Raw genomic sequence first — 72,089 nt, 5'->3', positions numbered from 1 at the left:
CATCTAAAAATTCAAAACGTTACCAGAAAGGAGTCATATACAGAACTTTTACCATAGATTAGGTTAGTGATTTGGGCTACGAATAATTTACTAATTCATCCTCCTTGATCTCCAATTTACTTAAACAGAAATCATACTGAGTCCAAGAACAATGCACAATGGTATTTATATTACCATTTTCATAACTAAACTAATCATTATGTTTTGCATGATATATGGCCTACCACCATATATAAGGACATGAGAATTAAAGAATGCAGGGACAAATTTCAGTTTCACCCAACCAACGATTTTCTGATGTGGCTTATGTGTTTCTGGGGAAATATGTAGTAAATTAATTGATGTTCTACATCACTTCCGTCGCAACTTGAAAACTAAGCATTTGCGACGGAAGTGATGTAGAACATCAATCAATTGAGATCTGTTATTGAAATGATGAAGACTTAAAGACAGGACAAAGTGCTTTTAAAACCTACAAACGGAAGTCAGTTTGCGTTTTTAGGTTTTTCTTTATAGTATTTTTACCAAAAATGCGTCTTTACTGGTCCATGCGTCTTTACTGGTCAAGTAACCCTATCAGGTACCTCCCTTAACATTTAGAGGCGAAAACAAACATTTATCCATACACATCAATGTCTATCAACAACACTTCAGTTAATTTGTCACAGTACAAGTCTAGATAACGTGTAATTACTACAGAAAATTGGAGAGGAATCTCCCATACTCACCCATTAGCGGGAAAACACAGCTGTTCTGATGTAAACAAAGGCATGTTGAGTGTTGCCATCTATGGTTAGGTTTATTTATTTTTATTTTATTTCATTTAATTATTTATTTTTGTTTTGATTAATTTTTAAAAATCAATTTTACTCTCCAAACACTTGAACTTTTTAGGTAGGGACCCCTTTGCACTTGCACCATGTGTGCAGTCTTGGATGAGCCCCTGAACCCCTTGGACCACAGGGCCCCCAAATGCGCAGGGCCCTAGGCAAATGCCTAGTTTGCCTATGCGGTAATCCGGACCTGCCTACAACCTTCCCGAATCTGAATTTTTTCAATTTAAAGCCATTGCTGAGAGTCATGTCTATGTCTATTGTAGAAAAATATGTGTATAAAAAAAAGATCCATTAATTATGTCAGTGACGGGATTTGTTCTGAAAACGTAGGCATATTATTCCTGAAGAGTAGCCAGGACAGGAGAGGTTTATCAGTACTGGAAGAGCGGTGGCTAGAACAAGATGTCATAAGACGTCGTGGTCTGGTGTTTGTGTGAGTAGGGAGGGGGTTACCTGGAGGTTACCTGGAGGTTATTCCGGGGATCAACGCCCCCGCGGCCCGGTCCATGACCAGGCCTCCCGATGGATCTGGGCCTGATCAACTAGGCTGTTACTGCTGGCCGCATGCAGTCCAACGTACGAGCCACAGCCCGGCTGATCCAGCACTGACTTTAGGTATCTGTCCAGCTCTCTCTTGAAGGCAGCCAGGGGTTTATTGGCACCTTCTCTAATGCTTGATGGGAGACTGTTGAACAGTTTTGGGCCCAGGACACTTATGGTGTTTTCCCTTAGTGTACCAATGGCGCCCCTACTTTTTATTGGGGGCATTTTGCATCGCCTGCCAAGTCTTTTACTTTCGTAGGGAGTGATTTCTGTGTACAGATTTGGGACCATTCCTTCCAGGATTTTCCAAGTGTAGATTATGATATATCTCTCCCTCCTGCATTCCAACGAGTACAAGTCAAGTGCTTCCAAGCGTTCCCAGTAGTTAAGGTGCTTGACAGAACTTATACGTGCAGTAAAGGATCTCTCTAGATCTGCGATTTCACCTACTTTGAATGGAGATGTTAATGTACAGTAGTATTCCAGCCTAGAGAGAACAAGTGATTTGAAAAGGATCATCATTGGCTTGGCATCTATCGTTTTGAATGTTCTCATTATCCATCCTATCATTTTCTTTGCACGTGCGATCGTGGCACTGTTGTGATCCTTGAAAGTGAGATCCTCAGACATTACTACTCCCAGGTCCCTTACATTATTTTTCCTCTCTATTGTATGGCCAGAGTCTGTAGTATACTCTGTTCTAGTTATTATCTCCTCCAGTTTTCCATAACGGAGTAGTTGGAATTTGTCCTCATTGAACATTATATTGCTTACCGTTGCCCACTGGGAAACTTTGTTTATATCTTCTTGGAGGTTAACCGCGTCCTCAGCAGATGACAGCCTCATGCAGATCCTAGTATCATCCGCATAGGATGATATGGTGCTGTGATGTATATCTCTGTCTATGTCTGATACGAGGATGAGGAATAAGATGGGGGCGAGTACTGTGCCTTGTGGAACAGAGCTCTTCAATATGGCAGCCTCCGATTTAACTCTGTTGACCACTACTCTTTGTGTTTGATTGGTTAGGAAGTTGAAGATCCATCTCCCCACTTTCCCAGTTATTCCTTTAGCACGTATTTTATGGGCTATTACGCCATGATCGCATTTGTCAAATGCTTTTGCAAAGTCTGTGCATATTACATCTGCATTCTGATTTTCTTCCAGTGCATCCAAGGCCATATCATAGTGATCCAGTAGTTGTGAGAGGCAGGAGCGACCTGCCCTGAACCCATGTTGCCCTGGATTGTGCAGATTTTGGGAATCCAGGTGATTTGCAATCCTGTTTTTTAGCACTCTTTCAAAGATTTTTATGATGTGGGACGTCAGAGCTATTGGTCTATAGTTCTTAGCTAATGCTTTGCTGCCACCTTTATGGAGTGGGGCTATATCCGTCGTTCTGAGTGACTGGAATTTCACCCATGTTCAAGCTCCTCCTCCATAGTGTACTTAGGGCATGCAAGAAGGGTTTCTTGCAGTTCTTAATGAAAACAGAGTTCCACGAGTCTGGGCCCGGGGCTGAGTGCATGGGCATGTTGTCAATGGCTTTTTCGAAATCTATCGGAGTTAGGGTAATGTCGGAAATCTGGCATACATTTATGGAGTTTTGAGGCTCATTCATGAAGAAATCATTTGGGTCGTCGATCCTCAGACCGATTAGTGGTTCACTAAACACAGAGTCGTACTGGGATTTCAATGTTTCACTCATTTCCTTGTTGTCATCTGTGTAAGTCCCATCCTGTCTGAGTAAGGGCCCGATACTAGATGTGGTATTTGCCTTGTTTTTGGCATATGAGAAAAAATATTTTGAATTTCTTTCAATTTCACTAATAGCTTTAAGCTCCTCCTGTCTCTCCTGGTTCCTGTAAGAGTCATTTAACTTAAGTTCGATAGTTTCCACTTCCCTGGTCAGCACCTCCTTTTGTGTATCAGATATTCTAGCACTCCTGAGGAGCTCAGTGACCCTTCGTCGTCTTCTGTAGAGGGAGCGTCTTTCTCTCTCCAGTTTACTCCTGCTCTTCTTCTTTCTTAGGGGAATATACCAAGAACATGCTTCAGCTGCCAGGAAGCTGATCCTTTCAAGGCACTGGTTTGGATCCATGTCATTTAAGATATCTTCCCAACATGTTTCGTTTAGGACATGGTTTACCTGGTCCCAGTTGATGTTCTTGTTGTTGAAATTGTATTTTGTGAAGACACCTTCACAGGTACATGCAGGGCCGGATTACCGCATAGGCAAACGAGGCATTTGCCTAGGGCCCCTCGCATTTGGGGGCCCCGCGGTCCAAGGGGTTCAGGGGCTCATCCAAGACTGCGCACATGCTGAAAGTGCAAAGGGGTCCCTACCTAAAAAGTTCAAGTGTTTGGAGAGTAAAATTGATTTTTAAAAATTAATCAAAACAAAAATAAATAATTAAATAAAATAAAATAAAAATAAATAAACCTAACCATAGATGGCAACACTCAACACGCCTTTGTTTACATCAGGACAGCTGTGTTTTCCCGCTAATGGGTGAGTATGGGAGATTCCTCTCCAATTTTCTGTAGTAATTACACGTTATCTAGACTTGTACTGTGACAAATTAACTGAAGTGTTGTTGATAGACATTGATGTGTATGGATAAATGTTTGTTTTTGCCTCTAAATGTTAAGGGAGGTACATGATAGGGTTACTTGACCAGTAAAGACGCATGGACCAGTAAAGACGCATTTTTGGTAAAAATACTATAAAAAAAAAAACTAAAAACACAAACTTACTTCCGTTTGTAGGTTTTAAAACACTTTGTCCTGTCTTTAAGTCTTTATCATTTCAATAACAGATCTCAATTGATTGATGTTCAACATCACTTCCGTCGCAAATGCTTAGTTTTCAAGTTGCGACGGAAGTGATGTAGAACATCAATTAATTTACTACATATTTCCCCAGAAACACATAAGCCACATCAGAAAATCGTTGGTTGGGTGAAACTGAAAATTGTCCCTGCATTCTTTAATTCTCATGTCCTTATATATGGTGGTAGGCCATATATCATGCAAAACATAATGATTAGTTTAGTTATGAAAATGGTAATATAAATACCATTGTGCATTGTTCTTGGACTCAGTATGATTTCTGTTTAAGTAAACTGGAGATCAAGGAGGATGAATTAGTAAAATATTCGTAGCCCAAATCACTAACCTAATCTATGGTAAAAGTTCTGTATATGACTCCTTTCTGGTAACGTTTTGAATTTTTAGATGCGTAGCCAGAGGAAAGGGGGCTACAAGGGCCATATCCCCCCAATTGACAGAAAAAAAAATTTAATAATAATTAAAAAATTAATAATAATTGATAATGAAAAATTTGTATTTGCATGATTACAGATAGTGATACATCCTCATTATGGCATCTCGTGAACGTGATGTTGGACGTTCTTATGCGAGTGGGTCACAGAAAAGAAAGAAGAAAATTCAAGAAGAAGAACAGAAAAAGAAAGATGTATGAAGCTGCAGAAAGATCACAGACATGCTCACGAAAACAGTTTCTGATGTTACCAGTACAGTTGAATCTGCAGATACGTCAGATCATACAGGAAGCCCTCCCTCCATTATTTCTCAGCCAGCATCTACTTCTTTTGTGTCTCCTCTCAATGTCTCAATGGACATTTCATCCACAGGATTTGTCTTAAAAGATCCTGCCTCATGGCCAAATGTAATCCCAGATTCTCTACGTAATGCTTTCATTGCAGAAAACTTCAGTCAAACTCTGAACATTGACTTTAGGAAATCAGCAAGGATTTATGATGATGGAAGCCGTCGTTGTTTAAAGTTATCTATGTTTTATAGGAAGCTTACAAATTCAGAAACTGTGAAAAGATCATGGATGGTATACTCTGAAAGCTCAGGAACAGTGTACTGTTCAGCATGCAAGCTATTTTCTACCAAAGAAAATACCTTCACACAGGGGTTGAATGACTGGAAAAATTCCAAGCGTTTCGAGGAACATGAAAACAGCACCACTCACAGGAGCTGCATTTTAGCCAGTGTATTTCGTGCACAGAAAAAAGGCTTATTGGATTCTCATTTGGAAAATCAAACTGAAAAAGAGCGCACTTATTGGAGAAAAGTTCTAGAAAGAGTTGTTGCTGTTGTAAAATTCTTAGCTCTAAGAGGACTTGCTTTCCGTGGAGAAAATGAGGTTTTTGGTTCGGAAAACAATGGCAATTTCCTAGGGATCATAGAACTGTTAGCACAGTTCGATTCATTCTTAGCAAATCATGTGTCACGCCTTGGGAATGCAGGAAGAGGCATTGTATCTTACGTGTCATCTACTATATGCAATGAATTTATTGAACTGATGACTAAGAAGGTCCTCAATAACATCATAGCAGCTGTGAAAACTGCAAAATACTTTGCAATAAGTGTAGATTCAACACCAGATATTTCACATACAGATCAATTGATATTCATTGTTCGTTTTGTCGACTCCAGTGGTAAGCCTGTAGAGCGCTTTATAAAATTCATTCCTCTTTCAGGCCATGATGGAGAAACAATGATGAATGTAGTACTGGATACTCTGCTTGAACATGATCTCTCTATTATGGATTGCCGTGGCCAGAGCTACGACAATGCAAGTAACATGTCGGGTAAATATAATGGATTGCAAGCCCGTATCAAGCAAATCAACTCACTTGCTGAATATGTGCCCTGCTCAGCACATTCTCTTAATTTTGTTGGGTCATGTGCTGCGGAGTGTTGTGTCGCTGCAGTTTCATTTTTTGGACTTTTACAAGCACTCTTTAATTTTTTCTCTGCTTCAACGCATCGGTGGAGTATACTCAAGTCAACCATTCATAGAGATGTCATCAAATCATTATCACAACAAGATGGTCAGCGCAGCATGATGCAACACATGCTTTGAAAGACAGCTTTGCTGAAATACGTTCTGCTTTGATCCAAATAGCAGAGGATGAAGAGCAGACAGCAACTACAAGAAGCGAAGCAGCCAGCTTAGCATCAAAATTGGAAGATTTTGAATTTGCCTTACTCTGTGTGCTTTGGGACTGTATACTGGAACTGTTAAATGCCACGAACAAGACACTTCAGAAAATTGAAATTGAAATTGCTACTTGTGCTAACCTCTATGCAGGCTTAGTGGAATTTGTAAGCTCACTTCGCAATGATGAAGCTTTTGAAATGTTTGAAGAGAAAGCTAAACTGCTGGTGAAAGACTACAGTTACCGGGCTGATCATCAGCGGTCAAGGAAGAGGAAACGCAATTTTGAAGAGCCAGACAATGAAATTGTGTTGCTACCAAGGCAGAAATGTAAGACAGCTACATACTTCGTCATTCTGGATTCACTGATTACAGAATTGGTGAAAAGAAAAGAAATCTACCAGAATCTCAATGACAAGTTTGGATTTCTGTTCAAAATTACTACTATGCCAGATGCAGAATTGAGAGAAGCTGCATTAAAGTTGCAACAACACCTTTCAGCAGATGTTCAGAACACATTCGTTGAAGAAATAGTTCATTTTTCTGGGTATATGAATCAGATTAAAGCTCCACCTGAAAAATGTGCGCCCTCAGCTGCTTTGAAACATTTAAGAAATGCAGGTATCTCAGAAACCTTTCCTAATGTTGACATAGTGTATCGCCTTTACCTAACACTTCCAGCTACTAACTGTGAAGGAGAACGTTTATTTTCTGTTTTGAAAAGAGTGAAAAACCAGCTCCGTTCAACAATGAGCCAAGACAAATTGTGTACCTGGAGTTTACCTGGAGAGAGTTCCGGGAGTCAACGCCCCCGCGGCCCAGTCTGTGACCAGGCCTCCTGGTGGATCAGAGCCTGATCAACCAGGTTGTTACTGCTGGCTGCACGCAAACCAACGTACGAGCCACAGCCCGGCTGGTCAGGAACCGACTTTAGGTGCTTGTCCAGTGCCAGTTTGAAGACTGCCAGGGGTCTGTTGGTAATCCCCCTTATGTATGCTGGGAGGTAGTTGAACAGTCTCGGGCCCCTGACACTTATTGTATGGTCTCTTAACGTGCTAGTGACACCCCTGCTTTTCATTGGGGGGATGTAACCTAGCCTTGTTGACCATTGAGTGTGATCTAACAAGAAATATTGATTTTCAGAATATAATTGATGATTTTGCCAATATGAAATCCAGAAAAAACTTTATTTAAGAAGTGCCTGTGAATATAAACAATTCTTTACTTTCTTGAGTTTATATGATTTGATAGTCTTATGCATGATGCAATGATAACAATAATGGTCAGTGATTTATAAAGGGACTAACAGTGCTGTAGTGGTTATGCTGAATATAATAGGTACATGATGTCACTACTTTAATAGCCTAATCTAGTAATACTATGCTGTCTTGAGTTTATTCTCTTTAAAATGCATGATTTAACAAGATAGTTATAATGGCTGTTGGTAAATGGTTTTGGTTGTCTTGATGTACTTTCCCTATTAAATTTTATCTAAATATCCAGAATGTATTTAATTAGACCTTAAACAGGCTCACACCGACCCCCCCACCCCACCACCAAGCTGGAAGGGGTCGCTTCGCTTACCTGTAACTCAAAGGGGCCCCGCCAATCTGAATAGCCTAGGGCCCGGAGACTTCTTAATCCGGCCCTGGGTACATGCATTCTGCTGATCAGGACCCCTATGCATGTACTTCTGGACTTCGATTAGGTTGTGATCGGAATTAGTTGTTTTTGATATTCTTATGTCTTTTATCAGGTCCTCATTATTTGTGAAGATAAGGTCAAGTGTGCTTTCTAGTCTTGTTGGCTCCACTATCTGCTGGCTTAAGGTGTGTTTTTCACAGAGACTTAGTAGCTCATGTGTGTGTGACCTTTCATCTGTGCTACCTTCGGGGATTGTATCAGCTATAACATTATTTGCTACATTCTTCCATTTTGTATGCCTTAGGTTGAAATCACCAAGCAGTAAGATGTTTGGAGATGGCGCTGGAAGGTTTTCCAGACAGCAATCAATTTTCAGTAGCTGTTCCTTGAACTGTTGTGAGGTTGCATCTGGTGGCTTATATACAACCACAATGACTAGGTTTTGGTTCTCGATCTTTATTGATAGAACTTCAACTACCTCATTTGTGGTGTTCAGCAACTCCGTGCAGATGAGGGACTCTTTGACATACAGGCCAACCCCCCCTTGTTGCCTGTTCATTCTGTCGCATCTAAAAAGGTTGTAACCACTTATCCATATTTCACTGTCAAAGTGATCTTTTGTGTGAGTCTCTGTGAAGGCTGCAAACATTGCATTAGACTCCTCTAGAAGTCTACTGATAAAAGGTATTTTGTTGTTGGTGGATGGCTTAAGGCCCTGTATATTAGCAAATGTGAACGAGGTTGTATTCTGTGTTTGTTGGGGGGATTTTGTTATTGGCATCAGTAGTTGTAATTCTGGAGGGCCATGGGTGGCCACTGGCTGCGAATATGGGTATTCTGGGTAAATTTACATCATAGGTTATTTTATTGTTTTCTTGCTTTCACGATTTTTCCTGTAAGGCCCTAGTGTGTGCAGGGGTCTGTGTAGTAGAGAGTACAGATAATAATGTATTGCCTGCAGGCTAAGAGGCCAGCAGAAGGGGGAGGGGGTGTCAATGAGCCCCACTGTTAGTATGTAGAAGGTAAGTTGTGTTGTATAATTAAGGTTACTTACCAGTAATATAATGTAGTTTTGCATATGTTAGTTTTTGTGCCCTTCCTAATAATTAATGCAAGTATTGATCAATTTCATGAAGCTTTTTGTGAAGAAATAAGTTTGGCCCTTGGTTGGTGTATATGGTTTAATTATTTTAAATGCCCCTAGACAGGATGTTACCCCTAGGCGCCAGTACATATTTTTACGTAACGTAATAATTATGTTCCATGATAAAATTTCATCTATATACACATTTACTTATCTATGTAATTATGTAACTGTTACATGTAACTGATATTCATGTACAGTGCATAATTCATTTTTTTTCTGATCATAATGATATTGTATTCAATGGAGAGAGCGCTAAACCCCTAGGAGGTTATACAGCGGCTGCGAGGAATTTGGATCTTCAGGTTCCTTGGATCGAGAGCCCTTTACCGAAGACAAGGAGTCTTCAAATAATTGATAGTGATAACAGTTGTGGATAAATAATTTAACTTATTTATGTAACTGATAGTCTTGTGATTGATAGTCATGTAACTGATAGTCATGTAATTGATAGCTTTGTAACTGATAGTTATGTAACTGATAGTCATGTAACTGATAGTCATGTAACTGATAGTCATGTAATTGATAGTCAACTGTGGTATCAGTGTGATGTGTGATTGTGGTGGGCGTGGTTGTGTGAGTGGATATGGTAGTGCATATAGGAAGAGCTGTTCCTCCCTAGGAATGGGTGGCAAGGTGTGAAGGCAACTTCAGACAGTATTACAACTTCAGACAGTATTACAACTTCAGACAGTATTACAACTTCAGACAGTATTACAACTTCAGACAGTATTACCAAGGCTGGCTCCTCCTCAGGAAAATTAATGAATAGAAAAAGAAATAATAATTCACAAAGATAAACACTTTATTATTTATTAAAGCAAACATAAAACAATAAAACATGAAAGGTATATCCTATTTGAAAGAAAAATGAAAAATGAAATGAATAAAATAACATTTGAACTCAACGCTAATATATATAGGGGTGTCTGGTGTTGGTGACACTGAGTGTTGTTGAAATCGTAGCAGTTGCTGATGATGGGGGGGGGGTCGCAGGTGTTGGTTACAACCCACCGGTTCGTTCTTCACAGTATAGCCGTGAGTATTCTATCCCGATGACAGGAAAGCAGGTTCTTTACCGCTGCAATGATGAGGGGTTACGTCCTGCAATTTCATACAGGTGCACAGGTAATTAAATCCAAAATGGGGAAGTCTCAGGACGTTAGTCCATCTCCATCAATTCTACTCGTTGATTAACAGGTGACCCTCTCTGTCATCCAAGCTGGAAAGATAGACAGGTTACCCACTGCTTAAGAAATCACTCTCCATGATAAGTACAATACCTAAAAGATGTGGTGATTATTACAACAGTCAACTTAGAGCAAGACTGAAAGGACTAAGTTTATTATTGGTCAAAAGTGAAGCTTTCAACCAATAAATCCACTAGAATACAAGGCAGGCATGTACTTACAGTAGTGCTGGGAGCTGTGAGTCTAGTGATTACTGTTTGGACCAGAGCCCCACACGTCACCTTTCAGGGGGGGGAAGAAGGAGGGGAAGGGATAGCGGGAGCTAGACTGACCCTACCTTAACAAGCAGCCGGCAATCAAACTATCACTTTCGGGGTGGGGGAAAAAAGGCGGGAATAGCGGGAGCTAGACTTGCCTTACCTTAACAAGTAGCCGGCAAGCAAACTATCACTTTCGGGGAGGGGGAAAAAAGGCGGGAATAGCGGGAGCTTGACTTACCCTACCTTAACAAGTAGCCGGCAATGAAACTATTGTTACTATATACTCCCTCGCTACTCCTATCTATTGAACTTTTCCCTCACACTCCCCCATACCAAGACTTATAGTCAAGGAGTATAAGAAGAATAGGCGAGGAAAAAGTTCTAACATATGGAAGTCACGTAAGGCAAGAAATCTTCTACTGACTGTCACGACTTAACCAGTCAGAGAAATAATTGGATGAACCATTGATATACACAATATGGAACTTAAAAGCCTGGAGTGCCAATGTCCACCTCAAGAGGCGACTGTTGGTTCCCTTAAAAGTTTCTAGGTATATCAAAGGTTTGTGGTCCATTTCTAAAATGAATTCTTTTCCCAGCAAATAAAATTTAAGTTTGGAGATACCCCACACAAGGGCCAAACATTCCTTTTCTATGGTGGAGTATCTCGTTTCTGCGGGAAGGAGTTTCCGGCTTAGGAAGCATACAGGGAAGGGAGTACCATCATGGTATTGTAGTAACACCGCACCTAAGCCAGTATTGGAGGCATCAGTTCTTAAACAAAATGTTTTATTAATATCTGGAATCTTAAGTATAGGGTCTTCCGAAAAGATACTTTTAATCTCATTAAACTTCTCCCAAGCTACGTCGGAAAGTTCAAGAGGTTCCTTCACAGACTTTTTAAGGAAGTCAGATAAGATGCCTGTAAGATCAGTAAGGTTCGGGATAAACCGTGCATAAAAATTTACAGAACCAAGAAAGCTACGCATGAGCTTCTTGGTTTTGGGGAATTTAAATTCTAATAAAGCTTTGATCTTACTGGGGAGAGGCTGCAGAGAGTTATTAGAAAGTATCAGTCCAAGATATCTAATCTTGTTATACCCAAGGAAGCATTTCTTCGGCTTGGCAGTGAGGCCATGTGAGCGTAACCTACGCAAAACTGATGTTAATGTTTGGATATGTTCGCCCCATGTGGATGTCATTACGTAAATGTTATCAAAATAAACTGAAACATTTGGCATATTACCCAAGACCTTTCTCATCAGTCTCACGTAGGTAGCACAGGCAGTTACCAAACCGAAGGGCATAGTTCTATATTGCATCAGTCCTTGGTGTGTAGGAAAAGCGGTGTACTGCTTAGAAGGATCTAACATTACTTGATGATATGCCTGTGCAATATCAATCTCTGAAAAGAAGGAAGAGTCATAAAATTTATGTAGATCGCTATCTATTAAGGGCATAGGCTCAGCATCCCACCGAGTTATAGCATTAAGGCCTCTGAAGTCAATAGCAAGTCTATATGAATTATCCTCCTTCTTAACCATGACTACTGGTGAACAATATGAAGATACTGAAGGTTCAATGATCTTTAGTTTTAATAATTTGTCTACCTCTCGGTCAAATGCATCCCTAAGTTGAACTGGAACTGGGTATAATTTTCGTTTGATAGGACTGTCAGTCACTAAGTCAATCTTATGGACTACCGTGGAGGTAACACCTGGAATATCAGTAAAGACGTCTGAAAAGTTACACATTGAAATAGTTCATGTCTCTTACGGTCATCCAAAGATTCATTAATATTAATGTTGGTTGCGCCCGAGTGGTCAAGAGTCACCAAGTCATGTAGTTCTTCATCATAGTCTAAGTTAGAGGTGTCAATTACGCACACCTTACATTCTTCAGTTGTCGTATCAAGTTCGTGTGGAAAAACTAAGTCAAAGTTATAAAGGCCGTTAACCGAATTTCTTCGGTAATATTTCTTAAGGATGTTGATATGATAAAACTTAGATTTCCCCTTGACTTCTATGAGGTAGTCAACTTTCCCACAAATTTTTAATACTTTATATGGATCTTTCCATGCTACTAATAATTTATTTGACTTGATCGGCAAAAGTACAAGAATTTCATCCCCTACTTTAAAACTTCTCCTCTGACTTTTGGAATCAAAATAGGTTTTGTACTGGTCCATTGACAAGTGTAAGTTTTTCGAAACTATGTCAGAGGTCTCCTCAAGTTTGGATCTAAGGTCAAGGAGAAACTGGTAAGAAGACTGAACCTCAGCATTTACCTCCTCATTAGTCCATAAGTCATGAAGGATGGACAGTGGACCTCTGGCCTGTCTACCATAGAGAAGTTCAAAAGGTGAAAACCCCAAAGAGTCACTGGGAACTTCCCTCATTGCAAACAAAGCACAGGGTAGGTAACGATGCCACTCCTTAGGTTTAAGGGAGCAAAGTTTCCTTAAAATTGACTTTAGAATCGAATGCTGGCGCTCAATCCTCCCATTACAGCTGGGATGATAGGGTGTGGTGAAGAGAGGCTTCACTCCCAGAAGTTGGTATAGATGTTGCATTAAGTCAGATGTGAATTGTGTCCCACGGTCAGACAAAATTTCTCTAGGGATGCCCACTCTGGAGAAGACGGACAAAAGGGCTTCAACCACCTCTGTAGTAGTTATGGTTTTTAAGGGAACTGCTTCAGCGAAGCTCGAAGCATAATCAACTAATGTTAATATATATCTATGTCCCCCAGATGAAAGTGGAGATAAAGGACCAACGATGTCAATAGCTACTCTTTCAAAAGGTACCGTAAAGACTGGCATTTTGACCATAGGTACTCGCCTGGTACCTCGGGAGGATGACAGTTGGCAAACTTTACACGATCTACAATAGGTAGTGACATCTGAGGACATTTTTGGCCAAAAATAGGTTTCCCTAATTTTATTTAAGGTTTCACGATGCGAGAAATGTCCGGCCACTGGCAGGTCATGAGCCATTTTAAGAACAGTCTCTCTGCATTGACTTGGAACAACTAAGATGGAATAGTCTGTCTCATCTAAATTTAATTTGAATACTGACTTTTATAAGATACCTTTTTATATATTCAAATTTATATGAAAAGTTTTTCCTTTGGATAACTTGATTTTGTTTAGTGGCATTATGGCAGTTCTGAAGAGAAGGGCAATTACGTTGTAAATTGACAAAGGAGTCCTTCGATATGTCTAAAGGCTTAAAGTCAGGGAAAATCAAAGGATGGACAGTAGGAGAAGCCTGGGCTTTGGTCTGAGCCCTAGTCAAGACATTTATGGTATCGGAGGCGATATCTTCACTTTCATCTAACAAGTGAACCGGTGATCCTACTACCTCGCTTTCGAGAGTAGCATCACTGGTTTTTAATCCCACATGAATCTCACGAGACATTGTCTCATCTGAACTTTCGAGGGGCTTCTCTGACTCTACAGGAAGAGGATCTGAAAAGCTTATGTCTACCTTTGGTGATGAAAGGTCAACCTCAGAAGGAAGAATGGCACCTTTTACATTACCTGTTAGTACAGAGCAAGAAGTGATGGGAGCTAGTACGGCTTCAGACCAACCTGTGAACCATTTAGACCTAATGTAACAACGGATGGTAGGAAAAGTGTCCGTACGGCCCAAGTAGTCTGAAAGTATAGCAGAGGAATGAGTTTCTTTAAGATTAGGGAACAGCTTATCAGAAATGACTATACATGTGCATCCAGTGTCTCGTAAAATGGTAGATACATTAAGTCCATTAACTGTTCCTGAACAGAAGGGTGCTTGGTCATTACAGTCTTTAAAACATCTTCCAACTTTTTGGACCTTCTTAGAAGGACAATCTGGACGTTTATGTCCCTTAACACCACACAAATGACAAACAGGAATAAAAGAAGTCATTTTACTTTCCACTAGAGGCTTTGATTTCTTAAGGTCTGATGAACCCTTGCCCTTAGGGTTCGATCCCTTTAGGTCTTTATAGGAATTGTGAGCCTCAGCATACAGGTCAGCAGCCTCAGCAACTTCCTCAGCTTTAATCAGGTTACGTTCTCTGATGAATGTTCGTATCTGATGGGGAAGAGCTGTCAGGAACTGGTCAGCAACCATGAAGTCTCTAAGAGATTCATAACTGCGATCAATTCCTGAACTCTCTATCCAAAAGTCGAACAAACGAAAGAGTGTAACCTGTAACTGCTGAAAGTTCTGGCCAGGCTGTAAGGTGGCATACCTGAAATCTTTCCTGTAAGAATTAGTGGTTTTTTGATATGCTTTAAGGACTGCCTTCTTCAGTAGGTTATAATTACATATGATATCCTGCGACAAAGTTGCATAGATATTCAAGGCTGTACCAGAAAATAACATTCCTAACCTGGTAGCCCAGGTGTCAGCAGGCCATTCACAGAGGGTAGCGGTATTTTCAACCCTGATAATGTATGAAGTTATGTCTTCCCCCTCTGTGAAGGGAGGTAAATTAGGTGTTGGAATATGTGTACTGACTGCACGTTGTTCCATTACTCCTTCCTCTAATTGTTGTTGTGTAAAAGTTAACTTTCTATTCTCTAATTCAAGGCGAGATTTTTCGAGCTCTCGATCCTTTTCTCTCTCTATTAACTCATGTTCTCTAGCTTTTTCCTCAACTTCTCTATCCTTTGCTCTTTCCTCAAGTTCTCTTAATTTAACCTGTTCCTCACGTATCTTAGCTTGTTCCTCACGTACTCTACTCTCTCCTCACGATCAAGTCTATCATGCTCCTTCTTGTCTTCTCTCTCTCTTTCTAACTGTCTTTCTTGGATTTCTCTCTCAATTCTCTCTCTCTCCTTTTTCTCTTCTCTTTCCCTTTCTAACTGTCTTTCTTCTCTCTCAATTCTCTCTCTTTCAAGTCTTTCCTGGATCTTAGCACTAATGAAAGATTCTAAATTTTTCCCTGTTATTCCTAACTTACTTCCAGCTTTCATCCAAAACTGATATTCCTCCATATTTGCAAGAATAACTTAAACTACCAGGGGAAAATGAAATGGGTATTAACCAAAACAGAGGGTTCAATTCCTGCTCGCTCAAACTGTAAATAAATCAGAGGGCTCGATCCCTACTTCAATTAAACAATATGTATTAATTAAAACGAAGGGTTCTATGCCGGCTCCGAGCAAACAGTAAGTAGAATGGGGTCACTTGACCATCCAATCATCTCACCAACAAATCAAGAGTGTCCAACGACAGTTCCCTTGATAAAATAAAGAGCTCAATGAAACAAATTGTCACTGGAAAATCTCGGGTCCCTAGAGTCTAATCCTCCAAAGTGTTTCAAGCTCACACAAAAATAGATGGCAGAATTAACTAGTATTCCTGCCTTGACTTACAATAAATTGAGACTATAACAATCGCCAAATCTTTTAAATACCTGTACTGTAGTCCTACCATAGAGAATGATTACTCATGGCTGGTGGTAACCGTCTGTGGTATGCGGCGTTGAAGTTCCAATGGTAGATTCGAGATGGAGTTGAATCTTGATTCCATCGAGTTGATCCTGGCAAGGTCGCCACTTGTGAAGGCTTACTCAGCCCTGTAACAACTTCAGACAGTATTACCAAGGCTGGCTCCTCCTCAGGAAAATTAATGAATAGAAAAAGAAATAATTCACAAAGATAAACACTTTATTATTTATTAAAGCAAACATAAAACAATAAAACATGAAAGGTATATCCTATTTGAAAGAAAAATGAAAAATGAAATGAATAAAATAACATTTGAACTCAACGCTAATATATATAGGGGTGTCTGGTGTTGGTGACACTGAGTGTTGTTGAAATCGTAGCAGTTGCTGATGATGGGGGGGGGTCGCAGGTGTTGGTTACAACCCACCGGTTCGTTCTTCACAGTATAGCCGTGAGTATTCTATCCCGATGACAGGAAAGCAGGTTCTTTACCGCTGCAATGATGAGGGGTTACGTCCTGCAATTTCATACAGGTGCACAGGTAATTAAATCCAAAATGGGGAAGTCTCAGGACGTTAGTCCGTCTCCATCAATTCTACTCGTTGATTAACAGGTGACCCTCTCTGTCATCCAAGCTGGAAAGATAGACAGGTTACCCACTGCTTAAGAAATCACTCTCCATGATAAGTACAATACCTAAAAGATGTGGTGATTATTACAACAGTCAACTTAGAGCAAGACTGAAAGGACTAAGTTTATTATTGGTCAAAAGTGAAGCTTTCAACCAATAAATCCACTAGAATACAAGGCAGGCATGTACTTACAGTAGTGCTGGGAGCTGTGAGTCTAGTGATTACTGTTTGGACCGGAGCCCCACACGTCACCTTTGGGGGGGGGGAAGAAGGAGGGGAAGGGATAGCGGGAGCTAGACTGACCCTACCTTAACAAGCAGCCGGCAATCAAACTATCACTTTCGGGGTGGGGGAAAAAAGGCGGGAATAGCGGGAGCTAGACTTGCCTTACCTTAACAAGTACCCGGCAAGCAAACTATCACTTTCGGGGAGGGGGAAAAAAGGTGGGAATAGCGGGAGCTTGACTTACCCTACCTTAACAAGTAGCCGGCAATGAAACTATTGTTACTATATACTCCCTCGCTACTCCTATCTATTGAACTTTTCCCTCACACAAGGTAATCTAAAGGAGCATGTGATGTAATGAGTTTTTTTGTTTTTGGTTGGGTGGGAATTGCATGGCCTGTAGCGTCATGGCGATGGGTAAGAGAAAAGGTTGGAGGATACGTTGCATTTATGCAATGTCTGTACTTCATTGTTGGCTACAGTGCACCTATGTATAGCTTCATGTATACTGTATAAGATGTTTAAATACCTATTGTTAGACTTGTGGTTGATTGACTGCAAAGGACCTGGAGGTTGTCACTATTATGTGTAATAAAGTACTGATTTTCATATACTGTAACACTGTGTTTGTGAGGGTTTCCCTCATATAAATGTGCCCTGAAATAGATTTGTATTGATCATTGTGATGTTAAATGTTTGGGATGTATTTATGGAATCGTGATGCAAATTGTAAGTTATTGTGTGGGCTATATATTTTTAGTTGTACGTATGTATATGTATAGCTGTGTATGTGAGTGTTTGTATGTATATATATATATATATATATATATATATATATATATATATATACATATATATATATATATATATATATATATATATATATATATATATATATATATATATATACATATATGTGAAGCAGTGGGTAGGGTATGGGGGTGTGATATGGCTACAGTCGGTGGTATGTACTCACCTATTTGTGGTTGCAGAGGTCGAGTCTTAGCTCCTGGCCCCGCCTCTTCACTGGTTGCCACTGGGTCCTCTCTTTCCCTGCTCCATGAGCTTTAAAACTATGTATGGTTTCCGCCTCCACTACGTCACTTTCTAGGCTATTCCACTGCCTGACAATTCTGTGACTGAAGAAATACTTCCTAACATCCCTTTGACTCATCTGAGTCTTCAACTTCCAATTGTGACCTCTTGTTTCTGTGTCCCCTCCCTGGAACATCCTGTCTTTGTCCACCTTGTCTATTCAGTGCAGTATTTTATATGTCGTTATCATGTCTCCCCTGACCCTCCTGTCCTCCAGTGTCGTCAGGCCTATTTCCCTTAACCTTTCTTCATAGGACATTCCCCTTAGCTCTGGAACTAACCTTGTCGCAAACCATTGCACTTTCTCTAATTTCTTGACGTGCTTGATCTAGTGCGGGTTCCAAACAGGTGCTGCATACTCCAGTATGGGCCTGACGTACACGGTGTACAGTGTCTTGAACGATTCCTTACTAAGGTATCGGAACGCTGTTCTCAGGTTTGCCAGGCGCCCATATGCTGCAGCAGTTATCTGGTTGATGTGTGCTTCTGGAGACATGCTCGGTGTTATACTCACCCCAAGATCTTTCTCCTTGAGCGAGGTTTGCAGTCTTTGGCCACCTAGCGTATACTCCGTCTGCGGTCTTCTGTGCCCTTCCCTGATCTTCATGACTTTGCATTTGGCGGGGTTAAATTCGAGAAGCCAGTTGCTGGACCAGGTGTTCAGTCTGTCCAGGTCTCTTTGAAGTCCTGCCTGGTCCTCATCTGATTTAATTCTCCTCATTAACTTCACATCATCTGCGAAAAGAGACACTTGTGAGTCTAACCCTTCCATCATGTTGTTCACATATACCAAGAACAGCACTGGTCCCAGGACCGACCCCTGTGGAACGCCGCTCGTCACAGGTGCCCACTGTGATACCTCATCACGTACCATGACTCTTTGTTGCCTCCCTGTCAGGTATTCTCTGATCCATTGCAGTGCCCTTCCTGTTATATGTGCCTGATCCTCTAGCTTCTGCACTAATCTCTTGTGAGGAACTGTGTCAAAGGCCTTCTTGCAGTCCAAGAAGATGCAATCAACCCACCCCTCTCTCTCGTGTCTTCTGTTACTTTATCATAAAACTCAAGAAGGTTTGAGACACAGGATTGCCTCCCATGAATCCGTGCTGGTTGACGTTTACACTCTTGTTCCGTTCCAGGTGCTCCACCACTCTCCTCCTGATAATCTTCTCCATAACTTTGCATACTATACACGTCAGTGACAGGTCTTTAGTTTAGTGCCTCTTTTCTGTCTTCTTTTTTAAAAATGGGAACTACATTTGCAGTCTTCCATACCTCAGGTAGTTGCCCAGTTTCTAGGGATGTGTTGAAGATTGTGGTAAGTGGCACACACACAGCATATCCGCTCCCTCTCTAAGGACCCATGGGGAGATGTTGTCTGGTCCTATTGCCTTTGAGGTGTCGATGTCCCTTAGCAGCTTCTTCACCTCCTCCTCATTTGTATGTATGTCATCCAACACTTGTTGGTATATTCCTTGCTGGTGTCCCCCTCTGTTCTGTCCCCCCAGAGGCCTTCCTCTCTCCACTGTAAATACTTCCTTAAATCTCATGTTGAGCTCCTCACATACTTCTTGATCGTTTCTTGTGAGTTCCCCACCTTCTTTCCTCGGCCTTATCACCTGGTCTTTGACTGTTGTCTTCCTCCTAATGTGGCTATACAGCAGTTTCTGGTCAGACTTGACTTTCGATGCTATGTCGTTCTCGTACTGTCGCTGGGCCTCCCTCCTTATCTGTGCATACTCGTTTCTGCCTCTTCTACTAATCTCCTTATTTTCCTGGGTCCTTTGTCTCCTGTACCTTTTCCATTCTCTGGTGCACTTAGTTTTTGCCTCCCTGCACCTTCGGGTAAACCAAGGACTCGCTTTGGTCTTCCTATTATTTCTATTTCCCTTGGAAGCAAACCTTTCCTCTGCCTCCTTGCACTTTGTTGTTACATATTCCATCATCTCGTTTACTGATTTTCCTACCAGTTCTCTGTCCCACTGATCCTCCTGCAGGAAGTATTTATTGTGGAGCTGTTTTTGTATTGGGGTATTGCATCTGGTGTTGTTATTTACAGTTTGTTTCTTGGCTTCAGTTAGCTTATGTATAGAATAAGATGTTTTAAATAAAATATATAAAAAAATGATAGTCATGTAATTAATAGTCATGTAACTGATAGTCATGTAATTGATAATCATGTAACTGATAGTCTTGTGACTGATAGTTATGTAATTGATAGTCATGTAACTGATAGTCATGTAACTGATAGTCATGTTACTGATGTTCATGTAATTGATAGCCATGTAATTGATAGTCATGTAACTGATAGTCATGTAATTGATAGTCCAGTAACTGATAGTCATGTAATTGATAGTCATGTAACTGGTAGTCATGTAACTTATAGTCATGTAATTGACAGTCATGTAACTGATAGTTCAATAACTGTAAGTTTGATATGTTTATTATGCACCCCATACCCATCTTGTGGGCGGTAGTCAAAAGATTACAGAGGTACATAATTGGTCCAGGGACTGGACTCCAAAGTTATGATAGCTGAACTAGTTGCAAAAGTAATGAACTCCAGGTAGATCTGGTCACAATCATGGCAAGTTACAAAGGTAATGAACCATCTACACTCCTATACATAGTTACAATCATGAACAAATTACGAAGTAATGAGCCACTGACCCGTCCACACCCGGTCACTATTGTAATGAGTTATAAACACAAATTAAGTGGGTCATACACCTACACGATCGCACGCATACACACGAGGGCGCAAGCACAGACACACGCACAAGCACGGACACGGACACACACACACACACACACACACACACACACACACACACACACACACACACACACACACACACAAACTAACACACGTGGTAATATACCACTGTGGATAAAATACTTTGCCATTTCTTGAACATTTCTGAGTGAGTTGTCTCTAAATTCATTAATTTTATCGCACTCCAGTACATAATGACGCAGGGTGTGACAATAGTCCATCTGGCAAAGTTTACATTTCGTTTGGTCTACATCTGGTGGTGGCGATTTAAACCTGTCAAAGATACTTGTTACCCAGCGGAGCCGGGCAGTAGTGACATCCAAGAGTTTGCTTATTTTGTTGGATGCACCATTGACATGTGGCTCCTCCTGCATGATGGAATGATGATAGACGGATTGACTTGTGTCAATCTCCCTAAGTCTTAAGTCAATAAAGTTCAGTTGAAGTTCTTTTCGTATTATTGTTCTCAAACTCCTAACTGACAACCCAAGATTGCAATCTACCCCCTCTTTGAAAGCATACAGCTCAGCCAATTCATCATTTCTATCATGCATCTGGAGACCAATTTCAGATGAAATCCACAGCATGTGCACTTTGACTCCACTGTCCACAATCTTACCATACCTGTGTCTGGCTTCTGACACAAGCATGCCACAATTTATACTTAATGAGTTGAGAGCATTTATGGATGACAGAGAATCAGTTACAATTAAAGTGTCAACCTTAGATACATGGACACATTTGAGTGCAAGGAGTATGGCAAACAGTTCTGTTTGAAGGGTAGAGGCCCAGTTATTGATGCGTGCTCCAATTTCTTTATGAGAGCCATCACTCTGTACGACAGCAGCAGCACTGCCTGCTGCACCAGTGGATTGGTGTACGGAACCATCAACGTAAATAATTCGTGAAAGAGTATTCTGTGTGGCTAAGTTATCAATACAGCTTAAGGCATCATGTTGGGCTCTAAGATAAAACTTTGGTTGCACATAACTAATAGTCATGTAATTGATAGTCCAGTAACTGATAGTCATGTAATTGATAGTCCAGTAACTTATAGTCATGTAATTGATAGTCCAGTAACTGATAGTCATGTAATTGATAGTCCAGTAATTAGAGTCATGTAAGTAACTGATAGTGTATGTAAGTAACTGATAGTCATGTAATTGATAGTCCAGTAACTGATAGTCATGTAATTGATAGTCCAGTAACTGATAGTCATGTAATTGATAGTCCAGTAACTGATAGTCATGTAATTGATAGTCCAGTAACTGATAGTTGTGTCCAGTAACTGAGTCATGTAACTGATAGTTATGTAACTGATAATCCAGTAACTGATAGTCATGTAACTTATAATCCAGTAACAGATAGTCATGTAACTGATAGCTATGTCCATTAACTGAGTTATGTAACTGATAGCCATGTAACTGTCCAGTAACTGATAGTCATGTAACTGCTAGTCCAGTATCTGAGTCATGTAACTGATAGTCATTTAACCGATAGTCATGCAATTGATAGTCGTGTATCTGATTGTCCAATAACTGATAGTAATGTAATTGATAGTCATGTAATTGAAAGTCATGTAACTGATAGTCATGTAACTGATAGTCCAGTAACGGATAGTCCAGTAATTGATAGTCGTGTAACTGATAGACATATATCTGATAGTCATGTATGTAATAGTCCAGTAACTGATAATCATGTGACACAAGAACCACAATGGAAATAAGTCAATGTCTGATTTTCTTGGGTTATCCTAAATTAATTTACACACAGGTTACTCAAAAAATTTTTAAAACTTTAATTTTTTGTAGTGAGTGTGAATAAAGCCAGACTTACTCACACACACATCTGGAACAAGTACACCAATATTCAACAAGGGGCCCCAAAGGAAAGGAATTAGACAAGACCTATGTTGAGATTCCATCAGGACACAGGAAATGTGGAGTGAAAAGGGCATGATGTTAGGCAGCGGGAGATCCAGGAAATGATAAGGGAAGCAATAGCTATGTTTAAATGGGACCCAGAGATGCGGAGGGAAAGACAATGGTAGAAGGAGTGGTTAATCTTCATCCATGGGGTTCAGAAGAGCGAAGGGAGGACATATGATGAAAGACAGCAGAGAAAGAGATTGAAAATATCATCAAACAGGAGAGGTGAACATGACTGAGCTGTTAAATTTTCAGAGAATAGGGCTGTACACAAGGGGAAGAAATCGGCCAGTTAAATTGATTTTCAAGACAGAAATGGTTTTGAACAGGATCCTGCAGCATAAACCACAGCTAAAGGAATCAGCATCATACTAGAGGGTGTACCTGGATCACAACAAAACAAGAACAGAAAGACAGAAGCTGATAGGACACAAAGACGAGAGGGGCAAGAGAGATATGGCTCGAGTCAATAAGGGACAACCAGTATCGAGTGAAGCAGCAAGTACAAACACCCACAGAACCCCACAACCAAACATATTATCCCAATACAAATCACACTCCACACTCACAGCCCCCCACCGCAAACTATGCAGTAGACTACCATAGCACCATGCCCAGTCTCCCATTCCCCAGCCCCACAATCCCCTCGGAATACAGTGTTGGAGAAGAAACTGAAGGTATGGTATACCAATGCTGTTGGAATAATGATTAAATTGGAGGAGTGGCACGAAAGAATCACAGAAACATCACCAGACATCATAGCTCTCACGAAAACCAGGCTCACAGGAATGATAACAGATGCCATTTTTCTAACTGTATATCAGATCCTGAGGAAAGACAGAAGAAATAGAGGGGGCGGAAGAGTTGCACTGCTCATTAAAAACCAGTGGAAGTTTGAGGCGTTGGAAAGAGGAGACAGAGCAGAAACAAGGAACTGCATAATAGGAATACTAAAGAAAGGAGGTCCCAAGGCGGTAATTGCAGTGTTGCATAACCCATCACAGAATAGCAGGAGGCCAAGACAAGAATATGATGAGAGTAACAGAGCAATGGTGGACACAATGACTGAAGTGGCAAGGAGGGCCCATGTGGGCAGGGCAAGGCTACTAGTTGTAGGTGATTTCAGTCAAGAAAATTGACAGGGAAAACTTGGAGCTACATGGGGGACCAGAAACATGGAGGGCTAAGATGATGGAGGTGGCACTGGAAAATCTCATGCATCAATACATTAGGGACACTACCAGAGAGGAGAGGACGAACCAGCAAGACTGGACCTAGTATTTATTCGCCTTGACTAGTTCTGACAGTGAAGACATCACACATTGAAAGGCCCCTTGGAGCTAGTGATCACGTGGTCCTGAATTTCATGTACATAATAGAGTTACAAGTGGAGAGGGAATCAGGAAGGGCAAGACAAGTGAAGCCAGACTACAAAAGAGAGGACTACACAGGCATAAGAAATTTCCTACATGAGGTTCAGTGGGAAAGGGAGCTGGCAGGACAATCAGTAAATGAAATGATGGAAAGGTTCATACCCAAGGGCAACAGGAATAATGGGAAGGCCAGAATGAGCCCTTGATTCACCCAAAAATGTCAAGAGGCCAAACCGAGGTGTGCTAGAGAATGGAAAAAGTATAGAAAGCAAAGGACCCAAGAAAATAAGGAAATTAGTCGAAGAGCCAGAAATGAATGTGCATAGATAAGAAGGGAGGCCTAGTGGCAATCCGAAAATGACATAGCAGCGAAAGCCAAGTCTGACCTGAAGCTGTTGTACAGTCACATCAGGAGGAAAACAACAGTCAAGGACCAAGTACTCAGACTGAGAAAGGAAGGAGGGAAGAACACAAGAAACGACTGGAAAGTAAGTGAAGAGATCAACATGGGATTTAGGGCACTGCTTATTGTGGAGACAGAAAGCACATCAGACCAGAGTGGTGGGGTACACCATCAAGTGTTGGACACGATACATACAACCGAGGAGAAGGTAAAGAGGCTGCTAAGCAAACTAGATACCTCAAAGGCGATGGGGCTGGACAGCATCTCTCCATGGGTCCTAATAGAGGGAGCGGAGGTGCTCTGTGTGCCACTAACGACAATTTTCAACACATCTTACGAAACAGGGCGACTACCTGAGATGTGGAAGTCAGCAAATGTAGTTCCAGTTTTTCAGAAAGGAGATTTACACAAAGCATTAAACTACAGACCAGTGTCACTAACATATATAGTTTGCAGAGCCATGGAGAAGCTTATCAGAAGAGTGGTGCAACACCTAGAAAGCAATAAGATTATTCATGACAACCAGCTTGGTTTCAGGGAAGGGGAAATCCTGTGTCACAAACCTACTGGAGTTTTACGACAAGGTGATAGCAGTAAGAGAAGAGAAAGAGAAGGGGGTGAGTAGATTGCATTTTTAATGGACTGGAAGAAAGATTTTGACACGATTTTACACGAGAGATTACTGCAAAAGCTGGAGGATCTGGCAGGTATAACAGTGAAGGCACTGCAAAGGATCAGAGAATACCTGACAGGTAGGCAACAACGAGTCATGTGACGAGGTGTCAGAGTGGGCTCCTGTGACGAATGGAGCTTTTCAGGGGTCAGTCCTAGGACCAGTGCTGTTTCTGGTATATGTGAATGACATGACGGTAGGGATAGACTCAGAAGTGTCTCTGTCTGCAAACAATGTAAAGCTAATGTTGAGAATTCAATCAGATGGGGATCAGGCAGGATTACAAAGGGATCTGGACAGGCTGTAAGCCTGGTCCAGCAACTGGCTTCTAAAGTTTAACCCCACCAAGTGTAAAGTCATTAAGATCAGGGAAGGGCAAAGAAGACCGCAGACAGAGTACAGTCTAGGGGGCCAAAACTAGAAACCTCACTCATGGGAAAGGATCTTGGGGTGAGCATAATGCCAAGCACATCTTCTGAGGCACACATCAACCAAATAATTGCCACAGCATATGGGCACCTGGTAAACCTAAGAATAGCCTACCAACACTTCACTGTACACCTGTGTGTACAGAGTCGTTCAAAGACTCTGTACACTGTGTATGCCAGGCCCATACTGGGGTATGCAGCACCAATCTGGAATCCACATCTGGTCAAGCACATCAAGAAATTAGAGAAAGTGCGATGGTTTGCAACAAGACTAGTCCTGGAGTTAAGACATTTGCTGCCCCCTCCCTCTCTTACCCACTCCATCCAAGATCAGGTGCTACACATCAATAATCAAGTAACAGTTAGACTTGTGGACTCATCCAAGAAATAAACTGGGATCAATTAAATATCTCTCCTTTCAAGTCAAAGAGTGTTTACTTAGGAACGACTTTAAGGCATACAGCACAGAGTACGTGCATCAGACGAAGGTGAATGGTTAGATGGAGATGATGATACCTATTCGTTAACAATGTCCCTATGCAATGTATGTATGCGTATTACCCACTTGCACTGCACAAGTACTGGTCACTCATGGGGGACAGAGAACATGTAGGAAATAAACATATGATATACAAATGTGATGAGTTGGTATACCACCTGAGGTCGCTTCTGGCAGTAGCTGTGGTGGGAGGAGACTGGAATTGTCTGATCCATCATAGGGATGTGGAACCTAGGGGGGCAGGATATTGTTCCGGCATTTTGAGGGAGCTGTTAACTGGGGTGGGGTTGGTGGATGTGGGGGGTGCAGCATGGGAGGTGGAGCACACTTTTGTGGGGCAGGGGTATGCGGCAAGGCTGGACAGTCTATACGTGATGAGAAAAGCAGTGGTACAGAGAGTGTCTTGGATGTGGTCTTTTCAGATCACAGAGGTGTTTTAGTGGAATTGGGATGGGAGGGATTGCCGAACAGGTATAAGAGCTATTGGAAATTGAATATTTGGTTACTTAAAGATGTTGAGGGGAGGGTCTTATTTGCGAGTTTGTGGGAAAGGTTATGGGAAGGGGTGAGCATGGAGGGGGATGTGCTGAGTTGGTGGGATACGACGGTGAAGACGAGGATTCGAGAATTCTATGTACGCCAAGGGAGGCATGAGAACCAGCTGGCTTATGGGCTTATTAGGTATCTTGAGGGGCAGTTAAGAGAGTGTTATGCAAGAGGAGGAGGAGGGGTGGGAGCTCCAGTGGCAGACATAGAGAGATTGAAGAATAGACTCAGGGAATTGCAAAATGAAAGGTTCGATTTGGTAAGGGTTTTAGGGGGGTTAGAGGTGATATGGGTGATAGGCTGTTGGTGTGTGTCCTGCGAGGGCAGGCGCATCGGCACATTGCTATGGAAATGGTAGAATTGCAGGTCCACGAGGAAATGGAGGAGTATAGGGAGGGGCAAGAGCTGGTTACAATGGAGGGGATGGGGGGTATGTAGATGCTTGGCTTAGTGCATATATAAGAAGTGAGGGTGTAAGGGGACATTAAGGGAGACAGGAGATTGGGTGCAGTGTGTGCTTGACAGGGACAACAGGGAAATGTTACAGGGGAATATCGTAGAGGAGGAGGTGTGGACGGCATTAATGGGCATGATTCGGGGTAAGGCGCTGGGAATAGATGGTCTGCCTAGCAACTTTTATATACAGCATTAGGGTGTACTGAAGGATTTTTTAGTGAAATTGTTTAATGTCATGAAAGAGCGGGGTGAGTTGGGGGAGTTGCAAGCAATTGTCGTTTTGGTACCAAAGGGTGAGAGTACAGGGTGAGGGATTATCGAATGATATCAACACACACACACGGTATTGACTCGCCGGTAAACAGCAGTCGCCATTGTTGTTGTACTGACAAAACCTGCCACCAGGTGTCAAGATGGAGCAGGAGCAGCATCTGTTAAGCGCATGTCTGCACTCCATGGAGGGCGAGCGACGAATAATGATGCCAGATTACTTTACACCAGTAACAGACCAGTGCTCACATGTATTTTCACTATTGCGTCTCCTCCCCTGTATCACTCCACGGCCGCTGCACAGCCTTCTTCGCACAAAATTTCTTGAAGGGTCGAATCAGCATCACATTTTAATACACAATTATTATATTATTCATATTTACACATGCTGAATTAGGAGGATTCTAAAAAATTTCCACAGCATCAATAAGTTTGCCTTCATGAAAAGGAAACTTATCTTGGCCCTGAGATGCACCGGCTGTTATATATTACCGCCATTCTGATGCAGTAAACTGAAATTTATTTAACTTGATTTAATTTGAATAAGAAATTCATTATTATCCACACAAATCGCCAAATGTTCACTTACACATCTGAATTTCACTCTCTGCCATCGTCGTATTTTTTAACACTTTTTCTGAGCTTCTGAAGCTACGGCACTGAGGGTTTTGGAAGTTATTCGAGGTATTCCAGGATGCTGGCAGTCCCAAGTTGCCAGTTTTGTTAAATAAATAGTGATTGTGAAAAATTATTATTATTATTATTATTATTATTATTATTATTATTATTATTATTATTATTATTATTATTATTATTATTATTATTATGTGAGCAAATCACCTGCAAATAATTTGGGTAAGGTAAGTGGGACTTAGTCACAGTAGATCGCTGGACTGCACATCCTTCGACTGCCCACTTCTTCACCACTCTCACAAAAAGCTAGACTTAACATTAAATTAATAATTATAAAATTAAAACCCGCTACTATGGTAAAATTAAAATTTAGTGGACTGTATGACAATTTCAGGACTTGATCTCCAGAAATGATTAATGGGAACACTAATACATACAGAGATAGAGTAAAATTTCTAATTGACACTCTCTGTAATTATTAAAACACCATACCTAAAATTATTAAAAGGAGAAATTTTTATATTAACACTCACCATTTAATTACTAGAAGACGCTTAATGCTGATGCAACACGCTCTAATCTTACACCTGGCAGCTAGAATTTATGAAGGCCAATGTAAAAACTACTTTACATTATGGGTAGGCATCATTTACCTGAGGGGTGCTTCTAGGAGAATTGTTGTCCTCTGTTTTCTTCGTCCCCACACACAATTCTTGAGGTCCAGCAAATTTCCTGTCCCAATTCTTCAGCAGGGGACATTAACACGGGTTCCTATTACAAATTCAGACCGAAACACATCATTTTGGCCTCTGAGAATGCCTGATTACAATGCACAATTAAGACCAGTGTCCACACATTAAATTCAATATGACGTCCCTCCCTGGTGTCTCTACTGGTTGTTCCCCCTCCCCTATTTCCCTCGAGATTTCTTGATGGGTCTAAACAGCATCATATTTTATTATAAAATTATTGTATTATTCATTCATATGTTCTACATTTAGGAAATTATGTAAAAAAAATCCACATTGATATTATTTTTATTTAATAAGTAAAGAATGCTTCTTCTGATTGGCTTCAAAATATTATTGACGATGCAGTCTATAATGAGGATACCCATAAGTTTTGTGAAAAATTGCATTTATCTGAATGTATCATTATGTACATAACAGTAAACGAATAAAGATAATTATTATTTATCAGTTAGACAAGTAGGAATTTGGGACACCTAGGTTGCAAAAAATGTCCCCCTTCGATACCTACCACTGTCATATCCACAAGTTGCTCTGGACCTATTAATTACAAATTAAATATGTATCACCAGAAATGCTGGTAAATATATAAATTTGTGGACTGTATATTAAAATTAAAAAAGGATTATATATATACATATATACATAACAGAAGGAGAATATCTTAAAATCACTCACCAATTTGACTGGAGATCAAGGTGTATCATACTCAGAAAACCTCACTGTCTATACATGAAAATAACACTGGCCAGAGTTACAAACATAACAGACTTATCTGAGGTTCCTGAAACTGTCTTGTCCAGTCGCCTGATATCTCAAGTTATGCAGGAATGCATATCCAACAATTTCGCCTCCTATTTGAGAGGTGTCAACCCAATTTTACCTCTAGAGCACGAAAATTCTTCACATTATTAACTAACGTCTGTTACTCAGTTCAAAACAACAATGGCGAGTCTCTTCTGCACAGGCGCAGTTTCCCATTTTTTTATAACATAATTTTTGTTAAATACAGTATGGCCATCTATTTACATATAACTACTGCATTTCTGGAAAATATATACAGTATTTTCCACACTGTGGCTGGGTGGAGTTCGTTGCTAAATGACTCAAATTGCTCAATTGGCAATGGTGGAGGACCTGGGTACATATAGGATCTGGCATACACACGGTGACATATTACACAAGTATCTTGTACCCCACCATGCATTACATTTTTATGGGCATTTAGAACAATTAAATTTGTTAGATGATGAGTTTTGGGCAGTAAGATAGGGTGTTTAGCATAATCACCCAATTCAGCATATTGTAACCTACCTCTGCACCTAATTACATTGTTCTCTAAATACAGACCCAATTTCTCTATTATGGAACCTTTCACAATTTTTCTTTCCATCATCAATTTAATCTTTTGTACAGGCCAATTAGCTTTATTTACCAACCAGCTCGGTCCTTTAAACCATGATACAGCATTTACAAATTTAGCATAAGGTAAACCTCGAGACAAGAAATCAGCTGGATTCTCCTCACCAGGTATATGATTAAAGGCTAACATATGCTGACCCAAACTATTATACTTCTCTTGCATCTGATTAATTTCACCGACTCTGTTTTGTACGTACACAATTTTACTGTTTCCATTACGAATCCATTGTAAGGATACCTCATTATCAGACCAAATTACAGTGTCGCTAATATTTATCTCCTGCAACTTATTTCTTATATAATTAGCTAATTTGACACCTACATAAATGGCTGTTAATTCCAACTGAGGCAAGGTACGTGATTTAATTGGAGACACTTTAGCCTTAGACATAACAAGAGAAATAACACTATTACATTGAAGGTAAGCAACTGCTCCATATGCCAATTTTGAAGCATCACAAAAAATGTGGAGTACATTTTTCCCATTTGGATTGGCCACCTGGCGTGGGAACTCCAACATTGGAATTTTCTCATAATCACCAATTAATTCATCCCACCTGTTAATGAATTCCTCAGGTAGAATTTCATCCCAAGCACATTTAAGTTTCCATGCTTCCTGAATTAATAATTTCCCTCTTATAGTAAGGGGTGACACTAAACCTAGTGGATCAAAACATTTGGAAACTTCAGCAAGCAAAACTCTTAGTTAATTTATTGGGTATACTGTAATTATTAGGTTTTAACATTAACAAATCTCTCTCAGTATCCCAAGTTAAACCCAATACATTACTACATTTTTGCACTTCATCTCCAGGGAAATCTTTACTTATTTTGTCCTTTAATTTGGACGAATTACTATTCCATTCCCTCAGAGGCATATTTGCACTTTGCATTATTTTATTAGCCTCTCCATAAGTCATTAACAGTTCCTCTTCAGTTGACGTCACACCCAGGAAATTGTCCACATAAAATTGTTTGCTCATTACTCTACTCAGTGGACTTTCCATACGTTTAAGGTGTGCATTTATCGTCGTTTGAAGTAGGAATGAACTGGATGTGGCATCAAATAATACGCTCCTAAAGCGAAAGGTTTTCAGAGGTTCTAAGTGGGTCACTAGGATTCTCAGGCCATAAGAAGTGGGTACAATCCCTGTCAGCCTTTTGTAAACCCACTCTTAGGAAAGCTTTACTTATGTCAGCCATAAAGGCATAATGCTTCACTCTGAAATTTAAAAAGATATCTCCTAATTTTTCCGTCAACGACGGACCTGTCATCAAACAGTCATTTAAACTAGGTACATTTTTGTTACTCCTGGCACTACAATTAAACACAATCCTCAAAGGAGTGGTCTTAGAATCTTTCTTCACTCTGTGATGTGGCAAATAGTGACCATAAATTTTGGCTTGCTCAGGAGGTACCTCTTCTATAAATTTATTAATTAACTGCTCAGCAATTATATCATTATAGGCAGTTAACAATTCTGGTGTCTTACTCAGTTCGCGGAGCTGAGCCATTAATTGTCCATATGCCATTCTGTAATTAGTGGGCAATTCTGGATGGTTCAGTCTCCACGGAAGTCGTACCCAGTATTGTCCAGATTCAAATTTTACATCTCTCAGGTATTGATCCTGAGTAAAAGAATCGTCTGGACTTTCTTCATTTACATTTATTCCAATGCTGTCTAATTCCCACAATTTATGCACTGGCTCAACACCATCCTCTATGGAAGAATTATACTGGGGTACGATTTCATGAGTAAGACACACAGTTATGGTATTTGTAATTTCCTCTAGTCATGAATTATTATTACGAGGAATCCTACCATACATTACATGGCCTCCTGCAGTCTGCAAAAGGGTGACACCACATTTCTTTACCATACCCTTTACAAAGGAGGCATAATAGTCACTACCTATCAAATATTTATTGGGCCTATAGAATAATCACTTACACCAGAAGGTGCTAAATTTACATTATGTGAAAGTCTTTCTGTAGCTTTACTAAGCCCTACTGTACTTATTTTCTCTGGAAGTCTATCTACAATTACTGCATTAACACGTTTTTTCTCATTGCCCAACCTGACAGTTACATAAACAGTGTCATACAATTCAGCTCTTTTATCTGAGAGAAAACCAAATAATTTTAAAGTTGTGGGATCTCCCATCTGTACTTTTATACCATCAAGATATTTACGTTTTATGAAAGTACGCTGGGATTCCTGGTCCAATAATGCATTTACATTTTTTGATTTATGCCTTTTATCATCAATTTTTACCTGTAACACAGGTAAGGCTACTTCAGCAAAACCATCATTATTAACATTAGCAGCAATTTTTACATTAGCTACTGTTGTGTCAGGATTGTCAACATTATCATTATTGTCAACATTATCATATAGACCTTTACACATGACTATATGGTGTCTTCCTTTGTGACATTGATAACAGTTGTTTAATTTGGTATGACAATCCTTTACATTGTGATTACCTAAACACCTGATACATCTGTCAAGTTCCTCCAATCTTTCAACTTTATCATTCCATGAATTGTATGCATTGCAACTCTTAGAAAAATGAGTACCCTTGCAGAAAAGACAATCTCTCTTTTCTTTGACTGGTTTCTTATTAACTGGGCTACTCTTAGGAGGGTACTTATTCCTCTTACCGTGTGGAGAATCATTATTTCTGATTCCTGCTACTTGATATGCACCTATGCAACTATTTTTAGGAAATGAATTTTGATTATTACCATTGGGATAATTTTTCCCTTTGTGAAACTTGACAGATACCTCAGAGTTATTATGTGTTGTATCTTTAAAATGAGTTAGTTGGCTGGTCTGCAACTGCACAATTAATTCTTGTAGACCTAGTCTTATTTCTTCCAGACCAAAATAACTCTTGTGATACTTGTTCGAGAGTCATTCAAGTGTTTTACAGCTTAATTTATTCTGTACTATGGCACTCAATAAACAGTCTGATTCCTTCAGATTATATTTATTACTTAAAGTTTGAGAGTGCTTTCCAGTTTAACTCTAAACTCCTGTAAACCTTTGTAAGTGTGATCTGGAGATTTTAAATTAACAATGATATTCACTAGATCCAACCTACTTTGTTCTATATTACCATAAGTGACTTTCAACAAGTCAACTGCTTCCTTGTAAGAGTCATCTACATTGGGAAAGGCTTGTATGAGTATGTGAGCATCTCCTCTTACCTGTAAAATAATTTAGTTACACAGGCTAGGTCACTCCTGTCATGCACAGCTGCTTTAAAAATTGACCAAAATTCCTCCCAATTTTCTCCAGAATTAAATACAGGTAAACATAATTCTGGGAGTTTTGGCAAAGACATATTATTTGTTGGAGCAGACTGATTAACTGCCTGGTTTAAACATTTTAATTTATTCAAGGCCTGACTTTTACAAGAAAGAATATTTTCCTCTAATTCATAATACTGATTAATCATAAGATCTACTTCAGTCTCATCTACACAGTTTACTAGCAAATCTCCTTCATATTTGTTGTAATATAATTTGTATGAATCATATCTATTACCTAAACCATCTAAATACAATTTTAAATCATCAGATTTCACAGTTTCTTGATTCATTAATTCCAAACATTTATTGTATGCTTTTGTTACTTGCCTTTTTCTAGCTTGCAGTGATGCTTTCTTTGCTCTATATTCCATATGTTTGTCTTCTATATTAATTTCCTCATTTTCAGCCATGATGCAATGTATTAAATTCAACTTAATTAATAACACTGATTACAACTTACAACACTGATACAACTTACCTTTGAATAAATCCTAGCTGCACTTGAGCTTTGCAATTACATGTAAGAAAATTGTAATATAAATTTTAAATACACATTGATAATGTTAGCTACACTTGAGCTTAGTAACTACACATGTAAGAAAATTATATAAATTTTAAATGTACATTAATACTGTTAGCTATACTTGAGCTTAGCAATTACACATGTACTGATATAAATCTTAGCCAGAATTTGGCATAGCAAAATTAATATTATACACAATATAATCTTTAGCCAGACATGGCTTATCAAAATTAATTTTATACAAATTAATATAAATCCTTGCCAGAATTTGGCATTAATATAATTAACTACACTTGGCTTATCAATTACACATACACTGATATAAATCTTGGCCAGAATTGTCTTATCAAATTATTTTTTTTATTATCACACTGGCCGATTCCCACCAAGGCAGGGTGGCCCGAAAAAGAAAAACTTTCACCATCATTCACTCCATCACTGTCTTGCCAGAAGGGTGCTTTACACTACAGTTTTTAAACTGCAACATTAACACCCCTCCTTCAGAGTGCAGGCACTGTACTTCCCATCTCCAGGACTCAAGTCCGGCCTGCCGGTTTCCCTGAACCCCTTCATAAATGTTACTTTGCTCACACTCCAACAGCACGTCAAGTATTAAAAATCATTCGTCTTCATTCACTCCTATCAAACATGCTCACGTACGCCTGCTGAAAGTCCAAGCCCCTCACACACAAAACCTCCTTTACTCCCTCCCTCCAACCTTTCCTAGGCCGACCCCTACCCCGCCTTCCTTCCACTACAGACTGATACACTCTTGAAGTCATTCTGTTTTGCTCCATTCTCTCTACATGTCCGAACCACCTCAACAACCCTTCCTCAGCCCTCTGGACAACAGTTTTGGTAATCCCGCACCTCCTCCTAACTTCCAAACTACGAATTCTCTGCATTATATTCGCACACCACACATTGCCCTCAGGCATGACATCTCCACTGCCTCCAGCCTTCTCCTCGCTGCAACATTCATCACCCATGCTTCACACCCATATAAGAGTGTTGGTAAAACTATACTCTCATACATTCTCCTCTTTGCCTCCAAGGACAAAGTTCTTTGTCTCCACAGACTCCTAAGTGCACCACTCACCCTTATCCCCTCATCAATTCTATGATTCACCTCATCCTTCATAGACCCATCCGCTGACACGTCCACTTCCAAATATCTGAATACATTCACCTCCTCCATACTGTCTCCCTCCAATCTGATATCCAATCTTTCATCACCTAATCTTTTTGTTATCCTCATAACCTTACTCTTTCCTGTATTCACTTTTAATTTTCTTCTTTTGCACACCCTACCAAATTCATCCACCAATCTCTGCAACTTCTCTTCAGAATCTCCCAAGAGCACAGTGTCATCAGCAAAGAGCAACTGTGACAACTCCCACTTTATGTGTGATTCTTTATCTTTTAACTCCACGCCTCTTGCCAAGACCCTCGCATTTACTTCTCTTACAACCCCATCTATAAATATATTAAAGAACCACGGTGACATCACACATCCTTGCCTAAGGCCTACTTTTACTGGGAAATAATTTCCCTCTTTCCTACATACTCTAACTTGAGCCTCACTATCCTCGTAAAAACTCTTCACTGCTTTCAGTAACCTACCTCCTACACCATACACCTGCAACATCTGCCACATTGCCCCCCTATCCACCCTGTCATATGCCTTTTCCAAATCCATAAATGCCACAAAGACCTCTTTAGCCTTATCTAAATACTGTTCACTTATATGTTTCACTGTTAACACCTGGTCCACACACCCCCCTACCTTTCCTAAAGCCTCCTTGTTCATCTGCTATCCTATTCTCCGTCTTACTCTTGATTCTTTCAATAATAACTCTGCCATACACTTTACCAGGTATACTCAACAGACTTATCCCCCTATAATTTTTGCACTCTCTTTTGTCCCCTTTGCCTTTATACAAAGGAACTATGCATGCTCTCTGCCAATCCCTAGGTACCTTACCCTCTTCCATACATTTATTAAATAATTGCACCAACCACTCCAAAACTATATCCCCACCTGCTTTTAACATTTCTATCTTTATCCCATCAATCCCGGCTGCCTTACCCCCTTTCATTTTACCTACTGCTCTAAGTCTTCAGACAGCGTCAGATTCGCAGCAGTGTTTCCGGACAGCGTCGCGTGGGGGCATTTACTATCTTCGGCTAGCATTTTTACTGCTGAACTGTATGCCATTCTTGCAGCACTTATTCGTATTGCATCTATGCCTGTGTCATCATTTGTGGTAGTCTCAGACTCCCTTAGTGCTCTACAGGCTATACGAAAATTTGATACATCTCACCCCCTAGTTCTCCGTATCCAACTTTGGCTACGCCGTATCTCTATGAAGCATAAAGATATTATTTTTTGTTGGGTCCCTGGTCATGTCGACGTACAGGGCAATGAACAGGCAGACACTGCTGCGCGGTCAGCAGTACATGACCTACCAATTTCCTATAGAGGTGTTCCATTTCTGGACTATTTTGCTACAATAGCTGCCCACCTTTGCACCCATTGGCAACAACGTTGGTCAACTCTGCTTGGTAACAAACTTCATTCTATTAAACCGAGTATAGGTTACTGGCCGTCTTCTTGTCATCAGTGCCATGGTTGGGACACCACTCTCTCCCGTCTTCGCATTGGCCACACTCGTCTTACTCACGGGTATCTCATGGAGAGGCACCCTGTACCTCTCTGCGAGCAGTCTCAAGTTCCAGTATCGATTAGCCACATTCTGTTAGACTGCCCTCTCTATCAACGAGCACGCAGAATTTACCTCCAACGCCGTCTTCGTTCTACTACTCTCTCTTTACCTTCCCTTCTTGCTGATGGACCCTCCTTTAATCCTGACTCTCTCATTGACTTCCTGACAACGACTGATTTACTCCACAAACTCTGATGATGATACCTTATGCACTCCCTTCAGCCCTTTCTAGCTCAGTATCTTGCTGCCCTTTACCCTTTCACCATCCACTGCTCCGCTGTTATCCGTAACCTATTACTCATCCACCTCCCTTTTGCCACCTGATGCCCTCGCTTCCTTCCTGCCCTGCAGCGCTGTATAGCCCTTGTGGCTTGGCGCTTCTTTTTTATTATAATAATAATACTGCCTCACGAACTTCCCCCACACTCACAGCTGGCTCTTCCTCACTCCTACAAGATGTTATTCCTCCTTGCCCTATACACGAAATCACAGCTTCCCTATCTTCATCAACATTTAACAATTCCTCAAAATATTCCCTCCATCTTCCCAATACCTCTAACTCTCCATTTAATAACTCTCCTCTCCTATTTTTAACTGACAAATCCATTTGTTCTCCAGGCTTCCTTAACTTGTTAATCTCACTCCAAAACTTTTTCTTATTTTCAACAAAATTTGTTGATAACATCTCACCCACTCTCTCATTTGCTCTCTTTTTACATTGCTTCACCACTCACTTAACCTCTCTCTTTTTCTCCATATACTCTTCCCTCCTTGCATCATTTCTACTTTGTAAAAACTTCTCATATGCTAACTTTTTCTCCCTTACTACTCTCTTTACATCATCATTCCACCAATCGCTCCACTTCCCTCCTGCCCCCACTTTCCTGTAACCACAAACTTCTGCTGAACACTCTAACACTACATTTTTAAACCTACCCCATACCTCTTCGACCCCATTGCCTATGCTCTCATTAGCCCATCTATCCTCCAATAGCTGTTTATATCTTACCCTAACTGCCTCCTCTTTTAGTTTATAAACCTTCACCTCTCTCTTCCCTGATGCTTCTATTCTCCTTGTATCCCATCTACCTTTTATTCTCAGTGTAGCTACAACTAGAAAGTGATCTGATATATCTGTGGCCCCTCTATAAACATGTACATCCTGAAGTCTACTCAACAGTCTTTTATCTACCAATACATAATCCAACAAACTACTGTCATGTCGCCCTACATCATATCTTGTATACTTATTTATCCTCTTTTTCTTAAAATATGTATTACCAATAACTAAACCCCTTTCTGTACAAAGTTCAATCAAAGGGCTCCCATTATCATTTACACCTGGCACCCCAAACTTACCTACCACACCCTCTCTAAAAGTTTCTCCTACTTTAGCATTCAGGTCCCCTACCACAATTACTCTCTCACTTGGTTCAAAGGCTCCTATACATTCACTTAACATCTCCCAAAATCTCTCTCTCTCTCCTCTGCATTCCTCTCTTCTCCAGGTGCATACACGCTTATTATGACCCACTTCTCGCATCCAACCTTTACTTTAATCCACATAATTCTTGCATTTACACATTCATATTCTCTTTTCTCCTTCCATAACTGATCATTCAACATTACTGCTACCCCTTCCTTTGCTCTAACTCTCTCAGATACTCCAGATTTAATCCCATTTATTTCCCCCCACCGAAACTCCCCTACCCCCTTCAGCTTTGTTTCGCTTAGGGCCAGGACATCCAACTTCTTTTCATTCATAACATCAGCAATCATCTGTTTCTTGTCATCCGCACTACATCCACGCACATTCAAGCATCCCAGTTTTATAAAGTTTTTCTTCTTCTCTTTTTTAGTAAATGTCTACAGGAGAAGGGGTTACTAGCCCATTGCTCCCGGCATTTTAGTCGCCTCATACGACACGCATGGCTTACAGAGGAAAGATTCTTTTCCATTTCCCCATGGACAATAGAAGAAATAAAGAAGAACAAGAGCTATGTAGAAAAAGGAGAAAAACCTAGATGTATGTAAGTTGGAGTAGCAAGATATCCCTGTTATCTAGCGTGTTTATGAGACAGAAAATTAATATTGTAATAATTATAATCCACTACACATTAAGTAAATTTGTGAAATTAGCATCCACCTCCTTCTGTCATTTCACATATAATTATTAAGTAATTAACTAATTAATGACTTCACTAATTACCTCCGGTTCAAGAAGGACCAACGGGCAAATTAAATGTGGAAAATTGCATTTATCTGAATGTATCATTATGTACATAACAGTAAATGAACAAAGATAACTATTATTTATCAGTTAGACAAGTAGGAATTTGGGACACCTAGGTTGCAAAAAATGTCCCCCTTCGATACCTACCACTGTCATATCCACAAGTTGCTCTTGACCTATTAATTACAAATTAAATATGTATCACCAGAAATGCTGGTAAATATAAAAATTTGTGGACTGTATATTAAAATTAAAAAAGGATTATATATATACACATATACATAACAGAAGGAGAATATCTTAAAATCACTCACCAATTTGACTGGAGATCAAGGTGTATCATACTCAGAAAACCTCACTGTCTATACATGAAAATAACACTGGCCAGAGTTACAAACATAACAGACTTATCTGAGGTTCCTGGAGCTGTCTTGTCCAGTCACCTGATATCTCAAGTTATGCAGGAATGCATATCCAACAATTTCGCCTCCTATTTGAGAGGTGTCAACCCAATTTTACCTCTAGAGCACGAAAATTCTTCACATTATTAACTAACGTCTGTTACTCAATTCAAAACAACAATGGCGAGTCTCTTCTGCACAGGCGCAGTTTCCCATTTTTTATAACATAATTTTTATTAAATACAGTATGGCCATCTATTTACATATAACTACTGTATTTCTGGAAAATATATACAATATTTTCCACAAGTTTAGTCCAAGTGGGTGAAAATTTTAAATTTTACTAAAATAGTACCCTCAAGACCACTGTTAAACATTTATGTGTTATGTACACTAGGCTTACATTAAACTTACTGACTTACATTGAATATTCGTTATTTTGATCTCTTTCAAAGGTTTGGATTCGATTTGGGCTGCGTAATATCTTAATTTACCATTTTTATTGAAGAAATTTAGATATTAGTTTCTGTATGATGACTGAGAATGTATCTTCTGATTCCCTTCAAATCTTCAATATTAATATTTACTTGAATTATCAATGTAGACCGCACTCCGCACCATTCCAGTCCAGTGCACTGAGGCACTGGGAAGTATGGGGATACCTCTGAGATCGCGCAGAGACAGAAATACATCTTGTTTTCTTAAATTTTCCTCTTCATTCCTTTCTCTCCCTTCACCTGGAATCTTCCTGGGACCTCTGTGATGACCTCTTTGAAGCCTCTGTTTAATTCTTCTCATACCTCTCTTTTTCTCATCTCATAGCCTTTGCTTCTGCTGCTGTTGTGTGTGTGTGTGTGTGTGTGTGTGTGTATGTGTGTGTGTGTGTGTGTGTGTGTGTGTGTGTGTGTGTAGCAGCACACTCACGCCTCACGTAAGAAGTGGCGCCTAGCCCTCATGCCAGTCTTATTGTTGATGATCGTCTGCAGTTAAGAATAATACAATTTAGGCTTTATTTTCCCACATTAGCCGTTGTAAAATTACAAGTAATTATGCAGGTTAATTAATTCGCCAAATTACAAAACGTGTAACATGGCTAATTAAATCTCTTCTCCCTGTTTAATGTGTAGTTTGAATATAGTATGAATATAGCATAAATATAACATGGATAAGTAATAGAGACAGCTGGAAGAATGGGTAGGACTCTTCAGAAAGATTAATAAAGTCAAAGGCAAAATTATAATTTTATTAAATATTACATAGGCTCTAGTGTAACAAGAATATTTTAATAAAATTCACGGTTCTCTGTCTTCCAGACATATGAAGCTTGATGAAAAAAAAATTCTCAGAATGGTTGGTCTTGCTTAAGAGATCTTGAAAAACTGGCAAAGATTAAAGAGAAGAATGAGCGTACTGCATATCCACGGACTGTGCGAAGGCCATTTACACTGTGTAACACAGGAGACCACGTGACTGACTGGAAGAGCGAGGTGGGTTAACAGGAGAGGCCTTTGTATGGATTAAGGAAGCAATGAATGATATACAGCAAAGAATGAAAACAAGATATAAAGCGTCAGGATGGGCGAGTGTAACAAGTGGAATACCCTAGGGATCGTTACTGGGTCTGCAATGATTTTTGTAGTATATAAACTATCTTCTAACAGAAGTTAACTCCTATATATTCTTGTTTAAGGAAGATGGAACAAAGAAACACCCAATTCAACTCTAATAACTAACCAAGAAACTGCTAAAATATACTAAATTAGCCACTTTTTTATTTGCTTTAACCAATTCCTTAGTCAATATCGATGCCAAAACCAATCCTGATGGAAGCCCAACCAATCAAACAACGTCTCCCTCTTTCTGTATTCACTGATCAGGAACCTACTAACCTCCAAGGTGAACTTGGATTCTTTCAGACTGATGGCAGTTCATAAAGAGATTCTTATGAGCCTTGACTCCAATAAAATTATCGACAAAATTATTGACACAGGTGAACTATTATGAAATCTCCTTACTTTATAAAGTAAAATTTAAATATTCATTTTTAAACTATAATTGTTCAATCAGAATACGCAACCTATATGTTTTTTTTTTTTTTTTTTGCGACTTGCAGATACGCATTACGTGCATTGTCATTCCCATAAGTAACATATTTTAATAGGTTTGTAAAATAATTGTCCAATTTTAAAGTTTATTCATCGAAAACTTTCATATAATTATAATTATTCAAAAAGGCTTATGTGCCACTTGCATTCAGTTATTCATTCAGTTAATTAGTTTTTGCGGCGATAATGTGTCATTCTTCTTATTGATAAACAAGACAAATATTAAACGGAACAGATTGATGAGTATGTTTTTGAGTTAAATAACAATAAAGAATATGTGTGAAAAGTACATAAGAACATAAGAAAGAAGGAACACTGCAACAGGCCTACTGACCCATGCGGAGCAGGTCCATGTCCATCCACCCCCGGATTAGCCCAATGACCCACCCATTCTGGCCACCTCCACTCAAGGAAGGAGCAAGGCACCAGACCCAGCAGCACAAGCTAGTCAGGTCCAACTCACACCCACCCACACCCACTCATGTATTTATCTAGCCTATTTTTAAAGCTACACAACGTTCTGGCCTCTATAACTGTACTCGGGAGTATGTTCCACTCATCCACAACTCTATTACCAAACCAGTGCTTTCCTATATCCTTCCTGAATCTGAATTTTTCCAACTTGAAACCATTGCTGCGAGTCCTGTCTTGGCTGGAAATTTTCAGCACGCTATTAACATCCCCTTTATTTATTCCTGTTTTCCATTTATGCACCTCGATCATATCCACCCTTATTCTACGCCTTTCGAGAGAGTGCAGATTCAGGGTCCTCAGTCTATCCTCATAGGGAAGATTTCTGATACATGGGATCATCTTTGTCATCTTCCTCCGTACGTTTTCCAGAGCATTTATATCCATTCTGTAATACGGTGACCAGAACTGAGCAGCATAGTCTAAATGAGGCCTAACCAAGGATATATAGAGTTGAAGAACAACCTGAGGACTTCTATTATTTATACTTCTAGATATGAAGCCAAGAATTCTGTTAGCTTTATTGCGAACACTAATGCACTGTTGTCTTGGTTTTAGATTACTGCTAACCAGAACTCCTAAATCCTTTTCGCAATCAGTAGTATTAAGATCTACATTATTTAGTTTATATGTGGCATGGTTAATTACCTGTCCAACATTTAAAACTTTGCATTTGTCAATATTAAACTGCATCTGCCACTTCTCCGACCATTGCATCAGTCTATTCAAATCATGACTCAAGAAATCGTAATGACACGATTGCAAACAAACCATACCCCCGGCCGGGATTGAACCCGCGGTCATAGAGTCTCAAAACTCCAGCCCGTCGCGTTAGCCACTAGACCAGCTAGCCACAATAAGATTCATCCAACTAGGTATTTGTGGTCACAGAGGTGCCTGTGCTAACCTTTCTATGGTGTAGAAATATACCTAGTTGGATGAATCTTATTGTGGCTAGCTGGTCTAGTGGCTAACGCGACGGGCTGGAGTTTTGAGACTCTATGACCGCGGGTTCAATCCCGGCCGGGGGTATGGTTTATTCAAATCATCCTGGAGTGCTCTAGTGTCTTCATTTGAATGAATTGGATGGCCTATTTTGGTATCATCAGCAAATTTGCTTATGTCGCTATTTATTCCCTCATATATGTCTTTTATGTAAATTGTGAACAACAACGGGCCCAACACTGACCCCTGAGGAACACCGCTTGTGACGTGCCCCCATTCTGAGTTCTCCCCATTTATGTAAACTCTCTGCTGCCTATTTGTCAGCCATGCCTCTACCCAAGAAAAAAATTCTCCTCCTATTCCGTGTGCCTTAAGTTTCCTGAATAGCCTCTGGTGTGGAACTTTATCGAAAGCCTTACTGAAGTCCATATACACAATATCATATTCATTACCATGATCTACCTCCTCAGACACCTTAGTGAAAAAGTTAGTAAATTCGTAAGACAGGAACGCCCCTTTGTAAACCGTGTTGAGATTCATTAATCAATCTGTGCCTGTCAAGATGACTAAGAATTGCTTCGGCAATTATTGATTCCATAAATTTTCCCACTATGGAGGTAAGGCTTATTGGTCTATAGTTCGAAGCCAAGGACCTGTCACCTGTCTTGTAAATAGGTATTACATTTGCCTTTTTCACTTATCAGGCACTACGCCAGTTTGTAATGATATGTTAAAAAGATTAGCCAAAGGTATGCTAAGTTCCTCTTTACATTCCTTTAACACCCTTGCAAACAGTTCATCAGGACCTGGGAATTTGTTAGGGTTTAGTTTCTCTATTTGTCTGAGGACCATGTCACTAGTTACCGCAATCGTGCATAGTTTATTATCATCCTGTTCTACATAATCTATTATTTCAGGAATATCGCTAGTATTTTCCTGGGTGAAAACTGAGAGGAAGTAGGTATTGAGAATTTCACACATATCTTTATCACTGTCAGTGATCTGACCAGAGTTACTCTTAAGTGGGCCAATCTTGTCCCTAATCTTACTTCTGTATACCTGAAAGAACCCTTTTGGGTTAGTCTTTGAATCCCATGCGACCTTAGCCTCATAATCCCTTTTTGCTTTTCTTATTCCTTTCTTTATTTCTCTCTTTAATTGAATATATTGATTTCTTAACTGCCCATCCCCTCTTTTGATACGCCTATATATGCCTCTCTTTTGACCAATGAGATGTTTTAATCTATTGTTCATCCATTTGGGATCATTTTATTAGATCTAATTTCCCTACTATGAACAAAAGTTGTCTGGGCAGCTAGAACTATGCTCTGAAAAACGTCATATTGGCAACCAAGATCACCTTCCTGACCCATAGTCAGGACATCCCAATTTAGCCCACCCAGGTAATTTTCCAGTCACATGAAGTCGGCCAAGTGAAAATCTGAGACAGAGATTTGATTGCAGTTATCTGGGTAATTCCATGATATATTGACTGTTGAGTAGACTTCAGGATGTACATGTTTATAGAGGAGCCAAAGATATATCAGATCACTTTTTAGTTGTAGCTACACTGAGAGCAAAGGGTAGATGGGATACAAGAAGAACAGAAGCATCAGGGAAGAGAAAGGTGAAGCTTTATAAACTAAAAGAGGAGGCAGTTAGGGTAAGATATAAACAGCTATTGGAGGATAGATGGGCTAATGAGAGCATAGGCAATGGGGTCGAAGAGGTATGGGGTAGGTTTAAAAATGTAGTGTTAGAGTGTTCAGCAGAAGTTTGTGGTTACAGGAAAGTGGGTGCGGGAGGGAAGAGGAGCGATTGGTGGAATAATGATGTAAAGAGAGTAATAAGGGAGAAAAGTTAACATATGAGAAGTTTTTACAAAGTAGAAGTGATGCAAGGAGGGAAGAGTATATGAAGAAAAAGAGAGAGGTTAAGAGAGTGGTGAAGCAGTGTAAAAAGAGAGCAAATGAGAGAGTGGGTGAGATGTTATCAACAAATTTTGTTGAAAATAAGAAAAAGTTTTGGAGTGAGATTAACAAGTTAAGGAAGCCTAGAGAACAAATGGATTTGTCAGTTAAAAATAGGAGAGGAGACTTATTAAATGGAGAGTTAGAGGTATTGGGAAGTTGGAGGGAATATTTTGAGGAATTGTTAAATGTTGATGAAGATAGGGAAGCTGTGACTTCATGTATAGGGCAAGGAGGAATAACATCTTGTAGGAGTGAGGAAGAGCCAGTTGTGAGTGTGGGGGAAGTTCGTGAGGCAGTAGGTAAAATGAAAGGGGGTAAGGCAGCTGGGATTGATGGGATAAAGAAAGAAATGTTAAAAGCAGGTGGGGATATAGTTTTGGAGTGGTTGGTGCTATTATTTAATAAATGTATGGAAGAGGGTGAGGTACCTAGGGATTGGCAGAGAGCATGCATAGTTCTTTTGTATAAAGGCAAGGGTGACAAAAGAGAGTGCAAAAATTATAGGTGGATAAGTCTGTTGAGTATACCTGGTAAAGTGTATGGTAGAGTTATTATTGAAAGAATTAAGAGTAAGACGGAGAATAGGATAGCAGATGAACAAGGAGGCTTTAGGAAAGGTAGGAGGTGTGTGGACCAGGTGTTTACAGTGAAACATATAAGTGAACAGTATTTAGATAAGGCTAAAGAGGTTTTTGTGGCATTTATGGATTGGGAAAAGGCGTATGACAGGGTGGATAGGGGGGCAATGTGTCAGATGTTGCAGGTATATGGTATAGGAGGTAGGTTACTGAAAGCAGCGAAGAGTTTTTATGAGGATAGTGAGGCTCAAGTTAGAGTATGTAGGAAAGAGGGAGATTATTTCCCAGTAAAAGTAGGCCTTAGGCAAGGATGTGTGATGTCACCGTGGTTCTTTAGTATATTTATAGATGGGGATGTAAGAGAAGTAAATGCAAGGGTCTTGGCAAGAGGCGTGGAGTTAAAAGATAAAGAATCACACAAAGTGGGAGTTGTCACAGTTGCTCTTTGCTGATGACACTGTGCTCTTGGGAGATTCTGAAGAGAAGTTGCAGAGGTTGGTGGATGAATTTGGTAGGGTATGTAAAAGAAGAAAATTAAAAGTGAATACAGGAAAGAGTAAGGTTATGAGGATAACAAAAAGATTAGGTGATGAAAGATTGGATATCAGATTGGAGGGAGACAGTATGGAGGAGGTGAATGTATTCAGATATTTGGGAGTGGACGTGTCAGCGGATGGGTCTATGAAAGATGAGGTGAATCATAGAATTGATGAGGGGAAAAGGGTGAGTGGTGCACTTAGGAGTCTGTGGAGACAAAGAACTTTGTCCTTGGAGGCAAAGAGGGGAATGTATGAGAGTATAGTTTTACCAACACTCTTATATGAGTGTGAAGCATGGGTGATGAATGTTGCAGCGAGGAGAAGGCTGGAGGCAGTGGAGATGTCATGTCTGAAGGCAATGTGTGGTGTGAATATAATGCAGAGAATTCGTAGTTTGGAAGTTAGGAGGAGGTTCGGGATTGCCAAAACTGTTGTCCAGAGGGCTGAGGAAGGGTTGTTGAGGTGGTTCGGACATGTAGAGAGAATGGAGCGAAACAGAATGACTTCAAGAGTGTATCAGTCTGTAGTGGAAGGAAGGCAGTGTAGGGGTCGGCCTAGGAAAGGTTGGAGGGAGGGGGTAAAGGAGGTTTTGTGTGCGAGGGGCTTGGACTTCCAGCGGGCATGTGTGAGCGTGTTTGATAGGAGTGAATGGAGACAAATGGTTTTTAATACTTGATGTGCTGTTGGAGTGTGAGCAAAGTAACATTTATGAAGGGATTCAGGGAAACCGGCAGGCCGGACTTGAGTCCTGGAGATGGGAAGTACAGTGCCTGCACTCTGAAGGAGGGGTGTAATGCTGCAGTTTAAAAACTGTAGTGTAAAGCACCCTTCTGGCAAGACAGTGATGGAGTGAATGATGGTGAAAGTTTTTCTTTTTCTGGCCACCCTGCCTTGGTGGGAATCGGCCAGTGTGCTAATAAAAAAAATGAAACTAAGTGATTTGTGATCACTTTCCCCAATCTCATCATTAACCTCAAGATTATTAATTAGTGAATCTTTGTTGGCAAGAACCAAACCAAGCAGATTGTTTCCTCTAGTTGGTTCTGTCACAACCTGTTCTAAAAAGCAATCCTGAACCGTATCAAGAAAGTCACTAGACTCAAGATTTCCTGTCATATTGTTCCAATCAATTTGTCTAAAGTTAAAATCTCCCATTATCACAACATTTTCATATCTAGATACCTTATGAATTTCGTCCCATAACAGCTTACCGCACTCCCTATCAAGGTTTGGGAGCCTATAAATCACACCCAAAATTAATTTGTCCCTCGAGAAACTGTAGCCAAACAGATTCTGTGTTCGATGTTTCTAATCTTATATCATGTCTAAGACAACAATTTAAATTTTCTCTGACTTACATCGCCACTCCACCACCCTTCCTGTTGACCTTGTCAGTGTGGAATAGTTTATAACCCTGTATGTTGCATTCAGAAGGCATTTCTCTATCTTTCAGGTTGAACTAGGTCTCTGTTATACCAATAATATCTATATTACCTACACTTGCAAGTAATCTTAGCTCATCTATCTTATTTCTTAGACTCCTACTATTTGTATAGTAAACTATAAGGGAGCTAGTCACTCGTTGCCCTCTACTATCCCTCTTTGTTTGTTGATCAATTGATTTGCCATTACTAGCAACTTTATTTTGAATATTGTCTTTTAAACATATCCCTGAGGTATCCCAGTAATAACTGCTTTTTTTAACCCTAATGCTGCATCCTGATTGTTTCCCACAAACACCCATACCTCTATAATCTATCAGTTTAAATTCCTAGACAAGTCTTCAATTACCCTCTCAATTGAATTGGCTAATGCAACCACTCCATCCCCAGAGAGATGAACCCCATCCCTTCCATACATATCACGTTTGCCAAAGAATAGGTCCCAGTTATCAATGAATGGGATTGCAAGTTCCTTGCAGCACCTGTCTAGCCAGCAATTTATACCAATTGCCCTAGACATTCATTCATTGCCTACTCCCTTTCTAGGCAAGATGCTACATATGACTGGGATCCCTCCCTTAGACCTAACTACTTCTATGGCTGACCTGTACTTATCCAGCAGCTCCTCTCTCCTGCCCTTCCCAATGTCATTACCCCCAGCACTAAGACAGATAATGGGCTTGTTCCCATTACCTGCCATAACATTATCCAACCTGCTATGTCACCAACACCAGCTCCAGGAAGGCACACTCTCTGTCTGACCTTTCTGTCTCTGTTACAAAATGCACTGTCCATATATCTTACCTGAGAATCGCCTACTATTAAAACATTCTTACCTTGATTAGCAGGGGAATCAGTGGTACCTTCAACCTCACTAACCACTGAAGTACACTCGTCTTGGAGAACAGAGAATCGATTTCCTACCTTCACATCTTCTCTATTAACTCTCCTCATCTTCCTTCTTCCTGAACTGTGAACCACTTGCCACTTAAAGTGGCTGTCACTATCACTGCTGGTGACCATTTCCTCCTTACCAGCTAAATCCTTCTCACACTCACTCCCAAACTCATCTATGCGAAGCTTCAGCCTCCTATTTTCCTCCTGAAGAAGTAGAATCTCCTTCAACACTTGAACCTGAGATTCTAAAACACTACAACAAGCCATGGTGCTTGGTAACAGCCCACGCCAACTCCCAAGAGCTTAGGCAGGTATGACCGCAGGTGACCACTGACCTCAGCGTAGACCGGTCTGCTCTTAGTGCTAGGACCTAAAGCCCCGTCGTGCCTAATACGTAAGTCAAACTTCCCAAATAGGCGAAACTCGCAAAAATTTAACTTATCCAGAAAAAAATTATAGATTGATGCATATATTTTTTCACTGACAGCAATGTAAAAAAAAAAATTATCAAACCTAAATATTGATACAGACCTGGTCATATACACAGCACCGGTGTATAATATTTTAAACTTAAGATTTAATATAAGTCTGCCCGAAATGCCTAGCCATGCTAGGTGTTCTAGTGGTACACTCTGTAATTATTATTTTACTACATGTAAACCACACAATAACCAAATTCTGTAAACTCAGCATTGTAATACTTATAGAGAATAAACTTTGAATTTGAATTGAATTGAATTGAATTGAATCTTCACCTGTGAGTATCATGTAGTGCTTCCGGAGGTCACCGCCCAGCAACCAGGAAGCCTAGGCTTCCTGGCTGCTGACCTAGAAGAGCAGAATATCAACATAAACACTTCTAGACTGAGGACTGGGAGTGTTAGCCATAAGAAGAGGCATGAGAAGTAGTGCAAGAACGACGAACAAGAGGGGATCTTATTACGGAATACATAATGCTGTTGGACCCGAGACAGTGTAAGAGAATGTTATTATAAACCACACACGGAGACTAATTTGTACAGCAATTTGTAGAGAGACAGGACAGCTCGAGTCCTTACAGGAGAGGAATTTAAAGTTAAGAGGCGGGGCCAAGAGCTAGATCCCACTCCTTTTTCCTTGCAAATTATAACAGGTAATAAAACACATGCGAGTCCACACACACACGCAAGTGTTTGACACATACCTGGCTAACCATGTCAAGAAATTAGAGAAAGTGCAAGGATTTGCAACAAGACTAGTCCAGGAGTTGAGGGGTTTGTTTTACGGGGATAGGTTGAGGGAACTCAACCTGACAACACTTGAAGACAGGAGGGATAGGGAAGACACGATAACGACATATAAAATACTGAGAGGAATTGAGGAGGTGGATAGGGACAGAATGTTTCAGAGATTGACACAGCAACAAGGGATTACAACCGAAAGCTGAAAACTCTTATGAGTTACAGGGATGTTAGGAAGTACTTCTTTAGTCACAGAGTTGTCAGGAAGTGGAACGGTCTGGAGAGTGATGTAGTGGAGGCAGGAGCTATACATAGCTTTAAGAAGAGGTATGATAAAGCTCATGGAGCAGGGAGTGAGTGGACCTAGTAGTGTCCAGTGAAGAGGCGGGGGCCAGGAGCTATGAATCGATCCCTACAACTACAATTAGGTGAGTATATACAGACATTTATAACTCGGCCACCCCATTGCTGCATTCTTATTACACAAATAATGTGAATATTACATTGTGAAGCTGGATGAATGAGGCGACACAAACCACCAGGTACACATAACGTGTAGTGAAAACCGGTATAGTGAGAACTACTATAAATAGGTATTGTGGAGGCAGAGTAATAATGGTGGGTATAATGAGGACAGGTGTAGTGATGACGTGTGTAATGAGAATAGTAGTGATGACAAGTGTAGTGATGACGGGTACAATGAGGACAGGTGTAATGAGAATAGTAGTGTAATGAAGACAGGTGAAGCGAGGACAGGTGTAGTAAGGGCAGGTGTAGCGAAGACACTTGTAATAATAACTCACCATAATAAAGCCGTCAGCGTGGAAGCTGCGAATAATGTTTATAGTGACCTTCTCTTTCTGCTTCTGATGCATTAGGACGCTGGGGGAGACAAACCAGTACGTGTTCTGCGTATGACATCACCTACCATTAGTTACCACATATGTCTCACCTCTCATTTGAGACTGAATCAACGATTCAAACTGACTCACGCTATGTATCATTTAAAAAAATCTGAATGTCTGCTATAGAACATTTAAAATATCGTCCCACACAAGTTTTCACTGGCCACTTTTTGAATTGGGTAGCCATACAACACACCTAAAATTAACTTTTCACATCCTTAAATAAAGGGCAGCCAACCTTGGATGGTGTGCCATCATAGTCCTGCTTGACGAAGGCATAACCTGGACGGAATCTCTCCTCATTGCTCTTGATCCAGGTGTCCGTCGTAATGACTACCTGATACACTCGACCATCGCCTACACCCAGTTTGTCCAAGTCAGTGTCTGCCGAAAGAAAAGGTTTTAACTGTCTTAATAACGGTACTGACATGCACATGATATCTTCCACAACGGAGCTCTTTACATGAAAGTTAAACCTTTTCTCTCGTCGGTTCAAAAAAAAATATTGATGTCTTATCCATTGACTAACTAAAAATTTTAGCTACTGTTGTGGGTAAATTTTAGTTAAAATCAAGTGCAGTAGCTAGTTTTTAGAGAGAGACAGCCAGAGAGACAGACATACAGACATATATACAGACAGACATACAAACAGACATACAGACAAAATGCAGGAAGGTATTCATTCGTTTTTGTGGATTTTTTTATAATTTTCCTAAATTCAGCATGTGTTAATATGAATAATATAATAATTGTTTTAAAATGTGATGTTGATTTGATCCTTCAAGAAATTTTGTGTTAAGGAGGGTGTGCAGCGGCCTCGGAGTCATACTGGGGAGAGAGGATAGCATAATGAAGTAATGTGTGAGCACTGATTGTGGTGAAATTGTCTAGTAGTCCGCCGTCATCGAGGCCATAATTGGGTGTTTCGGCCCAAATCTGTAATAGAAACCCGTGTTAATGTCTCCTGCTGAAGAATTGGGACAGGAAATTTGCGGGACCTCCAGAATTACGTGTGGATGGTGCAGTAATTAAATGGTAAGTGGTAATACAAATTTCTTTTCTAATAACACTACTGCATTATATGCATTGTACAATAATTGTATTCTATGTATCCAGCAAGCCAAATAATATACAGTCCACACTATTTTATAATTCACCATTATTGGTATTAATGTTTAATATTGTAATTATTAATTTAATGTCAGGTCAAGCTTTTTTGTGAGTGGTGATGGAGTGAGCATCGAAGGAGTGACACTCCTGTGACCTACTGTGACTAAGTCCCACTTACCTCACCCAAATTACTTGCATGTAATAACTCAGGTAATACCTTGTAAACCTCATGCAGGTAATATCTCACAGTTTTTATATTACATGTCAAATGTTTATTTAATAAGTGTTATTTTGGTAAACAGAAGTGACTAAATAATGAAAAGTACTGAGACTAACATTGTTGGAGTTTTACATGCGGATGTTGTTAGCCAGTTCATAAAAATAAACCAAGAGTTTATCAGGAACCCGACTGAGAAAAAGAAAGCATATTACCTATGTAGTGATTTTCGAGGTCGTAGTAGTAATCATCATTCTGGTAGAAATACTCGATGGTCACAGTTGGTACAGCCTTCACGATGATGCTACGCACTATGTACGGAACCCCTACGTGGATAAGATGATGGATAAAATTTCTCCTGATTCATGTTTTTTAAGGGTACAGTTTATAAACTGTACCTGTGCACTAACAAGAATATTTTAATCCCTATAACGTGGATTATAATAAACTCTTAGGGAATGCAGTGTGAGAGATGTATAACTCCGTGTATATACCACGCGTCCTTAAGAAACTGCACCTTATATGGTTAATAAAAATAAAATAATTATTATTTTTTTATCATTCTTCAGTACACTGTGCTAAACAATGTATACATTCATATACTAGTATGTCTTTATGTACCATTGTATACCTGTGTATAAATCTGTATGAGCGCAATATCAATACCAACATTCATTTTCTAATATTTCTAACTATCAATCGACCCTTTAAGAGTTTTCTGGAACCTACAAAAAATGAGGTGGAACTCTGTATGGCAAGTGAGTTAATAAACTAACTGACGTCAGTAGAGGGAATTCTCATGGTCAGCGTCACAAAACTTTCCTGGAGTTTACTGCCAGCTGATGGATGCTTAGCTTCTAGGAAGAGCCCTTGAAAGTAATGGATGTGATGCACTCAGTTGTTACAGATGTCCTTCTGTTCCTACTGACCTGTCTGTGGCCAGACTTTAGTAAGTTTATTCAGGTATACACAAATACAATTACATATATTATCATACATAGCATCATACGTGTAGAGAACCTAGGATAACCCAAAAAAAGTCAGACAAAGTGACTTGTGGATATTTGTCTGGACTGCCTCCATGTGAGTTGTCTACCCTTGCAAGCTCTGTTGACACCAAGCTCTGAGGCTGGTATCTCAGCCTCACAAGTGGCTTATAGGACAGATTTCCATAAATGACTGATGTTGCAAGAAATCTCGCCTGCATGCGCGAATAAAGGACTAACTTACTTGGTGTTGGAGAATATATCCCAGTCTTCAACCTCCCTAAGCTTTAGCCCCTCTGGACTTCCCCTCAGAACCACGTGCAACCGGGAGCCTTAATTCCTGCAATATTCAGTCGGTATTAGTGACCTGCCTGAACCTCAGAAAATCCCGTTTCCAAGGGGGAGAGTAACCCCTAGTATAACTATACAGGAAGTGACACTAGGTTCTAAGCTTAACAACGAGGAGACGCCTGTAGGGTACGCTACCTACCTCTTCCTTGAAGGGTAAATCGATCAATTAAAATGTACCTTCCAACCACCTTTGCCAACCCGGGTGTATGTGTGTGTTTTGGGTGGATGTAAGGGCCCCCCAACTCAGCCGTACCATCCGTGGCATGTTGGGATCTTCGTACGACGTATCTGCCCTGTGAAACTTTAGGACCGAATAAGTTTCCACATGACTTATTTCCATTGGGATCCTTTTAATACCTCATTATTATAGTATAAAAGATATATATTATTAATATACTATAAAGGAGATATACTAGGGCTAAGGTAAAATGCGTTATTTACATTTACATGTGTGTTTGCTAAAAAAATTAAAAATCATTCTCCTCTCTTTCTGTCGCTACATTCATCAGACATCTTTTGGCTCTCGTCTTGAACTGGCTCATGCTATGACTGGCTTTGACATGTGCAGGCAGTCTGTTCCATTCCTTTATTGCTGCTACTACAAAGGTGTGCCCTCTCCCTCTAGTACTATGATTGCTTTGGTTCCCAGCCTTGACAAAATTGGCAGCAAGATATTCTGAACACAGTTTGTGAGCAATTTTATAAACTTGATTTAACTTCAGTTGTTTTACTCTGTCTTCAGCATTCAGCATATCCAATTATCGTAATTCATCTAGGCCTACATGTTCTCTTAGACCCAGGTCCAGGATGAATCTTACCATTTTGTTCTGGGCGATTTGTGGTCTATCTTTCAGCGTTTTTTTTTTTTTTTTTTTTTTTTTATCAAGGCAGAGTACCATGAAGAGCAAGCGTAGTCCATATGACATTGTATAAAGGCTACAGATGTCCCTCTTAACATAATGATAAATGGATCACCTATCACAAAACTAACAGAGGGAAAATTCTTAGGAATCCACCTTGATAATAGACTCAAATTTCATACACATATACATCAAATTTCTAAGAAAATTTCCAAGACTGTAGGCATACTATCGAAGATACGGTACTATGTTCCACAGTCAGCCCTCCTGGCCCTATATCACTCTCTTATTTACCCCTATCTCACCTATGGAATTTGTGCATGGGGCTCAACAACAATTAACCATCTCAGACCACTAATTACCCAACAAAAGGCTGCAGTTAGAATGATAACAAATTCTCACTACAGGCAGCACACTCCACCAATATTCAATACACTAAACCTACTCACCATACAAAACATCCATACTTATTACTGCACCTATTACATACATAGAACACTTAACTCTGATATTAACCCTCCCCTCAAACATCTCCTTGCCAACCTCAACAGAACACATGACCATAACACAAGGCACAGATCACTCTTTGATGTTCCTCGTGTCCATCTCACACTATGCAAAAACTCAATGCACATAAAAGGCCCTAAAATCTGGAATTCATTACCTGTAAATATAAAAGAAACACAACCTGTTTATAAATTCAAGTCTCTTCTCAAAGATTACTTACTCACCCAAAACCAAATAAATACTGAATAACTGAACATTATAAATTGTATATCTTAAATGTTTCTCACAATTATATCACATAAATGTTAAACCTAAAACCCAATCTAACTTTATTATTTTTTAAATACACTACCTAACAGAATCACTACCTAACTGAATGCAACCATATGACCTGTCTTTGTAATACTCACTTGTGCTTTATAGTTATCTGTTTACATTAATGTTTTATCACTGATTTCATCATTGCTTAGTAGCAGCGCTGTATAGTCCTTGTGGCTTAGCGCTTCTTTTTGATTATAATAATAATAATAATCATTGCTTAGTTAATCTTAAGTTAATTTTAAGCCAGCCCGTAATGCTATGCATAGTATAAGTGGCTTTGGCATACTGCTCTTATCTGTATTTTTTTTGTACCTCTGTATGTGTGCACAAATTGGAAATAAATAAATAAATAAATAAATAGGGCCCTGCGAGCCTCAGTACGTAGACACTGTGCTTATCTGTAAAGGAACTTCAGTCTGGCTTTACTACACTGTTCCCTATCAGTTCTCCTGACATACATGGATCAAAGGGGATTCCCAGATATTTTACTGAGGAAACTGAAGTGATGGGTTCCCCATTACACCGGACATTAAAATTATTTACCCTTCTCAGTTTATGTTTCGTGCCAGAGTGTGGCTTCCGTTTTTCCTAGGTGTAACAATAGTTTGTTGTCTACTAACCATTTGCTGCAGGACTCCAGTTCCAGTGTTATTACATTAGCTATATCTTGTGGGTCTTTACCTGACACTAACAGAGCACTGTCATCTGCAAACAGTAAGAGTTTGCACTTGACACTGATGGGCATGTCGTTTACATAACATAGGAATAATAAAGGACCCAGAATACTAGCTTGGGGAGCTCCACATGCTATCGGCTGGGGTTCTGATTCTGTTTTGTTGATTTTGACAATTTGTGTCCTGTTGTTATGGTAGGACTAAACCAGTCTACGGAACCTATGCCGATAGCTTGAAGTTTCTTACATTATATATTGTGGTTGACAGTATCGAAGGCCTTTTGCAAGTCTGTGAGGTTCCCTATCGACATTTCAGTTCTTTTGTAATCCATCAGGTTAATTAAGGAGGGGTCGGTTGAGTAAGATCTCCTAAAGCCTGATTGGTAACTATGGAGAATGTTGTTGTCGTTAAGATACTTAATTACTTGAGCGTGCACCGCCCTCTCTAGAATTTTGGATATTATACTGAGCATCCTAACAGGCCTGTAGTTGCTGACATCAAGCCTATTATTTTTCTTGAAGATAAAAGTAACTCTGGCCTCCTTGCATCCCCCCTCCGCCCCGGTACGGTATTAGTGGTGATGGACAAATTTATTATGTGAGCAATGGGGATTGGCAATTCAGAGGCACCATCTGTTAGGAATTTACCAAGAATGTTATCTGAGCCGGTGCTCTTAGCTGGGTTTAATCTGCTTAGTTCTTTTTGCACGAAGTCATGAAAAATGATTAGCCCGGGTATTGCTGCCTTCAATATAGCCCTGAGCTCCTGTTGATCATTCGGCGTAAGGAAGGGTCGAGCCTCTATCCTCCGTTCTATATTCGCTGTCCGATCTCTGACTAGACTATTAAGAACATAAGAAAGAAGGAACACTGCAACAGGCCTACTGACCCATGCGGAGCAGGTCCATGTCCCCCCCCCGGATTAGACCAATGACCCATCCCCCCCAGATTAGCCCAATGACCCACCCAGTCTGATCATCTCCACTCAAGGATGGAGCACTGCACCAGACCCAGCAGCACAAGCTAGTCAGGTCCAACTCACACCCACCCACACCCACTTATGAATTTATCTAACCTATTTTTAAAACTACACAACGTTTTAGCCTGAATAACTGTACTCGGGAGTATGTTCCACTCATCCACAACTCTATTACCAAACAAGTGCTTTCCTATATCCTTCCTGAATCTGAATTTTTCCAACTTGAAACCATTGCTGCGAGTCCTGTCTTGGCTGGAAATTTTCAGCACGCTATTTACATCCCCTTTATTTATTCCTGTTTTCCATCTATACACCTCGATCATATCCCCCTAATTCTACGCCTTTCGAGAGAGTGCAGATTCAGGGCCCTCAGTCTATCCTCATAGGGAAGATTTCTGATGCATGGGATCATCTTTGTCATCCTCCTCTGTACGTTTTCCAGAACATTTATATCCATTTTGTAATACGGTGACCAGAACTGAGCAGCATAGTCTAAATGAGGCCTAACCAAGGATATATAGAGTTGAAGAACAACCTGAGGACTTCTATTATTTATACTTCTAGAAATGAAGCCAAGAATTCTGTTACCTTTATTGCGAACACTAATGCACTGTTGTCTTGGTTTTAAATTACTGCTAACCAGAACTCCTAAATCCTTTTCGCAATCAGTATTATTAAGATCTACATTATTTAGTTTATATGTGGCATGGTTATTTACCTGTCCAACATTTAGAACTATGCATTTGTCAATATTAAACTGCATCTGCCACTTCTCCGACCATTGCATCAGTCTATTCAAATAATCCTGGAGTGCTCTAGCGTCCTCATTAGAATGAATTGGACGGCCTATTTTGGTGTCATCAGCAAATTTGCTTATGTCGCTATTTATTCCCTCATCTATGTCGTTTATGTAAATTGTGAACAACAACGGGCCCAACACTGACCCCTGAGGAACACCGCTTGTGACGTGCCCCCATTCTGATTTCTCCCCATTTATGCAAACTCTCTGCGGTCTATTTGTCAGCCATGCCTCTACCCCAGGAAAAAAATTCTCCTCCTGTTCCGTGTGCCTTAAGTTTCCTCAATAGCCTCTGGTGTGGAACTCTATCGAAAGCCTTACTGAAGTCCATATACACAATATCATATTCATTACCATGATCTTCCTCCTCAAACACCTTAGTGAAAAAAGTTAGTAAATTCGTAAGACAGGAACGCCCCTTTGTAAAACCGTGTTGAGATTCATTAATCAATCTGTGCCTGTCAAGATGGCTACGAATTGATTCTGCAATTATTGATTCAATAAATTTTCCCACTATGGAGGTAAGGCTTATTGGTCTATAGTTCGAAGCCAAGGACCTGTCATCTGCCTTGTAAATAGGTATTACATTTGCCATTTTCCACTCATCAGGCACTATGCCAGTTTGTAGTGATACGTTAAAAAGATTAGCCAAAGGTATGCTAAGTTCCTCTTTACATTCCTTTAACACCCTTGCAAACAGTTCATCAGGGCCTAGGGATTTGTTAGGTTTTAGTTTCTCTATTTGTCTGAGGACCATGTCACTAGTTACCGCAATTGTACATAGTTTATCATCATCCTGTTCTACATAATCTATTATTTCAGGAATATCGCTAGTATTTTCCTGGGTGAAAACTGAGAGGAAGTAGGTATTTAGAATTTCACACATATCCTTATCACTGTCAGTGATCTGACCAGAGTTACTCTTAAGTGGGCCAATCTTGTCCCTAATCTTACTTCTGTATACCTGAAAGAATCCTTTAGGGTTAATCTTTGAATTCCTTGCGACCTTAGTCTCATAATCCCTTTTTGCTTTTCTTATTCCTTTCTTTATTTCTCTCTTTAATTGAATATATCGATTTCTTAACTGCCCATCCCCTCTTTTGATACGCCTATATATGCCTCTCTCTTGACCAATGAGATGTTTTAATCTATTGTTCATCCATTTGGGATCATTTTTGTTAGATCTAATTTCCCTACTCGGAACAAAAGTTGTCTGGGCAGCTAGAACTAATCTTTGAAAAACGTCATATTGGCAACCAAGATCACCTACCCGACCCATAGTCAGGACATCCCAATTTAGCCCACCCAGGTAATTTTTCAGTCCCATGAAGTCGGCCAAGTGAAAATCTGGGACAGATTTGATTGCAGTTATCAGGGTAATTCCATGATATATTAAAACTAAGTGATTTGTGATCACTTTCCCCAAGCTCATCATTAACCTCAAGATTATTAATTAGTGAATCTTTGTTGGCAAGAACTAAGTCAAGCAGATTGTTTCCTCTAGTTGGTTCTGTCACAACCTGTTTTAAAAACCAATCCTGAACCGTATCAAGAAAGTCACTAGACTCAAGATTTCCTGACATATTGTTGCAATCAATTTGTCTAAAGTTAAAATCTCCCATTATAACAACATTTTCATATCTAGATGCCTTATGAATTTCGTCCCATAACAGCTTACTGCCCTCCCTATCAAGGTTTGGGGGCCTATAAATCACACCCAAAATTAATTTGTCATGTCCCTCGAGAAACTGTAGCCAAACAGATTCTGTGTTCGATGTTTCTAATCTTATATCATGTCTAAGACAACAATTTAAATTTTCTCTGACTTACATCGCCACTCCACCACCCTTCCTGTTGACCTTGTCAGTGTGGAATAGTTTATAACCCTGTATGTTGCATTCAGAAGGCATTTCTCTATCTTTCAGGTTGAACTAGGTCTCTGTTATACCAATAATATCTATATTACCTACACTTGCAAGTAATCTTAGCTCATCTATCTTATTTCTTAGACTCCTACTATTTGTATAGTAAACTATAAGGGAGCTAGTCACTCGTTGCCCTCTACTATCCCTCTTTGTTTGTTGATCAATTGATTTGCCACTAGCAACTTTATTTTGCATATTGTCTTTTAAACATATCCCTGAGGTATCCCAGTAATAACTGCTTCTTTTTAACCCTAATGCTGCAACCTGATTGTTTCCCACAAACACCCATACCTCTATAATGTATCAGTTTAAATTCCTAGACAAGTCTTCAATTACCCTCTCAATTGAATTGGCTAATGCAACCACTCCATCCCCAGAGAGATGAACCCCATCCCTTGCATACATATCACGTTTGTCAAAGAATAGGTCCCAGTTATCAATGAATGGGATTGCAAGCTCCTTGCAGTACCTGTCTAGCCATCAATTTATACCAATTACCCTAGACATCCATTCATTGCCCACTCCCTTTCTAGGCAAGATGCTATATATGACTGGAATCCCTCCCTTAGACCTAACTACTTCTATGGCTGACGTACTTATCCAGCAGCTCCTCTCTCCTGCCCTTCCCAATGTCATTACCTCCAGCACTAAGACAGATAATGGGCTTGTTCCCATTACCTGCCATAATATTATCCAACCTGCTATGTCACCAACACCAGCTCCAGGAAGACACACTCTCTGTCTGACCTTTCTGTCTCTGTTACAAAATGCACGGTCCATATATCTTACCTGAGAATCGTCTACTATTAAAATATTCTTACCTTGATTAGCAGGGAAATCAGTGGTACCTTCAACCTCACTAACCACTGAAGTACACTCGTCTTAGAGAACAGAGAATCGATTTCCTACCTTCACATCTTCTTTATTAACTCTCCTCATCTTCCTTCTTCCTGAACTGTGAACCACTTGCCACTTAGAGCGGCTGCCACTATCACTGCTGGCGACCATTCCTTCCTTACCAGCTAAATCCTTCTCACACTCGCTCCCAAACTCATCTATGCGAAGCTTCAGCCTCCTATTTTCCTCCTGAAGAAGTAGAATCTCCTTCAACACTTGAACCTGAGATTCTAAAACACTACAACAAGCCATGGTGTTTGGTAACAGCCCACGCTAACTCCCAAGAGCTTATCCGGCCACTGAAACATCGGAGGTTATAGCCCAAATTATTGTACTTCAAATACATCATGACGTACCACTGGTTATAAGGAATTCTTCGAAGTTCTCATCTTTTAGGTGTGTGAAGGTTCCCTGAACAAGTGACCAGTCAGGCCTCACCACAGAATGAGTGAGAGTATTGTTCTCAGCATCATTCGCGTTCTCCAGTACTCTTGCTGTCAGCCAAGGCTCGCCGGCATCGTCCCTCCAGTAATGTGATTGGTTGACACTGTAAGGAGAGTACGGCATTGTACAGTAAGGCGATATACTATAGATACGTGGGTTGTGCCAGGAGGTCTATGTCCAGAGACTGGCTGAACGGTAGGAGCTTCACCCACCTCCCAGAGATTACTTGTAGCAGAGTTTAAGTACCACAATAATTTGAATATTTCTACTTCAACAACAGAGAGAGAGCTCCTTCTACAGTGGGAATGGGTCAGCTCTTTGGAATATTGCTGCTTAATAGAGAAATGCAACAGCTGAATGGAAGCTAGTTATTCATAGCAAAAGAAGGAAACATTACACAAATAACCCGCACATAACTGGTCATGATTCATAACACGAAAAATTCCGTCGTGAATTACACCCAGATAGAAATGTGTTCTGAATCCACGTTATCCTGATGCTAATGGAAGAGCAACAAGGGAGTAAATATTAGTACGTAGGTGGGGGTGTATGGGAGTGCATAGTAAAGAGACATAGCTTCTAGAAGACCTTAGAGTTCATACCGAGGCTATTTGCCGAGAATTAAATAGTGTTGCTACTTGTATCTCTGAGTCTTCTCTAGACTCGAGATAGTTTGAGTAAGGATGGTGGAGTACTGACCTGAGGGTTGCGTTGAGGAGCAGAGCGTCCCGCCTCTCCATCTCGTGCATCATGGCCCTCAACAAAACCAAGATGAGGATGATGAAGAGTGTTCCAAAGATAAACATGTTGACGATGTCACCTTCCCTTAAGTAGAATAATAACAAAATATAGAACTGAAACATTGATACTAAAATTAAAACATTTTTGCTCTCTTCTCCTCCTCTGTATATATACATGATTCAGACTTCAAATAATTATAGTTTTTTGTATAATTTTATTAATTCAAGACCAATCTTAGACTTAGCATTTAAGCTAATGTGTGTATCTCTCGTGATGTACTTGAACCCCGAGCAACAGAGCATGTACACTTGAAACTATACATCATATCTGTGTGAGTGTGTGTGCATTTTCAATTTGCTCTAATACCTATATTAGCTATTAAGTATCAGACTGGTGATGAAAAACTTGCATGCACCCTTAATGACCCTTTGTATATTCGATGCGCTTTATATGCACTGAGAGTAATGTGCACTTGGAGGGGTGTATATATATATCAGTGTGTATACTCGTAAAGTTACTATAATCCATATATCAGGGGATTTAAGTATTCTTGACCGGTGGCGCATAGGTGACACGTAGCTCTCTCGACCCTTGTGTAGTCGGTAGTTTTTAATAAGTCGGTTATTAACGCCGAGATGTATATCTGAGTGCATATTCACCGAGAGTTAACTCAATCCCCATTATAGGGATTAAGTTTACCTTTACTGGTGGTGTACAGGTTACATGTTGCCTTAAGACCTTCATATAGTACATAGGCTTCAAAGGAAAACCAAACATCCAACTTTCTTAGTCACTTTGTATATATTCTGAAGCATACAATTCTCCTTGTGTGTTTGCACTGTTTGTTATACTCCTCGTATTCAAATGCGTCCATGAATCTAAGGTTGACATGTTAAATGTGATTCCTTACAATTCGCAAATGCTCTTATTGTGTGAATTGTGACATGTTCGAGTCAGAAATCAGATTTATAGGTGTGGTAAAATTGTAGAGTCAGGGTACACTGGGGTTGTAATATGTTATTTCATCATATCTTGACACATGCATTGAACTAAGAACGAGATTTTGGAATGCATAACGATTTTGCAAACAGACGACATTAATTACAAACATTATCTCTCAGTCCCCAGCAGGATTCGAACCTTCAAACTCTGCATCAGAGCATACAGTACTTTATCCACACAACTAGACGTCGGGAGTTTAGCTTGGTTAGCAGGAGCTGGGTTAAATGTCCAGGGTTCGATTCACGGTTGGTCACAGTCCTGTATTTGCTCACGCACACACGCACACACACACACACACACACACACACACACACACACACACACACACACACACACACACACACACACACACACACACACACACACACACACACACATACAGGGCTAGGAGCTGTGGCTCAGGACCATAAGCTTTGACTCCCTGCAACCACAGCTGAGTACACACACACAGATATATATATATATATGTATATATATGTATATATATATATGTATATATATATATGTATATATATATATATATATGTATATTTATATATATATGTATATAGGGACTCTCATCCTCAGAGAAAAAAATAAACTTGCTTCAGGGAAAACTCAAGATTCTCCCTGAAGCTGTTTGAGAAATTTCTCCTACCACCCCCTATATTATGTATATATATTTTATTTAAAGACAAAATACATTGACGAAACATTCACAAAAATATGATACAAAGTATATATATATATATGTATATATATATATATATATATATATATATATATATATATATATATATATATATATATATATATATATATATATATATATATATATTAAATATAGGGAGGTACCACCTCTAGAACTGTCATGGGGACTCTCATCCTCAGAGAAAAGAATAAACTTGCTTCAGGGAAAACTCAAGATTCTCCCTGAAGCTGTTTGAGAATTTTCTCCTACCACCCCCTATATTATGTATATATATTTTATTTAAAGACAAAATACTTTGACGAAACATTCACAAAAATATGATACAAAGTAAAACAACATAGGTAACTCAGAGGTACATCTCGAATACTGCGGTGGGCCGCGTGCCCAGAATGCTGCAGGCATTTCCTCTCTGGATCGCAACACTGAGTCTCTGAAAGAGGAAGCTGGTCGCCCTGTGGTCCTTGGTTTCTATGATGAGCTTTTCACCCAGCTCTTTGAGGAACTTTAGAGCACACTTGCCCCATGCTCCAAGGGTCTCCGACCCTATTGGAAGGAAGTTATAGCAAGGGGGAAGGTCTTCATATTTTCGGATCTTCTGGGTCTCCCTGTGGCTGGCAGCTCCACCCCCTTCCACTACAGAGTATGGCAAGTAGGTGTCTGCCAATGTGGCAGCACAGGTGTAGTCCCAGGCAATCTGCTTTCCATCCTTCCAGGGTAGCATAGTGGCTCCATCAGGACGCTTTTGACTTCCATCAGACCTCTGTACTTGGGGTTCCCGTTGAGCTGGGCAACGGGCTGTGGCGAGGCTTCTCTTTATTATGTCATTGATCTCCTCATGTCTGGCATACTTCCCTTCTGCTGTGTGACACACGAGACCATGGAGTCCGAATTGATCAGCTGTCGCCCTGCCGCAAATACACCTATGTTCGGTGAGGATGGGGGCGGCTAGGCGAAGAGCAACACCAATCCGAATGGCCTGTGGGTCGAGACGGGTGCCCAGGGAGGAATTGGGAACAGCTAACAGGAAATCTCCTGAGTGTGGTGCCTTCACTGCCAGGAGACGAGCTTTGTTCTTTCCTGAAGCATTGGAGAGCATTGTGTTGGCGATTTTTTCCATGATCGGTTTGTCCCAGTGGGACTGTTTGTGCTGTTTGGGAGGAGCTGGTCTACTGGAGGAGTCTGTAAGGGTGTCCCACCGAATTGCTGCTTCAGTAAACCTGGGGTCTTGAGCTCCTACCAAGTCTCTCAAGCGTTCGGGGCACTATCTTCTTGACTAATGCACTGGAAGCCAAACACGAAGACAGAAAAGCAGGTAAAGCAACATGCGTTGCTTTACGCACCCCTATACCTCCCAGTCGCACTGGGAGGGTTGCCTGATCCCATTGCTCATCCTCTAGTGACAGGTTCAGTGCCTTCTTAAAAGTTGATCTCAGGTGTGCGTCATATTCATCGAGTGTTGGGTTGTCAAAAGAGGGTGCACACCTCAAGAAGTAAGTGAGTCTTGGCATAGTAAGACACCTTGTGAGGAGATACAGAGCATCATGGGCATCAAGATCGCTTATTCTCTCCTCCATTCTCATAAGGTCATTCAATTTGTCCCTGAGGACAGTATCGATGGCCTGGTGACCCAGCGGTGCCCCCAAGAGGGTACTGTTGGACGGAGTTGTAGTTGAGATTTCCGGGAGGATTCTTTGCACAGCATTGATTATTTCCTGGTTCGCTGTGATGATTTCACACTTAGAGGGATTGAGGATGAGTCCCAAGCCTTCTCCCTGTGTTTTCACCAGTTGTAGGTCCCCCACGAGGGACTCTTCAGTACCTGCCAGAGTGCCGTCATCCAGGTACCATATATTGAGCTCACTGCGTAGGCTGGAAGTTAGTTCTCTTACTGCCAAGCAGAAGAGAAGTGGAGCAAGTGGGTCACCCTGCTGAACACCCTCTGATGATTGAATTTCATGTTCTCCAAACAAAAGAATTGAGGGTTTGCTGTAGCCGGCTGAAATGAAGGGAAAGAGACTGGGGAACCTGAACCCGAACAGCTGGCAAAACAGCATCTCTCCTCACCATATTAAAGGCATTTCTAAAATCAAGTTTGACTATGGCCTTGTCTTCTGGTAGGTCCCTGATGTAGGCCCTTGCCGCATGAGCTGCAGCTTCACTGCCTGTGAGAGACCCCAAAGCCCAGTTGGTGTGGCTGGAGTAAAGAAAATGGCAGCTTCTAGGCAGATGTTTCTCACTGCTGCTTTGGCAACGAGACGGCGAAGAGTGTTCCCAACCGCAATGGGTCTGATTCCCCCCATCCCTCTTCTTCAAAGCACATAGTGAGGCTCCAAAAAAGAAAGGTTTAATTTCTTCTGGGATTCGCCCAGCCAGGCATTGTTGACGAAAGTTGTTAACTCGGTGAGAAGAATTGATGCAGATTCACCGAGTACTGGATTTACCATCTCTTTGAGGTGCTGAGGTCGAATTCCAGTGTAACCTCCTGCAGATCCTGCTGGAAATGACACGATCGCCTTATAGACTTCCGATTCTGGCAAAATTAATTGTTCAGTGATAGGGTCTTCCTCAGGGTTGTCGTTGATGGTTGTGGTGTCCCTGGTTGGGTGCTTGTCTCTTAGTGCTTTGGCCGTGGTCTCATCCTTGGGGGCTACAGTGTCGTCACTTGTAATTATTCTTATTGCTCCCACTGTGTTACCTTCCTCAATTTTTTTGCTAACCTGTGCGCAAATTTTCTCGTTCTCAGTAGGACTTTTCTTTTATAATATATTATATATATATATATATATATATATATATATATATATATATATATATATATATATATATATATATACATATATATATATATATATATATATATATATATATATATATATATATATATATATATATATATATATATATATATATATATATATATATATATATATATATATATATATATATATTGTGTGTGTAGTCACCGATATGTGGTTGATTCTCTGCTGCTTCTGGTTAGTTAGTTCCCATCTGTCCAAGGCAATTGTCACTAAGACACAGGGCCTGTGTGTGTATGTTACATATACAGTACATGTTACATAATTGGTCAGAGGCTTACGCTCGCGCGCACTCATGTTTCTGTCCAATTATGTAACATACATACATACATACATACATACATACATACATACATACATACATACATTCATATATACATATATAAATAAGCAGATAATTTCTTATCCTGTCCATAAAACTGCACCAGGTCAGGAAAACCATGTGCAGTCGTTATGACTGAATATACAGTGAATGTAGCATACAGTACTGACCTCTGCTTACAGAAGACGAAAATAAACAGATCTGTGAAGTCCTTTCAGCAACACTTCTCTTATCTGTAGATATATCGCATAATAAGATTATATATATATATATATATATATATATATATATATATATATATATATATATATATATTATAGGTAGTAGGTTGGTAGACAGCAACCGCCCAGGGAGGTACTACCGTCCTGCCAAGTGAGTGTAAAACGAAAGCCTGTAATTGTTTTACATGATGGTAGGATTGCTGGCGTCCTTTTTTCTGTCTCATGGACATGCAAAATTTCAGGTACGTCTTGCTACTTCTACTTACACTCAGGTCACACTACACATACATGTACAAGCGTATATATACATAACCCTCTGGGTTTTCTTCTATTTTCTTTCTAGTTCTTGTTCTTGTTTATTTCCTCTTATCTCCATGGGGAAGTGGAACAGAATTCTTCCTCCGTAGGCCATGCGTGTTGTAAGAGGCGACTAAAATGCCGGGAGCAAGGGGCTAGTAACCCCTTCTCCTGTATATATTACTAAATTTGAAAGGAGAAACTTTGGTTTTTTCTTTTGGGCCACCCCGCCTCGGTGGGATACGGCCGGTGTGTTGAAAGAAGAAGAATATATATATATATATATATAATATATATATATATATATATATAATATATATATATATATAATATATATATATATATACACTCTATATATATATATATATATATATATATATATATATATATATATATATATATATATATATAAAACAATTCGCAAACAGGCGAAATTATTTACAAACATTGTCTCTACGTCCACAGCAAGACTCAACCTGCAAACTCTGTATCAGATTCTACAGTACTTTACCACTGAGCCAGACACCAGATAAATATGGGCGCCTAGCCGAAGCTAAGCATGGACTCTGATACAGAGTTTGCAGGTTCGAGTCCTGCTGTGGACGTGGAGACAATGTTTGTAAATAATTTCGCCTGTTTACGAATTGTTAAGCATTTCAAATCTTTCGCTGTACACTGCATGTGGCAGGATTTGATGAAATAACTTGTGAAAACAAGCCTGGTGCCCGGGGGTAAGGGAAACGTCGTCTAACTATGGCCCATACTTATCTGAGGTCTGGCTCCATGGTAAAGTACTGTGGACGCTGATACAAAGTTTATAGGTTCGAGTCCTTCTGTGGACGTAAAGACAATATATATATATATATATATATATATATATATATATATATATATATATATATATATTGTGCCGAATAGGTAAAACTGGCGATTTGGGCTTAAATAACAACGCTCTTCTTGCCGAATAAGGCAAGCGAAAATTTGTGTACGCAATAATTTCGCAAAAATCATTCTGATCCTAACGAAAAAAAAATTCATTGTGTTCGTTATTAATAAATTAATGTAAGCTTATCTAAAATATATTTAGTTGGATTACGCTAAATTAAATATAGCTTGTTATAATAAGGTTAGATAAGTTTTCTAAGGTTCTTTTGGTACAAAATTCTTAATTTTTTCATTAATAAATGAAAAAATCAATCTTTAAACGTATAAGAGAAAATTTCAGAAAGGACTTAATTTTAAATAAGCTCTTACTAATTGATCAATTCTACCTATTCGGCATATATATATATATATATATATATATATATATATATATATATATATATATATATATATATATATATATATATAAAATGTAATATGTATGCTCGTTACCTGAGGCCGAGTTTGAAGCAATGTGTAGTTGTCTGTCTTGTTAGAGACTAATAATGACGTTCTCACATGGACCCGCTGCAGTGTGGATACCACACAAAAATTTTGATAACAGGGTTCAACTCTACAACACCGAGATAACCAACGCTCCACACGATAATAAACAGCTGATTTTTTGTTTACAAATGGGTTTAATTTATTTCTTATTATCAGGAAGTGTTTAGTGTGCGAGTGTAGTCGAAGATGTGTATCGTCGTTGTGTAATTAAAATCTATTAGTGAATTTATAGGCACTCAATATTGTTTTACTAGTAGTCTATATATATATATATATATATATATATATATATATATATATATATATATATATATATATATATATATATATATATATATATATATATATATATATATACATGTATATATATATATATATATATATATATATATATATATATATATATATAATATATATATATATATATATATAAATATATATATATATATATATATATATATATATATATATATATATATATATCAGTAATAACACTTCAGCTAGCCGGGGGATCGAACCCGTGTTGTTTTAGCCTGCCTCATGGTGAGGGGAAATTCACGACATTCTAACCCACTGGATCATACACTCCTAGGATTGTATGGTCCAGTGGGTTAGAACGTCTTGAATTTTCCCTCACAATGAGGCAGGCTAAAACAACACGGGTTCGATCTCCCTACTAGTCGCAGTGTTGTTATTAATTAAATACCACTCGTTCGTGGTTACAATTGTATATATATATATATATATATATATATATATATATATATATATATATATATATATATATATATATATATATATATATATATATATATATATATATATATATATATATATATATATATATATATATCGTGCCGAATATGTAAATCTGGTCAATTAGCAAGAACTCATTGAAAATTAAGTCCTTTCTAAAATTTTCTCTTATACGTTTAAAGATATATTTTTTTCATTAATGTTGGTGTAAAAATTTATAATTTTGCATCAAAAGGAACTTACAAAACTTACCTAACCTTATTACAACAAGAGCAATTTATTTTAGCCTAACCCAACTAAATATATTTTAGATTTGTTTACAATAATTTAATATTAAACAAACACAGTGAAATATAATTTTTTCGTTAGGTTCAGAATGATTTTGGCGAAATTATTGCATACACAAATTTTCACTTGTCCTATATGGCAAGATGAGCGTTGCTATTTAAGCCAAGATCGCAAGTTCTGCCTATTCGGCACGACATATATATATATACATTCTTTCCTACAAGAGTGTGAATAATTTTAAATAGAATTTAAATAAGAAAAGTAAACTGCTTTTATGTTTGAAAAGGGAAGACTCCTATTTTTCGAAACATTCTCAAAAAAAATTCTTTAGTTTCCTAGTTTATTACTTGAAAACGCTTTATAAGATCGCCTTCAAATTTTAAACGCTTGTGTAATATATCTTGGGCACGATTCATTGAACTATTACCTGCGTGGTTGCCCTATTCACAATGTTGCATAGGCCTTTCCTAGATTTTTGTAACAGGTTGAGACAGCCTCCTCCGATAGGCTTCAAAATTCCAGCATTCACATATATTACCTAGAAGATGGTTGGTATGTTTAGTGAAGTATGTAGATGCCATTTTGCCACCTTTGATCTTGAAATGATGCAGTATTATTGTACCTTATTTCATTCTTTTGCCTTGACGCTGGTGAGGGGCTCTTGATCTATGGAATTAAATCTGTGCTCCAGTCCCTTGAATTAAGCCTGAAAACCTTCCACATCCCCCCCACAGGCGCAGCATAATCCTATGGGTTTAGAGCTTCCCCTTTGATTATAATAAAAGGTTAGGTAAGATTCATTAGGAAACAAACCAAATGTTTCCTGACTTGGTCTGAGTGACGCAACATGACACCAGGATGGCGCAAAATGTGACACGAGGCTGACGCAACATGTGACACATGGATGACGCAACATGTGACACATGGATGACGCAACATGTGACACATGGATGACAACATGTGACACATGGATGATGCAGCATGTGACGCCAGCGCAATGACTGTAAAATACAGTTCAGAGTACAGTAGTTATTTTCCCTGATTCGTTAAAATCAGGTAGCTGTGCTGTCATTTTCTCTGGTCTTAGTCATATGATGACCCACCAGTGCAACTTTTCGTCATATAACTGAGGCCTTCCGATGGCTTACCGCTCAACCCCTTTAAAAAATTTCTTGAGTATAAACACTGTCAAATACAAATTCAAATATTAATCTATATTTCATTGTGAAATATAGATTAATATCTATATTTCACACTTATCTAACGTGTGTTGTTGGGAAGGATTGAAGTCCTCTATTTTTCTGTCCTCATTGCCGAATTGTAAGGGCTTTCCATACTATATATCTAAATTCTTTAGCAGGAACGTGTCAGCAATTTCTAAATTATGGATTGAGGCCGATATACAGCAACTGACCTTCGAGAACGCCCCCCTCCCCCCATTCACTTGAAATTTCTCGAAAGGGTCAAATCAGCATTATATTTTATTACACAATTATTGTATTATTCAAATTTACACATGCCGAATTTAGGAAAATCCAAAATTTACCACATTTCATTATTACTGCACAAGACACAATAATCTGAAGGCCCATGTGTAGCATCTTGGGTAAAACTTAGACTATACCATGCTTAAATTTGACTTGGTTCTATTTTTATCTTATTTTTCTCTCTAAGTCTAATACACATTATTAGTTGGAACTTCACAGGTACAAGTTACAAGTTAATTTATAAAAAAAAATCACAATAATCATATAAATGAGATTGGTGATATATTTTGTAAATTTAACCTGGGATAACCCAGTTAACTCATAAGACTGTCATTCCCATTAGCCCCCTTGGGGCGGGGATGGCAGACCAGAGAGGGACAGTTGGTCCCAAAGATGAGGAGGTACTTGTGCCTCCTCCCATGGGAGACTTAGGTCTCAGACACTCCCATAAAGAGGGAGCCAAGGCCGGGCCACCACTTGGACAAGGCCCGGGCCGGGAGAATACCGGCTAATCTTTAATAATAATAAAATAACAAATATCGGCGAATAAGAAAAAAAAAACAATCAGCAGCCTTAATGACCCTTGAGCATTATAACAGGCTTTAAGCCTAATTTAACATAAGAACATAAGAACGAAGGAACACTGCAGAAGGCCTACTGGCCCATGCGAGGCAGGTCCAAGTCCCTACCGGCTTAAGCCAATGCACCCAACCTAGTCAGGTCAGGTCACATTGACTTAAGGGAGGAACACGGCAACCGACCTGTTAGCACAAGCTATCAGGTCCAACTCACACCCACCCACATCTACTCATGTATTTATCCAACCTATTTTTAAAGCTACACAACGTTCTGGCCTCTATAACGGTACTTGGGAGTTTGTTCCACTCATCCACAACTCTATTACCAAACCAGTACTTTCCTATATCCCTCCTGAATCTGAATTTTTCCAACTTAAAACCATTGCTGCGAGTCCTGTCTAGGCTAGATATTTTCAGCACACTATTTACATCCCCTTTATTTATTCCTGTCTTCCACTTATAAACCTCAATCATATCCCCCCTAATTCTACGTCTTTCTAGAGAGTGCAGTTTCAGGGCCCTTAGTCTATCCTCATAGGGAAGGTTTCTGATACATGGGATCATCTTTGTCATCCTCCTTTGTACATTTTCCAGAGAATTTATATCCATTCTGTAATACGGTGACCAAAACTGTGCAGCATAATCTAAATGAGGCCTAACCAAGGATGTATAGAGTTGAAGAACAACCTGAGGACTCCTATTATTTATGCTTCTTGATATGAAGCCAAGGATTCTATTAGCTTTATTGCGAACACTTATGCACTGTTGTCTTGGTTTCAGATTACTGCTAACCAGAACTCCTAAATCTTTTTCGCAATCCGTAATATTAAGATCTACATTATTTAGTTTATATGTGGCATGGTTATTGTCCTGTCCAACATTTAGAACTTTGCATTTGTCTATATTAAACTGCATCTGCCACTTCTCCGACCACTGCATCAGTCTATTCAAATCTTCCTGGAGTGCTCGA

The 72,089-nt window shown here is 39.7% G+C and overlaps 1 protein-coding gene across 2 annotated transcripts; it reads right to left on the bottom strand.

Annotated features, from left to right (window-relative positions):
* Positions 1-28,997: 28,997 nt before the first annotated feature.
* LOC128685954 (uncharacterized) lies at positions 28,998-68,011 on the bottom strand. 2 transcript variants are annotated; one of them, XM_070083391.1, is made up of 8 exons: positions 67,957-67,997; positions 66,232-66,294; positions 61,189-61,314; positions 60,402-60,592; positions 51,963-52,073; positions 50,659-50,804; positions 50,319-50,423; positions 28,998-40,325 (listed from the first exon to the last, which is right to left on the bottom strand). In XM_070083391.1, exons 3-8 carry the CDS (start codon positions 61,293-61,295, stop codon positions 40,266-40,268), a joined length of 720 nt encoding a protein of 239 aa, XP_069939492.1. In that variant the 5' UTR covers positions 61,296-61,314; positions 66,232-66,294; positions 67,957-67,997; the 3' UTR covers positions 28,998-40,265. The 2 variants fall into 2 exon arrangements, with proteins under 2 accessions (XP_069939492.1, XP_069939493.1); XM_070083392.1 differs by lacking the exon at positions 66,232-66,294 and having other exon boundaries at positions 67,957-68,011.
* Between the last annotated feature and the right edge of the window lie 4,078 nt (positions 68,012-72,089).

This window comes from Cherax quadricarinatus, chromosome 9, assembly GCF_038502225.1.
Source record: "Cherax quadricarinatus isolate ZL_2023a chromosome 9, ASM3850222v1, whole genome shotgun sequence".
In the NCBI taxonomy this organism is placed as follows: domain Eukaryota; kingdom Metazoa; phylum Arthropoda; class Malacostraca; order Decapoda; family Parastacidae; genus Cherax; species Cherax quadricarinatus.
This window is presented reverse-complemented; position numbering and strand designations above follow the sequence as displayed.

Excerpts from the sequence above, each read along its gene's own strand:
- LOC128685954 (XM_070083392.1), bottom strand. The coding sequence starts at position 61,295 with ATGTTTATCTTTGGAACACTCTTCATCATCCTCATCTTGGTTTTGTTG. Across the intron at positions 60,593-61,188 it reads CTCCTCAACGCAACCCTCAG|TGTCAACCAATCACATTACT; the intron begins GTCAGTACTCCA and ends CTCTCCTTACAG. Across the intron at positions 50,424-50,658 it reads ATGATGGCACACCATCCAAG|AACACGTACTGGTTTGTCTC; the intron begins GTTGGCTGCCCT and ends TGTCATACGCAG.